General features: G+C 38.8%; 5 protein-coding genes across 5 annotated transcripts; 3 read left to right on the top strand and 2 right to left on the bottom strand.

Annotated features, from left to right (window-relative positions):
- The first annotated feature begins 35,409 nt into the window (after positions 1-35,409).
- Positions 35,410-38,280, top strand: LOC113288561 (mitochondrial outer membrane protein porin 2-like). Its single transcript, XM_026537636.1, has 6 exons — positions 35,410-35,562; positions 35,683-35,750; positions 36,837-36,947; positions 37,047-37,133; positions 37,228-37,436; positions 37,558-38,280. The coding sequence occupies exons 1-6, from the start codon at positions 35,520-35,522 to the stop codon at positions 37,862-37,864; spliced, it is 825 nt and encodes a 274-aa protein (XP_026393421.1). The 5' UTR covers positions 35,410-35,519; the 3' UTR covers positions 37,865-38,280.
- LOC113288562 lies at positions 38,257-39,391 on the bottom strand. Its single transcript, XM_026537637.1, has 2 exons — positions 38,841-39,391; positions 38,257-38,708 (listed from the first exon to the last, which is right to left on the bottom strand). Exons 1-2 carry the CDS (start codon positions 39,363-39,365, stop codon positions 38,526-38,528), a joined length of 708 nt encoding a protein of 235 aa, XP_026393422.1. The 5' UTR covers positions 39,366-39,391; the 3' UTR covers positions 38,257-38,525.
- A 284-nt stretch (positions 39,392-39,675) lies between these two features.
- LOC113288559 (phosphoribosylformylglycinamidine cyclo-ligase, chloroplastic-like) lies at positions 39,676-43,510 on the top strand. The gene is made up of 8 exons (XM_026537635.1): positions 39,676-40,142; positions 41,572-41,666; positions 41,742-41,843; positions 41,957-42,016; positions 42,362-42,534; positions 42,673-42,775; positions 42,877-43,035; positions 43,153-43,510. The coding sequence occupies exons 1-8, from the start codon at positions 39,806-39,808 to the stop codon at positions 43,324-43,326; spliced, it is 1,203 nt and encodes a 400-aa protein (XP_026393420.1). The 5' UTR covers positions 39,676-39,805; the 3' UTR covers positions 43,327-43,510.
- A 1,861-nt stretch (positions 43,511-45,371) lies between these two features.
- On the top strand, positions 45,372-45,962 carry LOC113291192 (optic atrophy 3 protein homolog). Its single transcript, XM_026540754.1, has one exon. The coding sequence runs from the start codon at positions 45,372-45,374 to the stop codon at positions 45,960-45,962; it is 591 nt and encodes a 196-aa protein (XP_026396539.1).
- Positions 45,963-46,273: 311 nt separating this feature from the next.
- LOC113285955 (acyl-CoA 5-desaturase AL21-like) lies at positions 46,274-47,652 on the bottom strand. The gene is made up of 2 exons (XM_026534690.1): positions 47,009-47,652; positions 46,274-46,915 (listed from the first exon to the last, which is right to left on the bottom strand). Exons 1-2 carry the CDS (start codon positions 47,327-47,329, stop codon positions 46,688-46,690), a joined length of 549 nt encoding a protein of 182 aa, XP_026390475.1. The 5' UTR covers positions 47,330-47,652; the 3' UTR covers positions 46,274-46,687.
- Positions 47,653-72,089: the final 24,437 nt, after the last annotated feature.

The following is a 72,089-nucleotide window of genomic DNA, read 5'->3' as shown; positions in this document are numbered from 1 at the left end:
TCCAACCTTTAGGCAAAGGAATAAGTGCTATAATAAACCTAGTTTTGCCTATAAACGTCATACGAATCCTTTTCATAATCGTAATGGTTATCAAAAGAATAACTTTGTAAAGACGAAGACAGGATCTGATGCTCCCAACTGGAGAAATACTAACTTGCAAAAGAATTGTCAATTTAATTCTCTTCCGAGAAATATAGAAGAGAGTAATGGTAAGAAGGTTCATATTTTTCCTAAACGCACTCAGATGTGGATACCAAAGAAAGTCAACGATGTTTTGAGTGTGAAAAGGAATGATCTACCAGAAAATTCCATGACTATGGAGAAAGCAATATCCATGATGTTGGAACTTAAAAAGTTCTTTGGAAAGATGGATTTGGATGTGAAAGGTTCTAAAAGCGATCTCTTTCATGATACTCCAAAAGTGAAACGGAATAAGCCAAAAACTATAGATGATGAAAAATCCATAGTTGCGGAAAAGTATGTTTTAGTCACTTGTGGTGAGCAAGACCTTGTTCACCTCAACACAACTTGATTGTGTTGTAAGTGCATCCTCACCAAGGAATGCCCTGCTATATATATGGTGAGGGAAGCACGAGAATTGGGGCGCACGAATTATGTTCTGTAAGGATGTAGAATTCGATTGGATTCTTCTAAAAATGTATGTCTATAAACTTGAGAAAGATTTACGTTATTATTTATTTGCTTAGAGTACTTATAATGATCCATGTACCTTGCTTATCGTTGATTTCTACCTAACTTGATCTGTGTTTAAGGTTCTTAAATGTTTAGGTATGAAAATAGTAGTTCGGGATGTTTGAACTTCATGGTACACATACCAGGTATGTATACCATCATTTAAAATCGAAATCCAGGGATTTTAGTACGCAAACCCGTTTGCATACTGCTCCAGGTCACGAAATTTCGTTTGCAAACAGGTATGCATACTGTCCTGTAGACGTCGATTTTCGGTAAACTTGTTTTGGCCGTAACTTCTTCGTCCGAACTCGGAATGACCTCATTCTTTTTGAATTATCTTCCTATTTTAATTCTATTCAAAATTGAGATGATAATTCTTGAATTTGGATGATTTAATATTGGTCTTTTTCCCAACTCTTGTTTTTGAGTGTTTTGCTCCAGTTTCGTTGCACTTGTTCCACTTCTCTTGGACTTGGGCACTTGGATTCTTGGAGTACTTATCTTCTAAGCCCATTTGTAGCTTTTGGAATATATTTTCAAGTATTGATCTTTATTGGTTTTATATATTGCAAAAATTGTTATCGGATATGTGTGTTTACATCCGTGAACTATGATTGTCCCATATATGTTCAAAAGTGAAGTCTATTATATGTCTCTATGAAAATATTGATGGAAGATAGAATGAAATTTGATGACAAATATTAAGTATATTATATATCATTATGAAAATATTGATAAAAAATAGAATGAATCTTTGTATATTCCGCAGTATTAATCTTTCCCTGATCCACTTTTATGTGAATGTAATGTGCGGCTCTGTAAGTTCTCTTATGTTGAGCATTTCCGATGAAAAAAATCATGAGTTCTCTTGTGGTTAATTTAATTGAGTTTTCTGGATACAAATTCATTTTTCATGAAATTTGTTAATGTTTAAAGAAATGCTTCTTTTCTTGCAAAAGTAAGGTCACTCTTGTTGTTCTTTCGGGAATGACATTTTATGGAGGAGAATTCTTAGTTGAACTTGTAGTAATTGCCAAATCTTTGTGGGGAGTGCGGATGTGGAATATTGTAGGAGTTTTATTATATCTTTATAAACTCCTTGACGTATACACTAAGTTTCGACTATGTGAAATCATCGAAACAAAGTTGATATGCTTTATATTTTAGTCATGAAGTATCTCTATGAGAATTTCATTATGATCCCACTAGTTTTCGTACCTTTGCCGATTTATATTGACAAAAAGGGGGATAATTAATGTGTAGTTCACACTACAAATACATATGGTTAACGGATCATTATGTAAGGGGGAGTGGTTTTCATGTGAGATGAAGTATTAACTAAAGCGGAGTGATACATATCACCATAGTATTGTTGTCAAAGTTGTGATACAATTGGAATTTGATGCTGTGTAATAATACTATGACACTGTATAACAATGATTGAGAGATACTGTTTTCTCATTGTTATAGCTACGGATCTTCAACAACTATCATACTGAGTTGAACACGTTCAGAATCACTGGAGTACTTGGATGTGACGAATATTTCGAGTAATGTTGAAGAACCAAGGAAATCAAGTATTTGGATGAGAAGCTACAAAGTTTTTTTATTTTGTAATCCATATTATTCATAGTTTTGCCACTAAAATTGACAAAGGGGGAGATTGTTAGAGCACTGATCGGTCGAACTCGTAAGCGTTGTTATCTCAAGCTTGTTTGTCAAGTTTAGTTTCCAAAACTATAAGTCTTTATTTCTAGTCTACTTATAGCTAAGTCTCGGATTAGGATAGTAAGCGTAGTTGAGCATTAGACTTCACGGCGTTCATCGATTGAAGACGAAAAACTACTAAGGGGAGCTTGTGGAACTTCATTAACAAAAGGTATGTGGAGACTTGAACTCATCTATCACTCAAAATTCTATCTACTCTATCTCCTATTTGAGACAAAAGCGTATAGCTATATAGACTTCGATTATACACATTTGATATTTCGAGCTGAGTTTATTTTGCTTACATATTTCTCGAAATATATGTTGGTAAGCTTTCGCTTTGACCAAGTTAATCTTATATTCTTGACGAAAGTTAAAAGATGATCATGTGAAAATCGCCTTGTAACATCTTACATGATTTGTGTGAGACAATCATTTGATGTAGACTCAGAATGTTTCGTATTGATCATTCAATTACTTAAAAATTGCTTTGAAGCTAATAGTTTGTGTGAGACAGCTATTGTCGTCTTCTAAGAATGTTTCAATGGTTGAAATGGGAGTTTTGAACAAATAACCATGATTGGATATAACACAATATATGTACTTGTATGCTAAACTGTTGCAAGTTATTCCAAGTCCGGGAACCATAGTACGCATACCTGTACGCATACTGGTTGGTTAATGAAAGTCCGAGAACTTAGTACGTACACCCATATGCGTACTGGTGTAAGTTCAGTTCGGAGAAATTCAAATGAGTTTGGAGGTATGTGTACCCGTTTGCATACCGGCGAACCCAAACTTAGTCCGGCCACTTAGGTATGCCTACCCGTTTGCATACTTGAGTAGGTTGTTTTCTAAAATCGGTTTTTTCATGAACTAATACATTTATATATTAAGGAATGCAATCTTTTGCAAATCGTGGTATTTATGGTGGTTTTTAGCTTAGGGTCAAAATCGTAAAACTGTACATCTGACATAACGTCACTATGACCATTAGCACATTTATTGAATCAATCAACATGCCTACGTAAGAATTACCGGGGTACCCTTTTTTTTGCATGGGTCATGTTCCACGGCAGAACCCTTAACACTGACTGACATCATCTATGCCAAACCCTAATTCTCATGCTACCGCGCCAAGACATGCCAACCATGCCAGCCGCACCACTGTGCCAATGGCACACCATGCCAGCCACGTCACCGCGCCAAGGCATGCCAACCATGCCAGACACACCACTGTGCCAATGACATACCATGCCAACCACATCTTCGCGCCAAGGCATGCCAACCATGCCAGCCGCATCTCCGCGCCAAGGCATGCCAACCATGCCATCCATACCACTGCGCCAATGGCATGCCATGTCAGCCGCACCTCCGCGCCAAGGCATGCCAACCATGCCAGCCGCACCAATGCGCCAATGGCATGCCATGCCAGTCGCACCTCCGCGCCAAGGCATGCCAACCATGCCAGCCGCACCACATGTGCCAATGGCATGCCAACCACCTTGCTGCGCCATACCATGTCGGCCTTCCCTATGCGGCTACCAAAATGAACGTGTGCGATGATCAACGTCCACCCTTCAATCTTAGATACAAATCTTAGTCGTCCAAGGTCGCCAAACAACGCATGGTAACCTTTGGCCCAAACCCTAGTTTTGGCCACGCCAAACCGCGGCAAGGCATGCCATGCCACATGTGCCAATGGCATGCCAACCACCTTGCCGCGCCATACCATGTCGGCCTTCCCTATGCGGCTACCAAAACGAAGGCGTGCGATGATCAACATCCACCCTTCCATCTTAGATGCAAATCTTAGCCGTCCAAAGTCGCCAAACAACGCATGGTAACCTTTGGCCCAACGCCAAAACCCTAGTTTGGACGCGCCTAAACCAAGCCAAGGCATGCCGACCATGCCACATGTGCCAATGGCATGCCGCGCCATCCACCTTGCCGCGCCTAAGCCATGCCATGCAGGACTTCCCTTCACTGCTGCCAAAACGAAGGCTTGCGACAATCAACGACCACCCTTCCATCTTAGATGCAAATCTTAGCCATCCAAGGTCACCAAACATCGCATGGTAACCTTTGATCCAACGCCAAAACCCTATTTTGGACGCGCCTAAACCTCGTCAAGTCATGAAGACCATGCCACATGTGCAAATGGCATGCCACGCCATCCACCAAGCCGCGCCTAAGCCATGCCATGCCGGCCTTCCCTTCACGGCTGCCAAAACGAAGGCGTGCAACAATCAACGACCACCCTTCCATCTTAGATGCAAATCTTAGCCGTCCAAGGTCGTTAAACAATGCATGGTAACCTTTGTCCCAAACCCTAGTTTTGGCCACGCCAAACCGCGCCAAGGCATGCCATGCCACATGTGCCAATGGCATGCCAACCACCTTGACGCGCCAGACCATGCCGGCCTTCCCTATGCGGCTACCAAAACGAAGGCGTGCGATGATCAACGACCACCCTTCCATCTTAGATGCAAATCTTAGCCGTCCAAAGTCGCCAAACAACGCATGGTAACCTTTGGCCCAACGCCAAAACCCTATTTTGGCCGCGCCTAAACCAAGCCAAGGCATGCCAACCATGCCACATGTGCCAATGACATGCCGCGCCATCCACCTTTCCGCGCCTAAGCCATGCCATGCAGGCCTTCCCTTCACTGCTGCCAAAACGAACGCGTGCGACAATCAACGACCACCCTTCCATCTTAGATGCAAATCTTAGACATCCAAGGTCACCAAACAACGTATGGTAACCTTTGGCCCAACGCCAAAACCCTAGTTTGGTCGCGCCTAAACCTCGTCAAGGCATGAAGACCATGCCACATGTGCAAATGGCATTCCGCGCCATCCACCTTGCCGCGCCTAAGCCATGCCATGCCTGCCTTCCCTTCACGGCTGCCAAAACGAAGGCGTGCGACAATCAATGGTCACCCTTCCATCTTAGATGCAAATCTCAGCCGTCTAAGGTTACCAACCAACGCATGGTAACCTTTGGACCAACGCAAAAACCCTAGTTTTGGTCACGCCCAAACCGCGCCAAGGCATGCCGGCCATGCCACATGTGCCAATGGCACGCCAACCACCTTGTCGTGCCATACCATGCCGGCCTTCCCTATGCCGTTACCAAAACAAAGGCTGGCAACGATCAACGACCATTATTCCATCTAAGATAAAAATCTTAGCCATACAAGGTTACCAACCAACGCATGGTAACCTTTGTCCCAACACCAAAACCTTTGTTTTGGCCACGCCCAAACCGCGCCAAGGCATGCCATCCATGCCACATGTGCCAATGGCATGCCAACCACCTTGTCGCGCCATACCATATCGGCCTTCCCTATGTGGCTACCAAAACAAAGGCTTGTGAAGATCAACGGCCACTTTTCCATCTAAGATGCAGATCTTAGCCGTCCAAGGTTACCAGCCAACGCATGGCAACCTTTGGCCAGACGCCAATCCCTAGTTTGGTCGCGCCCAAACAAAGCCAAAACCCTAACTTTTGGCCGCGCCTAAACTAGCCCATATTAAAGCCGTACCGCCCATGCTTTCATGCCACTGGATACCAAACGAAGGGTTGCAATAATCAACGACTACCCTTCCTCTCAAGATGCAAAATCTCGACCGTCGAAGGTCACCACCGTGTCGGCAAGTCTCCCAAGATCAACTTGCCGAACAACAACATGCTACATGTTTTCCACGAAAATACTCGAGACATTAACAGATGTCACAAACTGGGGGATGCTCATTGGGTATTGGTTTGGCGGTTTACAGCGTGCGGCGTACACTACGCCCGTTATAAAACAGTGTCATAAGGATGAGGCGGTTAGTTAATAAAGGGAGTAATGGTGAAACGTTTTCTTTTATGGAACATCAATTCCAGATGTTACCGGTTACCACCTCCTCCCATTTACTCATCAGATTTCCATTTCTTACGAGACGAGATCTTTTTACTTCGACTTGTATAAATAGGTCTTACATATTTCCACCGTACAATAGATTCAGATCAGGAGGATACAACACTCAAAAAATATTTGCTAGCTTTCCATCTGTTAGCTTCCCATTTTCTGATACAAGTCGTGAAACAACTACTCTTCCAGAATCAACCATTCTGGTCTCAACACTCTCTTCGCTTCCCTCCCCAAAACCAACCCTTCTCCTTCACTTTGTGACCGAAGCAAGTCTGCAACGTCCATTTCTTGGTTTAGGCCGGATTTGTACAGATTGATCTCTCGAATCTAAAGTACTCCCTTGTAGTACATTGTTTAGGGTTTAAACTCGCTTCTCACTCACACACCCGAAATTACCAAAATCAGCAGAAATCGTTTTCACCCTCAAACAATTGGCAACCACAATGGGAGGTTGATATTTAGGCCATGATGTCAATTTTCAATCCTTGATATCATACCTCGACCGAGACGTCCGGATAGTAAAATCAAACGATCCGTTCAGGAATCGACAATTCAGCTACTAGGCGGCGGCTCGATTACCAGTCGTGACACGGCAAGGGACGACTGGGGACTTCCGAGGGGTTAGAAGAAAACGATCCGCCCAGGGATCGGCAACACAACAAGGAATGACTGGGGATTTTCCACAGTCACGGCAATGTTTCCCACAAAACTCGGTCTTACATCTGGGAGATTCCTTTTTCACCAGAAGATCCAAAAACCGAGTAAGTCTTTCCTAGACAAAATACGTGGTTTACTACTTCAGGTTTTCACGGGAATGATGAAACCAGTAGCCATGTTATGTTTCATCTAATTCTCTCTGTCGACAAGCAATGCTCACGATTCTTGGCTTTCCTGGGATGTTTGCACCATTCGTAATCGCAACCAAAAAGCATCGTTGTTCTAAAAATCGTTCGTTCCAAATAATAATCCAAAACCCTCAAGGTAACATTTGTCTGTCAAACCAAAAATCCAGGAAATCAAAAACCGTAAACTAGGCGTTTCATTTGCCTTTCAAAAAAAAAAAACCTAAAATAAGAAGTTCAGAAGACAGAAATGCGTTCAAGGAAAGTTTTTCAACAATGGCTTGATCTTCTTGGAAAAAGCCTCTTTCGTGCTTTAGAGAGCCGCCTTCTTCAACTTCAGCTTCCTGGACAACTTTTCGACTTCCGCTTCCTGCTTCTTCACCTTATCCGCAGAAGGACCTTCGACTGTTTCGGCCAGAAACTTTTCAACCTCAGAGAAACCTTGAACGAACCAAGGAATATTGAACTCGAAGTTTACACATGTGTCACGATGGAACCTCCAGCTCGAGACTACATCCTCAGAAACAGTAATACCAGTCACATTGCACATGTCGTCAATCGAAGACAAAGCTTCCTCCACACGCTTAACCAACGCAAACCGACTAGTAATTTTCTTGGTCGTGGCGATATGTCTGTAGCTTTCCCATATCCTGGTGTATAGCGCCGCGTGTTTGGATGGCACGCTAAATCCCCCGATCAACACATGATCCGGATCAGGAACCAGATATGGAGGGTTGAAAGTGGCGCCCGCGACTGCATTAGTAACCGGCAAGGGATTCCTAACGACAATTGCACCTGTAGACACTGGAGTACTCTCCATTGTCTGAGTCACAACGACGTTTTCATCTTGATCAACATCCATTTCAAGGTCGCCCGGTGCGGTTGTCACAGTTGGAGACAAAGCTGTATCTCCGCCAGTCTCCGTCTGAGGGTCATCTTCAGAAACGGCTTCCCCCTAAGATATCACGGATTATATATTTTCCAAAGAGAAAGGAAGAGAGGAAAGAAGAAAAAACATGCTGGAGACTCACTGATTCACTTTCATACCGACTAGAGGAAGATTCAACACTGCTGTCGGAAGAACTACTCTCGCCATCACTGGACTCTGAAATTTCATCCTTCTCGGGTTCCCCATTACCATGGATAGGCTCAGCACCGCCACCCTCTGTCTCGAGAAACGATATTTTCTAACTACTTGCAAGTTTGGTAAAGGTGTTCACGCTGTTGAGACCCTGGGCAAGTTATAAAGACGGATACTCAGAAAATAAACAAGGATATACGCGATCCAACTAAAATCAAGAGGAAAAGCATACATACTCGCATATTATACGAACTGAATTTCGGTAGGGCTGTCGAATCTGACTGGGAACCGTCTGCACGACTTTTAGACCTTCTCTCCTTCACTTGGGGACTATCTGCATTCCGGCTAACGAAATTTCGCTTGGTCGAAGAAGGATCCCTCAGCAGTGGGTGCTCCGCTAAAACCGCAGGAGAAGGCTTACCGCGACGGTTTTTTACCACATCATTCACGAATCCATGGATAGCGAGAAACTCATCCTGCCAAAATATGTTATATTTGGAGGTTGTTGATGGATTTCGTTCCGCGAGCGGAAAAGGGAGACTTTTACCCGACACAAGAACACTAGCATCGAGAAAAGTTGGCAACGAGTCTTCTGGAACAACCGGCTGACGAACGAGTGGGACCCTTTGGTCAAAACCCGTATGCCGAGCCGCCCTATCGATATTGTAAGAAACTGCTTTTCAAGATCATCGAAAGAAAGACGACACATGACCGGGCGTGCAGCTTCGCATGAACACCATCTCTCCAACACTCATATCCTCTTTATCAGAAGACAAAGACGTGCTCGAAGCAGGAGAAAAGGTATTGATCTCAGTTATGGACGCATGCACCGGAGCCCATGGACGAAAATTGACCGTGTGCGAGTTTTCAAGGAATCTAACCAGGTTCGAACCAATCTTTGGGAGCCTATTCGACCAGCGCAGTATACTAGAACCACCCCAAGACTCGGGAAGTACCGCCAACGGTTTTGGAGCATACCTTTCGAAGTTCCCCCACAACCACGCTTGGAGAAAGGCGGCATGAATATACAAATCCACTTTCATGTAGCCATTTGAAGCGCACATGTCCGTGACCAGATGATCCAAGTGTGTGTATAGAGAACCAAGAAACAAGACGCCAATAGGGAGAACGACACCTTTTGCCAATTTTATGGCAAACTTGATAAGTTCCTGTCTTATCTCCTTCTTACCAGAGACGTCGTCGAAAATATCTTTGGATAACCAAAGATCCAAAAACGCTGCGACATGAAGTGTGCTATTTTTCTGATTTGGCTCCAACTTATCAGGAAACCATTGAGACACCCACAAGCCATAGAAGCACCTCGTCTCGTTTTCTTTCTGAACGAATCCTTTTGTTTCGCAACCAGAGCGGCGCGCATTTCTTCTTCGTCTGCAGACAACTTGACATCGAGGTTTCCTATTACGGGAAGGTTCAGCAAGACGGCCAGCTCTCTAAAGAGATAGTAATTTCACCCCACCTGCATATGGCCGTGTGAGTTTCCGGACACCATCTGGAAATAAAAGCAACCAAGCCTGGAATATCTTTCCTAATTTGAAGCACTGCGGAAGCCGCGACAGCATCAATAATCTGCGCCTTGGTCAAACTGGCTTTTACACATTCCTGGTTCATCATGAATCGCATCCATTTCTCAAATGGATGCAACGGACTCACACAGATTTTAAAGTCAATGGGAGAAGCTGAATACTCTTTCCTCTGAAGACAAAACCTTATTACACCTCCAGGCCGAACTGACCGGGCCTCTCCTTCACTTTCCGGACCAGTCAGAAGAATCGACACATACTTGGGATGATTTTTCCTAATTGTGGTGGATGTTGTAAAGAACTCATCGTCTATGTTTGGCTTGGAATTGCCAACATCTTTCGGTACGGCAGAACTTTTCTCAAATGACATCCTAACGAAATTCTCTCACGCTACTTTCACCTTCGAAATAACTACAATGAAACAGTACGGAGAGAAATTATTACAGAAAGTGCATGGAAATTATTTTATCAGACACAGGAGATCCATCCTGGATGCAAACCAATTTGTTGCAAAGTCATAATGCGCACGAGCAAAGAAATGGGGACTGACAGACCCTGCATCACCACCTCATGCCAAGGCTGTACCCTGCAGCAGGAAATTTGCTCCCGGACGTGGAGGTGCGCCCCACCATGGGAACAATACACAGCCACACCAGGAAAAGGGAGGAAACCCTAGGAGCTAGGTTTTCACGGGAAGGGAATGACAGTTACTAGCTCATGCATGCCTACTTTGCACAGTAATTGAGGCGGCCAACATTACTATGGTATTCACGCCTAAATGTTACTAGAATTTCACGCAAAGCATATTTACGGCTAGGAATCATACCAACACCAAAGAACAATATTTTACAAGTTCATCAAAAGGTACGCCTGCAACTAGGGTTTGCACTAACACAAGAAAACAAGAAAAACAATTTAAAGAAGAAGTGTTGGAAGACATACCTAGGATTCGCTCGTCCGCTTTACTGTTACCACACGGCCAGAATAAAAAAAAATATAAAGGTGTGAAATAAAAGGAGAGGTCGGTCCCATTTTATAGGTGTGGTACTTGGGAGTTTGAATAAGGAAAGGATCTCCTATTTGAGTCAAGTAAGGAAAAGAGGCAACCGGGACCGCGAAGACAAATCACCATGCCAAGCCGTCCGCGCATGCTTTGCCTCACCAAGCCGCACCATTGCCTTGGCCCCACCATGCCAAGCCGTCCGCACCATGCCTTGGCCCCACCATGCCAAGTCGTCCACATGCTTTGCCTCACCAAACCGCGCCTTGCCTTGGCCCCACCATGCCAAGCCGTCCGCTCCATTGCCTTTACCCCACCATGCCAAGTAGTCCGCACCATTACCTTGGCCCCACCATGCCAAGCCGTCCGCGCCATGACTTGCCGCGCCAGCACCAAAAACTCTCCAAGCCATCGTCATGATGTTCCCTAACCCAGCCAAGGTGATACATGGCCAGATTAAGCCGACGATATTCATCTCACCACTTCACGGTCTACACCACAAATAGAATCTACGCAAGGCCGCCAAACATGAGGATCATGAACTCACCTTACCTCTCGAAAAAGGTTAGTCGGACTTTACTGACCATCTTTTCACGACCTGTTATTTCGATTTTTGTCCTCTCCTGTCACCATCTTATCCATACCTCGCAACAATGCTCATGTTCCGAGCTAAGCAGGGGACTTAATGTTGATGGTGGTTTTTAGCTTAGGGTCAAAATCGTAAAACTGTACATCTGACACGACGTCACTATGACCATTACCACATTTATTGAATCAATCAGCATGCCTACGTAATAATTACCGAGGTACCCTTTTTTTTTTACATGGGTCATGTTCCACGGCAGAACCCTTAACACTGACTGACATCATATATGCCAAACCCTAATTCTCATGCTACCGCGCCAAGGCGTGCCAACCATGCCAGCCGCACCACTGTGCCAATGGCAGACCATGCCAGCCACGTCAGCGCGCCAAGGCATGCCAGCCACACCACTGTGCCAATGGCATACCATGCCAGCCACATCTCTGCACCAAGGCATGCCAACCTTGCCAGCCGCACCTCTGCGCCAAGGCATGCCAACCATGCCAACCGCACCACTGCGCCAATGGCATTCCATGCCAGCCGCACCTCCGCGCCAAGGTATGCCAACCATGCCAGCCGTACCACTGCGCCAATGGCATGCCATGCCAGCCGCACCTCCGCGCCAAGGCATGCCAACCATGCCGACCGCACCACTGTGCCAATGGCATGCCATGCCGACCGCACCACTGTGCCAATGGCATGCCATGCCAGCCGCACCTCCGCGCCAAGGCATGCCAACCATGCCAGCCGCACCACTGCCCCAATGGCATGCCATGTCAGCCGCACCTCCGCGCCAAGGCATGCCAACCATGCCAGCCGCACCACATGGCCAATGGCATGCCATGCCAGCTGCACCTCCGCGCCAAGGCATGCCAACCATGCCAGCCGCACCACATGTGCCAATGGCATGCCAACCACCTTGTTGCGCCATACGATGACGGCCTTCCCTATGCGGCTACCAAAATGAAGGCGTGCGATGATCAACGACCACCCTTCCATCTTAGATGCAAATCTTAGCCGACCAAGGACGCCAAACAACGCATGGTAACCTTTGTCCCAAACCCTAGTTTTGGCCACGCCAAACCGCGCCAAGGCATGCCATGCCACATGTGCCAATGGCATGCCAACCACCTTGCCGCGCCATACCATGCCGCCCTTCCCTATGCGGCTACCAAAACGAAGGCGTGCAATGATCAACATCCACCCTTCCATCTTAGATGCAAATCTTAGTCGTCCAAGGTCACGAAACAACGCATGGTAACCTTTGGCCCAATGCCAAAACCCTAGTTTGGCCGCGCCTAAACCACGCCAAGGCATGCCGACCATGCCACATGTGCCAATGGCATGCCGCGCCATCCACCTTGCCGCGCCTAAGCCATGCCGTCCTTCCCTTCACGACTTCCAAAACGAAGGTGTGCGACAATCAACGACCACCCTTCCATCTTATATGCAAATCTCAGTCGTCCAAGGTCACCAACCAACGCATGGTAACCTTTGGCCCAACTCCAAAACCCTAGTTTGGTCACGCCTAAACCACGCCAAGGCATGCCGACAATGCCACATGTACCAATGGCATGCCGCGCCATCCACCTTGCCGCGCCTAAGCCATGCCATGTCGGCCTTCCCTTCATGTCTGCCAAAACGAAGGCGTGCGACAATCAACGACCACCCTTCCATCTTAGATGCAAATCTCAGCCGTCCAAGGTCACCAACCAACACTTGGTAACCTTTGGCCCAAAGCTAAAACCCTAGTTTTGGTCGCGCCCAAACCGCGCCAAGGCATTCCAGCCATGCCACATGTGCCAATGGCATGCCATCCACCTTGCCGCGCCATACTATGCCGGCCTTCCCTACGCGGTTACCAAACCAAAGGCTGGCGACGATCAACGACCATCCTTCCATCTAAGATGCAAATCTTAGCCGTCCAAGGTCGTCAACCAACGCATGGTAACCTTTGGCCCAACGCCAAAACCTTTATTTTGGCAACGCCCAAACCGCGCCAAGGCATGCCAGCCATGCCACATGTGCCAATGGCATGCCAACCACCTTGCCGCGCTATACCATGCCGTCCTTCCATATGCGGCTACCAAAACAAAGGCTTGCGAAGATCAACGACCACTTTTCCATCTAAGATGCAGATCTTAGCCGTCCAAGGTTACCAGCTAACGCATGGCAACTTTTGGCCTGACGCCAATCCCAAGTTTGGTCGCGCCCCAACAAATCCAAAACCCTAACTTTTGGCCGCGCCTAAACTAGGCCTTATTAAAGTCGTACCATCCATGCTTTCATGCCACTGGATACCAAACGAAGGGTTGCAATAATCAACGGCTACCCTTCATCTCAAGATGCAAAATCTCGACCGTCGAAGGTCACCACCGAGCCGACAAGTCTCCCAAGCTCAACTTGTCAAACAACAACATGCTATATGTTTTCCACGAAAACAATCGAGACATCAATACATATCACAAACTGGGGGATGCTCATTGGGTATTGGTTTGGCGGTTTACAGCGTGCGGCGTACAATACCCCCGTTATAAGACAGTGTCATAAGGATGAGGCGGTTAGTAAGTACATGGAGTAATGGTGAAACGTTTTATTTTATGGAACATCAATTCCAGGCGTTACCGATTACCACCTCCTCCCATTTACTGATCCGTTTTCCACTTCTTACGAGACCAGAGTACGTTTCACTTCGACTTGTATAAATAGGTCTTACCTATTTCCACCGAACAACATGTTCAGGTCAGGAGGATACAACACTCAGAAAATATTTGCTAGCTTTCCATCTGTTAGCTTTCCACTTTCTGATACAAGTCGTGAAACAACTAGTCTTCTAGAATCAACTATTCTGGTCTCAATACTCTCTTCGCTTCCCTCCCCAAAACCAACCCTTCTCCTTCACTTTGTGACCGAAGCAAGTCTGGAACGGCCATTTCTTGGTTTAGGCCGGATTTGTACAGATTGATCTCTCGAATCTAAAGTACTCCCTTGCAATATATTGTGTAGGGTTTAAACTCGTTTCTCACCCACACACCTGAAATTAACAAAATCAGCAGAAATCGTTTTCACCCTCAAACAATTGGCAACCACAGTGGGAGGTTGATCTTTCGGTCACGATGTCTATTTTCAATCCTCGATCTCATACCTCGACCCATATGTCAGGACAGTAAAATCAAACGATCCGTTCAGGAATCGACGACTCAGCTACTAGGCGGCTCGATTACCAGTCGTGACATGGCAAGGGACGACTGGGGACTTCCGAGGGGTTAGAAGAAAACGATCCTCCCAGGTATCGGCAACACAACAAGGAATGACTGGGGACTTTCCACAGTCCCGACAATGTTTCCCACAAAACTCGGTCTTACATCTGGGAGATTCCTTTTTCACCAGAAGATCCAAAAACCGAGTAAGTCTTTCCTAGACAAAATACGTGGTTTACTACTTCAGGTTTTCACGGGAATGATGAAACCAGTAGCCATGTTATGTTTCATCTCATGCTCTCTGTCGACAAGCAATGCTCACGGTTCTTGCCTTTCCTGGGATGTTTGCACCATTCGTAATCGTAACCAAAAAGCATCGTTATTCTAAAAACAGTTCGTTCCAAATAATAATCCAAAACCCTCAAGGTAACATTTGTCTGTCAAACCAAAAATCCAGGAAATCAAAACCGAAAACAAGGCGTTTCATTTGCCTTTCGAAAAAAAAAACTAAAATAAGAAGTTCAGAAGACAGAAATGCGTTCAAGGAAAGTTTTTCAACAATGGCTTGCTCTTCTTGGAAAAATCCTCTTTCGTGCTTTGGAATGCCGCCTTCTTCAAATTCAGCTTCCTGGACAACTTTTCGACTTCCGCTTCCTTCTTCTTCGCCATATCCGCAGAAGGACCTTCGACTGTTTCGGCCAGAAACTTTTCAACCTCAGAGAAACCTTGAACGAACCAAGGAACATTGAACTCGAAGTTTACACACGTGTCACGATGGAACCTCCAGCTCGAGACTACATCCTCATAAACAGTATTACCAGTCACATTGCACATGTCGTCAATCAAAGACAAAGCTTCCTCCACACGCTTAACCAACGCAAACCGACTAGTAATTTTCTTGGTCGTGGAGATATGTCTATAGATTTCCCATATCCTGGTGTATAGCGCCGCGTGTTTGGCTGGCACGCTAAATCCCCCGATCAACACATGATCCGGATGAGGAACCAGATATGGAGGGTTGAAAGTGGCGCCCGCGACTGCATTAGCAACAGGCAAGGGACTCCTAACGACAATTGCACCTGTAACTACTGGAGTACTCTCCATTGTCTGAGTCACAACGACGTTTTCATCTTGATCAACATCCATTTCATGGTCGCCCGATGCGGTTATCACAGTTGGAGACAAAGCTGTATCTCCGCCAGTCTCCGTCTCAGGGCCATCTTCAGAAACGTCTTCTCCCTATGATATCACGGATTAGATATTTTCCAAAGAGAAAGTAAGAGAGGAAAGAAGAAAAAACATGCGGGAGACTCAGTGATTCGCTTTCAGACCGACTAGAGGAAGATTCAACACTGCTGTCGGAAGAACTACTCTCGCCATCACTGGACTCTGAACTTTCATCCTTCTCGGGTTCCCCATTACCATGGATAGGCTCAGCACCGCCACCCTATGTCTCGAGAAACGATATTTTCTAACTACTTGCAAGTTTGGTAAAGGTGTTCACGTTGCTGAGACCCTGGGCAAGATACAAAGACGGATACTCAGAAAATAAACAAGGATATACGCGATCCAACTAAAATCAAGAGGAAAAGCATACATACTCACATATTAGACGAACTGAAAGTCGGTAGGGTTGTCGAATCTGACTGGGAACCATCTGCACGACTTTTAAACCTTCTCTCTTTCACTTGGGGACTATCTGCATTCCGGCTAACGGATTTTCGCTTGGTCGAAGAAGGATCCCTCAGCAGTGGGTACTCCGCTAAAATCGCAGGAGAAGGCTTACCGCGACGGTTTTCTACCACATCATTCACGAATCCATGGATAGCGAGAAACTCATCCTGCCAAAATATGTTATATTTGGAGGTTGTTGATGGATTTCATTCCGCGAGCAGAAAAGGGAGACTTTTACCCGACAAGAACACGAGCATCGAGAAAAGTTGGAAACGAGTCTTCTGGAACAACCGGCTGACGAACGAGTGGGACCCTTTGGTCAAAACTCGTATGCCGAGCCGCCCTATCGATATTGTAAGAAACTGCTTTTCAAGATCATCGAAAGAAAGACGACACATGACCGGGCGTGCAGCTTCGCATGAACACCATCTCTCCAACACTCATATCCTCTTTATCAGAAGACAAAGACGTGCTCGAAGCAGGAGCAAAGGTATTGATCTCAGTTATGGACGTATGCACCGGAGCCCATGGACGAAAATTGACCGTGTGCGAGTTGTCAAGGAATCTAACCAGGTTCGAACCAATCTTTGGGAGCCTATTCGACCAGCGCAATATCCTAGAACCACCCCAAGACTCGGGAAGTACCGCCAACGGTTTTGGAGCTTAACTTTCGAAGTTCCCCCACAACCACGCTTGGAGAAAGGCGGCATGAATATACGAATCCACTTTCATGTAGCCATTTGAAGTGCACATGTCCGCGACCAGATGATCCAAGTGTGTGTACAGAGAACCAAGAAACAAGCTACCAATAGGGAGAACGACAACTTTTTCCAATTTTATGGCAAACTTGATAAGTTCCTGTTTTATTTCCTTCTTACCAAAGTCGTCGTCGAAAATATCTCTGGATAACCAAAGAGCCAAGAACGCTGCGACATGAAGTGTATTATTTTTCTGATTTGGCTCAAACTCATCAGGAAACCATTGAGACACCCACCAGCCATAGAAGCACCTCATCTCGTTTTCTTTCCGAACGAATCCTTTTGATTTCGCAACCAGAGCGACGCGCATTTCTTCTTCATCTGCAGACAACTTGACATCGAGGTTTCCTATTACGGGAAGGTTTAGCAAGAAGGTCACGCTCTCTAAAGAGATAGTCATTTCACCCCACTTGCATATGGCCGTGTGAGTGTCCGGACACCATCTTTTGGCCGCGCCCAAACAGAGCCAAAACCCTAACTTTTGGCCGCGCCTAAACTAGGCCATATTAAAGTCGTACCGGCCATGCTTTCATGCCACTGGCTACCAAACGAAGGGTTGCAATAATCAACCGCTACCCTGATAGACACATTTTTGTGTCTGAATTATCCTCAGTGTCTCTGTTGTTAGTGCTCGATTTTTGTACTAATTATGGTGTTTTATGTGTGTGTAGGGTATTTTTGGCCAATAAACATTTTTGGGAAAATCGGCTCGAAAAATTATGTGAAACACCCCCCGGGGGATATTTGCTATGCGGACTCTCAGATTGGATAAGGGGCACCCAGTTACTAAGGGGCATCCCAGGAAACCCCACTTGATATTCACACCCCAGCTGTTGGATGAGGGGCAACCTTTCCACCTTAGTTTGAAACGAATTTTGGCGAGAATATGCAGACGACTGCGTAACTTTCAGAAACAGAGTTTGACGAGTTCTATTGAGATTCAATTACAAATTTTGGTTGCGTTGGACTTCATTGGGCTTAACAGGGCTGATATAAGTGTTGTACCGGTGGAAATTGGGCCGGATAGTCGTTTCTCGACGAAACAGAGGCTGTATTATTCTTGGATTTTATTTCTGAGTATATATGGAAGATACATATTGATTGGAGGAGATATTACCTGGGATGTTATTCTTCGTTTACTGGGGGAGATTTGACGCACAAAGAGATAAAGTTGAAGAATAAGGGAAGAATTCCAGCGCAGACGATGAAATAGAGCTTGAGAGTTTCTCGAGATTCTGTGGAGATATCTTTGGTCGTTAGCGTGAGTTTCTCAGAGTTTTGACTCTTTCTAAACAATTCCTGCACGTGTCTGGAGTGTGTAAACATGAGTTAGCATCAAGAGAAGCAAAAACAGGGCAAGAAAATGAAATTATTCCCCGAGAAAACCTGACGAGTAATGGCGGAATATTTCGAAGTTATTGTGAAGATTTATTCACCTGTTGGGTATAAAAAGGCTTCACGGGATCCATATAGGGGATGAAGAGTTTTGGGAGCAGTTTAGAGCTTCAACAAAGCTGAAAATCAAGTTGCAGGAAAACTGTTTTCTGCTGGTGCACTGAAGAACACGAAGAACTTTAGACGCACAGAGACAGTCGTTTATCAACAGTGAAAACGACAGAGGGGTGAGGGTCGTATGTTACAGCATCAGCGACAGTTCACATATATCGTTCTCTGTAACAGCTGGTTTGTAACACTTATAACTGTTACAAACCCGGTTTTTAATTATTTTCTCCCATATTATCATCCTTGTAAGCACCTTTTGAGCAATGAATTATCTTTTTGAGTGTGTTTGCATCATGAGAAGATAAACCCATCACTGGGACGATGGAGGAATTTTTTTTGCACCCATCTGGTAATTAAATTAATTCTTTTATAACTATGTGCATAGAATTTAATTGTTTTATGATTTCAATTAATTATTTATTATTTTGTCTGATGTCGCATGCTTAGTTTTGATTACTTTTGATGCGTCATGCTCACAACTTACAATTAATGTTTTATGAAATCTACTTTAAAGAATAGAGTTAATATTTCTTTTATTTTGAGCTATAATTGCCTAGGATTAATTTCTGAACCACTTGAATATGAAAAACAGTGAAATCCCGAGTCCTAGTAAATTCTTCATCCTGTGACATATTTTGTATATATTTTCTTATTTTTAGTATTTAAGCCTAGAATCAATCTCAACGAATTCCGAGTGAACGACAACCTTCTTACCACTATATAAAATTCGATCATACTCTTCCTCTCAAGATGCAAAATCTCGACCGTCGAAGGTCACCACCGAGCCGGCAAGTCTCCCAAGCTCAACTTTCCGAACAACAACATGCTACATGTTTTCCACGAAAACACTCGAGACATCAACACATGTCACAAACTGGGGGATGCTCATTGGGTATTGGTTTGGCGGTTTACAACGTGCGGCGTACGCTACGCCCGTTATAAGACAATGTCATAAGGATGAGGCGGTTAGTAATACAGGGAGTAATGGTGAAACGCTTTCTTTAATGGAACATCAATTCCAGGCATTACCGGTTACCACCTCCTCCAATTTACTCATTTGTTTTCCATTTCTTACGAGATCAGAGTACGTTTCACTTCGACTTGTATAAATAAGTCTTACCTATTTCCACCGAACAACAGGTTCAGGTCAGGAGGATACAACACTCAGAAAATATTTGCTAGCTTTCCATCTGTTAGCTTCCCACTTTCTGATACAAGTAGTAAAACAACTACTCTTCCAGAATCAACTATTCTGGTCTCAACACTCTCTTCGCTTCCATCCCCAAAACCAACCCTTCTCCTTCACTTTGTGACCGAAGCAAGTCTGGAACGGCCATTTCTTGGTTTAGGCCGGATTTGTACAAATTGATCTCTCGAATCTAAAGTACTCCCTTGCAGTACATTGTTTAGGGTTTAAACTCGTTTCTCACCTACACACCCGAAATTACCAAAATCAACAGAAATCGTTTTCACCCTCAAACACGTGGATATAATGTTCATGAATTGGTTCGAGTGAATCAAGATCGATTTTGCTTCAATTGTGTCTTGTATACTTCTATGAGAATATAAACAATTGAACAACTCTATAACTAGTTTCATTTGAGTCATTTGAACTAGTTATGGTTAAGATGAATATGGTTGATATGAAAGTGTTCGTATGGCTAACTTCGGTTAACTATTGTTGAGCCAACAAAGGTGTACACATTTAGGTACGGTTACTCATATCTAAATGAAGTCACTTTTCATTTGTTGGTAACAAGCTAATTTCGATCTAACGGTTGAAAAATATTAGCTTGAGTCTAATCAGATTTTCATCTAATGATGAATATTGAATGCTTTGTTACCAAGGTAGCATTGATTGCAAACCATGATTTGAAGACTATATAAGGGAAAACTCTAGCAACTATGAAACCTAATCCCCATACCTCATGTGTGATACTAGTTGCGACCAGAGTCGATTCTCCTTTAACCTTAGGTTTTTCCAAAACCCTGTAGGTTAACGACTTGAAGACTTCATTTGGATTGTGAAGCCAGACCCAACTTTTTTCTCTGTAGTTGCATGTTTCGATCTTCCTGTTTTCTATCGTGTTGAGTACTATCTTACTTAAGATTTGCTCGCGATTTAATTAATCTCCGATAGGCAAGATAAAAAGTAGTCACAAACATCTTCATCTCATCGTTTGTGATTCCACAATATCTTGTTTCGCTACCATACGATTAAGATTATTGTAAGGTGATTGATATTACTAGGATGTTCTTTGAGAATATAAGTCCGATGTATCAATTGGTTCCTGTTCACCTTGATTTACAAAAAGACGGAACAAAACTCATAGGTATTTCTATGGGAGACAAGTTTATCTATTCAATAGACTTTTTTGTGTGAGACAGATTGGTTTATCAAGTCTTTGACTTTGGGTCGTAGCAACTCTTAGTTGCGGGTATCAGCTAAGGGAATTAAGTGCGCAAAATCCGCGTGGTTCTAGAGGCGTAAGGAACGCGATTGTACCTTGATCTGCGTGAGATTGGTTAGCGCTCAACTACATTCCAATCCTAAGTTAACTTGGAGTAGGCTAGTGTCTGTAGAGGCTTAACACAGTGTGGTGTTCAAATTTGGACTAGGTCCCAGGGTTTTTCTGCATTTGCGGTTTCCTCGTTAAAAAATTTTATGGTGTCTTTGTTATTTCTTTTCCGCATTATATTTTCTATATAATTGAAATATCACAGGTTATGCGTAGTTCAGTCAATTAGATAATCCAACCTTTGGTTGTTGAAAAAAATTGATTGACGCTTGGCTATTGGCTTTTGATACCGTCCAAGTTGTTTCTTATAATAATCAGGTTCACGGAATCTATTTGTTTGATTTACTGATTACATTAAGAAACATAGATATAGCTCTTGGATATACTTCTTGATTGAGCTCGCTTTATTAGTTGGTGCTCTCAGTTTTATATTGGATTTTATCCATACATATTGCCTAAACGAAATATTGAGTGAGGTTGTTAGACCCCCACTTTTTCATATTTATTTACTAACTTCATCTTAATTGTTGAAATCATGATCTGAATTCAAAAACAATGAATTTGAAAAAAGTAATAAAAAGGTTAAAGTACACTTTACTGAAAAAAATATTGAACATGCGACGGTCGAACTTAGTGATGATGAATCCAACCCAACCACCTGATGAAGGTGCAGAGTTTTCATCGATTCCAACTTACCTCTGCCCCCTTACGCGCTTTTGATTAACATGTTTTTCTTTATAGGATTTTTGAAGTGAACGAGAAAGAGGATACTAACTCTAAATCCTTATTTATAAAGTAATTATTTACAACTCTAAGACAATTATTTCACGTCTTTCATCACACTTAAAAGTCTTTTGGAAAACAAACCGATATTGTGACGGACCGCAAAATTATCCTTGCGGTGCCCAACCGTGTAGGCCAAAATTCTCTGTATGCTACTCGTAAATGGGGTGCTAGATGGCCTGATAATGCACACCGTTCCAAATGGGTGAGAATGATCATTCCCATTTTCCACCTACAGTTCCAAACGGTCTTTCGGGTTTCCAACTATCTGACGGGTCTCCATTTAAGTCCTGAAAAACTTACATTACCCGACTAAATCTAAAAATGATTCACAAGAAAGTTTTTCTACTCTTCCAACTTATAAATTTTCTTCGGAGGAAAATTTTGCAATCTCATTAGAAAATACTCGCTGACGAGTCCATAACTTATAACCTTTAATGTTATCTTGGAACTAGCTCTGATACCAACTCTGAAGAACAAACTTTAATGCTAGAGAAGTCGGATGCAAGTCACCGTTGGCAAGTTGCCAATGGTCTTTTCCTTCGTTTTTCATCATGGTGATGCATCCTTAGTTTTACAACTGCTACAACGATGATGCCTAAGCATCATGAAGTTCTCTCGAGCGAGCAACGCGTTCTAATGATGCTTTGACGTTATATAAAATTTACCGGCTAATTTTGGAGCTTATTAGTGCATTCCTCCCTGATGCACCTTCAACCAACACCTCTTCCCTATATATGTCTTATTGACATTTTTACAACTTAAAATTTGGAAGGAATTTGACATGCTTGCTTCATTATTCATGGTCGTTATGCTATTCACCCTTGAGTAATCCACCTTGGCAGTGCATTATTTAGTTTTGGCCTAATGGCCAAATGGAGTATTGCAGAAGCCTCCCACTGGCGTGATACAACATGGTAATGCAACTTTTGTCTTGGGCTAATATTCCTTTAACGCGCAACAAAAGCTTTGCTTCATCTAATGCAAATGACGCATTTTTAAGCATGCCCCATGCAGAAAATGCAGGTGCATTAAATATCGAGTCCCGTGCTTCCAAGCAAACACATAAAATTAATATTATCTCTTATGTATTAATAAGGTAAGCAATTAAGGGCGTTAGTGGGGTTATATACAAACATGATGAGACAACTAGCACACTGTAAAATAGATGAAAGAAAAGTCGTAGCCTTTCATTAGTTCTCTGTTTTCATTTCTCAAGTTCTGTTCTCTTTCAATTCTAGTTATCTGAAGTACAAGCCTTAAATGACTATTTATACTAGTTACACAACGGGATAAGCATAATCCCCAAAACTTCTATTTGTTCAAACAAGTAACACGTATTGTAGTACTTGTCATGCTGCAAACGTTGAGTTCATGCACGCTGCCATATGAGAAATGGTGGGTCCCATGTGATGGTGGGCATCCACAAAATATTACCGATTTACAACACTCCCTCTTGGATGCTACCATTCTAAAACGTTGCCTCGTCAAAACTTTGCCTGAACTTGGAGTGAGAGTGGTCATGGCCATGAAATGCTTCCTCTGTCAAAGTTGCGTCAGGAAAACCTTTTAGGACAAAACCTAAACTTAGAATGAGGGTGGTCGTCGCCACAGAATATTTTCTTTGACAAAGCTGCGTTAGGAAAACCACTTGGGACAAAATCTAAGCGCCGGGAAATATTTCCTCCGTCAAAATTGCGTTAGGAAAACCACTTGGGACAAAACCTACACGCTCGCGTTAGGAAAACCACTTGGGACAAAACTTGAACGCCTGCACCAGGAAAACCACTTGGGACAAAACCTGAGTGCCCAAAGTTCATAATAATGCTGACGTAAATGTTAATGTTGCCTCGTTAAAAACCTCGTCTGGAAAACCACGTGGGACAAAACCAGACCAAAGGAAAAGAGTACAACGGACGTCGTCCGATAATGGTGATGAACACGCATATGATGCCTCGTTAAAACCTTGACAAGGAAAACCCAACGGGACAAAACCTTGGCGAAGGAAAAAGAGTACATCGCGTTTTCGTACAGCCAAAGATCTACGAGTTTACCCCCCCTGAAGCATGACTTCTTAAAGCGGCTGGTGGTGCAAACATTTTATAGCCTTCAGAAAACCGCTTTACCATTTGCAGTTTATGGAGGATTGACTTCTGGTCTTGTGTTGGGTGCACAACCGCCATTGTACACCTTGCATTTAAATCCTCAGTCCGTTGCACACCAATTTATTTTTCGCTTTAACTTCAGGCATAACAATGAAAGGCCTTTTGTAAACTCATAAATACCGTAGAATCAATTTCAGCCTCTAAAAACGTAACCTGCAAAACAAAAGTTAGAAAACACAAGATAATGCATGCATTATATCCATGTATGGTACTTCTGGACCATAAATTTAACGTACGTATCAGATAGATCGATCACTTCCCAGTAATGGTGCTAATTTAGAAGCACGATAAGTATTACGAGTATTAAAACTAGATACACTGGTATATACAGACAAGTTTTATATGCTAGCACGTCCTCGAACTTCAGGTCGAGCAAATATTTTGATTTCAGCGAGATCTCAAAAATCTAGTTCAAGCGTGGATTTTAGCGCTATTAAAGGTTCTTTCAGAAGCCAAAATGATATCATCATTTCATCCGGATTTTAACCTTATACCAAGAACATAAAAATACACAAAGGATTGTTCATAAATTTCTCCTCTTCAAAATGGTGACTATGACTAAAATTTCAAGCCTGACATAATTCACAAGGTCAGGAGGCTGCCAGAGTTAAAACTAGAATCCTTCAGGGATTCAAATACAATCACCAATCATAAGTCATAGCTAGATGCAATTAGAGTCTTTTTCCAGAGACTACCACGCTAAAGTGCATCAATATTAGGAGAATACCTTAGAACCAATCATGGGATTCAGCAGGAAACCCTTAAATCGCACTTAAAACGATAATACTATTCTCTCTGCGCTTAATCTCAAACACCAACCTGTAATTTTCAGGCCTCACAATTTTACGGTGTGAGTCGGATCCGAACTTTTGCGCTTTTTCGAGAGATTCCATCTTCTACCTTAGTTTGAGGTAACATGTCATATGCCTACCAATCACAATGTCGATGTTCCTCCACAGAGGGGTACACAACCATTATTGTAAACAGTAATCGACAATCATATATGATTTAACACATTCTCTGGTGCATGCACATTCAAGAAAATTTTACAAACTGGTACCAGCGCCACTTCAGGGGCTTTATCATATCCTCATCTTCAATAAGGAGTTTCAAACTTAGAGAATGTGGATCATATTTTGATAGTCTCCACGAGCACTATCTGTGTCTCTCTTCAAGAGCACTACATATTAGAAAAGTGATTGGAATTTCTTTTAAGAGGCATATATGAGGCAATTATTCAGGCCTCAAGCGTGTTTTAACACACGACTTTGTCACTGCGAGATGCATGATTTAACCTGCTGAGACAACTTCCTGTGTCTGCATCCTCAAGCAAGTGACGAGCAATATTTTCCCCAGAGCTACTGCAGTTATTTGTTTTAAATCATGAGTAATCTCCAACACCTCAATTACATCCAATATCTTGGTGTGAGAAAACAAAGAAGATGTCTCACGCCAGTTCTAGCGGCAGCCGAACTTTGTTTGATCAGGATAATTACTTAATCAGATAACCTGTTGAATTGTCGACATTGCTTACTACAACCTTTAGGTGGTGTCTGTCATCTTTATGACTTCAAGGGAAAAGTCCTTAAATTTGTCGACATAATTCGTGCCATCTTCAGGTGGAAGTCTTTCTCCCCCTGGTTTAGGCGGGAAAAACCCTTTTAGGTTATCATAATTTGCACCGTCCTTTTACGGTGACGCTTCTCCCCCTGACTAAAGTGGGAGAACCTTAAAGGTTATCAACCCTAATCTTGCCAAACTTCTGGTGGCGGGTTGTCATGCAAACTTCTGGTGGCATTTTAGTTTTCCTGATCATGGCGGAAACATTACCATCTCATTTCTGGAAACTTCTGGTTCCATAATTGCCTGATTTTCAAAGGCAATTCTGCTCATAATAGTTTTTGGGTTTTAATTTAACTACACAATAGGTATCCCAAAAACAGCTGCAGGCTCGACAAGAGATGAGATATTTCATGCCGTTCCTTATAACGGTTTACTTCCTCCCCCTAACGGTGGGAATACAGTCTCATCTTCAATAAGACATTAACAACACATGGTTTTAAATGTCTTATGAATCAAAACCAACATATATAGATAGGTGACGTTATGGAACAAATACGTAAGTTGTAAGGTTGCTTCCCAAGATATAATTGATGGTAAATAGTTGGTCGAGCAATAAACTAAAGATGCTTAAACAAAGGACTCAACTAAACCATGTCGAGTGCGCACATGTGCTAACTGTATGCTCAATATAACACCAACTGGAGGCAAAGCATCAAAGCCTATCAATTTACCACCAAGATAAATAGACTTAAGTGGAAAGTCCAAAAATTGATACGCAACCACAACATTTGCACAAACAGTTCGGCAAAATCTAACATTACGTGTTAATATAACAAGAGACCATCTAGTAGATGTGTCTATCAATACATTAAAGTATTGAAATAATTGTCCATATTGCAGGGCGAATAAATCCTGCAATTTTTACCTTGAGTCCTTTCTAGGAGTTAATGTTGGTGATTCAGCAACGAGTTACCATAATGTTAATATTAATGCAATTTAACAACTAATTGTCTCAGGGACCAATAACACAATTTACATCCTTATTTAATAGAAGCTTCAGGTTCAGTAAAGGATGTCCATGAGCATTTTGAATCGTCTACTCATCTTGGTAGAACTTTGGTGTCCATACTGATCATTCCTGAGCATGAATAATTCAAGGGTCATTAAACTTCTGGCTAATGACAACGTGGAATTCGACTGTTCGAATTCTCCTATGGCACACCCCATAATAGAGAGCCTCGTGCTTCTGGCACAAAAACAAATGAAGTAAAAAAATACTCCATAAAAATGCTCGTTTGTCGTTTCAAGGTGGTAACGCCAAATATTCTCAAAAACTCAACAGATTCTTCAGGGATCCGGAATATTATAAGGCGTTAATAAAGATGACTGTTATACCACCAAAATGATACACACTCTTCCGGAGCCGTCTATCATATTATTCTAACCCGAAATGGCATTTCACATTTCCCAAAACCTCTACAAGGTTGCAGAAATGGTTCGAAAAATTTGTGTTTGTTGTTCCCTTGTTTTGAGACAAATATCTCCATCATCCATATCTTTTTTGGATAGATTACTTCTGGAATCCATATCCTTTGGCAAAGATAGACGAGAGAAAAATAGTAAAGTCATCAACAAAAAAACATTTGGTAACCATGGGCTACTTCGGGAACCCAAGAATTCGTGGTTAATTCCTGGAATCCAACTATTTCTGTAGACCACTTCTGGAGTCTACTTTATGGATTACTTCTGGAACCCATAAATTTTGGATTATTATAGGAAGGCACAAAATATATGTTGGACTGCTTATGGATCCGACAACATCTCATGGATTGCTTCTGGAATCCATTACTGACAAAAATAAGCAAAGAAAATAAACAAAACTTAAAACAAAGGATAAACATCCAAACAAATATGGCACTAATACAATATCAACAAATCTCCAATTTTATCACCTTCATAGCCAACGAAATATTAATTTACAAGTGTACAAATGGATACACTCTTTTATGGAAAAGTTTCCTACTTGGTCACTTCAGGGACCGCAAATAGGAACGACTAGCACTTTTATGGCGGGTCACTTCTGGGACCGAACGGCTAGCGGACCGTGCCTTTTGCATCCACACTATGCTAGACGAAATTCTATATTCTGGTGGAATTTTTTCAAAATCTCTGGAGATTATTTAGAGCAAGAGAAATTAAATTTATGTTATCCTCTAGGGATACAACAATTTCTCGCTTCGCCGGTATTAAAACCACAAGTACCATAACAAAAATAATATAGCGAAAAATTATTAAAGTTTACGGAGTCGCGGTTCTCATCTTCCCGCACTTACCCAAAAACATTCGTACAAGTTTGCAATACTTGTAGAACAACTTGCCTCCATTAATAGTGTTATTATCCCAAAAACATTCGTACAAGTTTGCAATACTTGTAGAACAACTTGCCTCCATTAATAGTGTTACTACCTTTGTGGCTATCATCCCCAGCAACTTGGCATAAACATCGTCGAACACTGGTTTATCAATTGGCGGCATCGAGCTATTCGTGCTGATAAGGTCTTATGTATTAATAAGGTAAGCAATTAAGGGCGTTAGTGGGGTTATATACAAACATGATGAGACAACTAGCACACTGTAAAATAGATGAAAGAAAAGTCGTAGCCTTTCATTAGTTCTCTGTTTTCATTTCTCAAGTTCTGTTCTCTTTCAATTCTAGTTCTCTGAAGTACAAGCCTTAAATGATTATTTATACTAGTTACACAACGGGATAAGCATAATCCCCCAAACTTCTATTTGTTCAAACAAGTAACACGTATTGTAGTACTTGTCATGCTGCAAACGTTGAGTTCATGCACGATGCCATATGAGAAATGGTGGGTCCCATGTGATGGTGGGCATCCACAAAATATTACGGATTTACAACATTATCCCAAAAGTATAAAGAGAAAAACATAGAAAAAAAAACATAATTTATATACATTATTTAATGGTCCGAAGATTTCAGTATCTACATAGATTCTACAGCCCTCTTGGATTCAGAAGTTTGATTTCTTTTGTTCTTTCATTTTTTGATTTCTTTTTATATCACTTCTTTGTTATCTTCTATCCTTTTCAAGTCATTTTAATTTCATTAGTTTAGTCTTTTGTGTTTCTTTCTCATTTTGTCTTTCTTGATCTATTCGGTTTTACATTTCCTTGCTATTTGATCTTCATGTTCTTCAAATCCTTTTCTTTTTTGGGTTAACTTGTGTAAACAATTTAGTCTAAATGGTTTTCCATCACTGTTAGCAGTTTCTGAGGATAAATAAGTTAATCCTAGAATATGTTATACGTTACACTAATGGCGCATCACAATTGATGAAAATTACCATTACGCAATTATCATGGTAACAATTTTAGTTCCGATTACCATTAGCTTTGATATTGGTGTTACATCATTCCCATCACCCCATCATTCATTTCGCCTCATTTCATCGATCTAATAATTTTCCAGTTATGAATTTTTTTTCATAAGAAACTACAATCCTCGTCTAGGACTCCAACGTGATTTAGTAAAGTATACACCTAATTCAGAAATTATATCTCGCCTGAAAGATTTACTAAAAATATTTTTAACTCTCTCTTTTCAAGTATTGGAAACTGCAACAGAATAAAAATAAAAATAAATACAAATAAATGTTGTATATTCGTGCAGTTAATTTTACCATCCGAATTGTCGTCTTATAAATCAATTAGACTCAGTACACTAGATCCAAAAATCCAACATTTGTTGCATCTCTATTTGAAGCAGTGCCTTTCACTGGTATGCCGGGGCAGAGCCCGATGAAAGGGTAGGCATGCAACTGCCTACCCATCTAAGATGTTTTCAAAGCCCAATTTTGGCTCATTTTTAGTCACTTTAGCCTATTTGCACCCACAAATATGTGCAGATTGGTGACTTAACCATCCATTATTCCAAAAACTGGCCCCGACCCTTTAAGTGTCGGATTTTGAAATTCTTTTTACCCATAGGCTATCTTCATAAGCTATTTTTTTTTTCTAGGAAATGAAAATATATTAAAACAAACTGAGAGTTTTACAGATGACAAAGGAATGGGGGTGTAATACCCAACCATTCACCTGGACTGTTATGCTGTTTGCAATATTTGGCAACAATATCAGCAAGAGATAAAATCTCTGAATTTCGGCTAACATGCCTGACTTCATAAAAACTGAAATTATTCAAAACAAAAAATGCAATCATCTAAGATAGAGTTATTGAACCATATAGTATGACTATTTTTATTTTTAATATAAGAAACTGGATTTTTCGCATCACTATTGATGCATATTGCTTCAAAATTCAAGCTCCTTTCCCATTCAGCAGAAGCAAGGATTGCCAGGCTCTCAGCTTCTTCCGAATCTCTAGCTATCCCGGTGATCGTTTTGCATCCTCCATAACTCCGTGTTTCATCCACAAAGTAGATTCCAATACTAATCTTATTAGAGGTATTAATATAAGAAGCGTCACAGTCCATCATAATATAATTAGAGGGCAATATTATAGACGGATTTTGAGGAATAATGGCTTGTGTAATTACTGAAATAGAATTACTGGGAACTGCTTGAAGAGTTTCTTCTGCGAGTTTCATTGCAAAAGTAGATGTAGTATTGGCACTTAAAGACTTTCTTTGAAAAGTCTTGAAACACCTGTCCCTCCAAATGGTCCAAGCAGTAGTAAGAATTTGACACATCATTGTCTTGTCTTTACAAGACGAAATCCACTTATCAACCCAAGAGTTAACATCTATACCAGCACTAGCATCTTGCATGACTAAGTTTCCATTAGGATTAGAGCCCAAACAACTTGTGAAAAAGCATAGTGAAGTAACAGATGTTCAGCAGTTTCAATCATATTATCACCACATAAAGTGCAAAGATTATCCCGGGCATTAGAGAATCTAAAAACCCTAGACTTAGTAGATAGTATATTTCTTATGCATTTCCAAAGTAAAAAATGCACTTTAGGTGGAAAAGGTGTATTCCATAAGTCCTTATACATTTTAGTCTGTTGAGAACTAAAATGAGACCTATTTTGGCTAGAAATGACTCTATAAGCCGATTTTACAGAAAACAATCATGAATGTATGAGGCCAGATTAATCTATCATCCCATGTCAAAGGTAACCTAATATCATTGATTTTTTGACAATTTTCCTGAGTGAAAAAACACTGAATCAATTAAGTGTTCCACTGTTTACTGTCCCCTATAATAAAGTCTGAGACTTTGAGGGGATAAGCAAGACATTAGGGTTTACTAGCTTTATCAATCCAATTATCACTAAAAGCTAATATTTTGTCACCATTCTAAACTTCCCAGATACACTGATCATTTATAACTTCTAATCCTTTGCAAATACATTTCCAAACTCAAGACGAATCTTTGTCTTTGGGATGATGAAGAGCATGCATATGTCTAAAATACTTACGTTTTAAAATAACGACCCAAAAATCAGTAGAGTTATGGATTAAATTCCAGGCAGTTTTTGCTAACATAGGCAAATCAAAATGACTTAGGTTTTTAAAACCTAGACCTCCTTGGAGTTTGTGACGACAAATGTTGTCCGAAGCTATAAGATAGCTACCACTTGACTGATTTTACCCCACCAAAAATCTCTTTGAATCTTTTCCATTTTATAAAGAACCTCATCTAGAAGGAGAAAAATATTCATTTGATAGATATGAGAAGATTTTAAAACATGGTTAACCATAATTTGCCAGATTGTGTCATATTTTTTCCCTTCCATTTTGCAACTCTTTTATCAAAATGGTCAGTTAGATGACCAAAATATTTATTCTTTGATCTACTAATGAAAAGAGGAATACCAAGGTATTTTTCTTTTAAATCAATTTTCCTAATATTGAGCTGCCTAATGAGAGAAACACAAAAATTTGGATTGCAGTTCTTAGTAAAGAAGCATCCAGACTTTTGCATGTCAATGACCTGACCAGAACAAGCACTAAGATCGTTGATAAGAGACATCAAGTTATCAGCTTCATCATGGGATGCATTACTAAATATAATACATGCATCTGCAAAAAACAGATGAGAGATGCTAGGAGCATCTTTTGTAACTTGAATCCTATGAATGATCCCAACCGATTCAGCATGAAGGAGATGACGAGATAAAGACTCCATGCAAATAATGAATAGGTAAGGAGACAAAGGGTCTTATTTCCTTAAACCTCTAGAAAGTTTAAAGGAAAAACAAGGAGTGCCATTAAGCATGATGGAGATGTTGGTTGTACTAATGCATTGATAGATAATATCACACAAATCATTAGAAAAGCCAATTTTTTTTTTAAGGATATTCAGTAAAAAAGACCATTCAACACCGTCGAAAGCTTTCGACATGTCTAATTTAAGACCCGCATACCCATTTCTATCCTTTTTTCCTTTTCATGATATGAACCAGCTCATGGGCAATCACCACATTGTCATGGATATGTCTATTAGGAACATATTCAGCCTGAAATGGTGAAATGGTTTTTCCTAACAAAGGTTTCATCCTATCCACAATGATTTTAAATATAATTTTGTAACTTGTGTTATAAAGAAAGATGGGTCTAAAATCAGCAGGGATAGAAGGATTATTTATCTTGGGAATTAGACTGAGGAAGGTGTGGTTCATTTCTTTGAGGATATGTTTAGACTCAAAGAAGTTCCTAACCGGGAGCCACAAATCATTTATCAAGAGATCCATGTTCTGCTTATAAAAGCCTGGTGGAAATCCATCAAGCCCTGAAACACTCCATGAATTCATTTGATTGATAGCGTTTCTCACTTCCTCGATAGTAACATGATTCAACGAGAGATCATTGTCCAAATCACTAATGCAAGGATCGATACAATATAAAAAATATCTATTAGGCAGCCTAGTATAAATCCATTAGGCCCTGCTCTAGTTTTCTATTCACGTCCGCTGCTCCGCTGCACCGAATCATCTTTGGCTTTTTTTTCCTCGCGTTTTTAGGGGCCACCCGAAAGGATTTAGGGGACATCAATTTATACCCAGCCAAAGACTCTAGTTAAGGGGTACCCTATATGATATTGAAGTTACATAAATGCCCTTCTGGTAAAACTGTATAAAAACCAAATCAAAAAAAAATCTACTCATTTCAACTCTTCTTCTTCCAGTTTCATATTATCTTCCGATTGTGGAAGAAAAAAAACTTTCCCTCGTTCAACCGAAGCATCGCCGCGAATCGTAAAATCAAAACATCGTCGATTCGTTTATAAAACAATGGATCAGGGAAATGAAACCCACAGACCTAGAACCAAAAATGTTGCTCGATGTATCGATCCAAAGATTGGGATTTTAGCAAGAAATAAAGAAATTCTTGCTGCAAATGAAGAAGAACGCGAAGAACGCGAAGAAGAAGTACCCGGCAATGTAGTCGGTGGTGGCGATTCCGATAGTCAAACGCTTCGTCAACTTCAAATGGCCCCAATTAGGTAAGAATCTATCATTTTTGGGGTTTATTTCGCTTTAATTCGACGAATCGAGAAAAAAAAAATCTAGGGTTTTCGGTTATTTATCCAGATTCGGGCGATATTCATGCTTATTTACTTCCAAATGTAGTCGTGTTCTTCATTTCTCAAGAACATCGACAGTATTCGGGAGAAATATTTGTTGGTTATCTGCCGAATATTGTTGGCCATATCTTCCTGGATACAAACTGGTAATAATCGGTAGTTTAATGATTTTTTTTGCTCCCGAATATATTTAAGTAGACACACAATATTCGGAAGTACACTCATTACTGAATATATATATTGAAAAAATCTCAAAATTTCTGATATAGGAAAAATCCCATTTTGGGGCCAGTATTTATTCGGAGTACAATATAATGTTTTATACCTCCGATTGTGTATGATAAAATTTTAGAGTTTCTGAACTCCAGTTGATGAATATTCGGTTGTAAACATGTTTAGTTATATTCCGATTGTTTTTCATTCGGGAAAAATATGTGTCTTCTTACTTCCGAATTTGTTTATTCGGGTTATAGTTGTGTACTTTGTCTTCCGATGTGTAGGATGAAAAATTTAGAGCTTATGAACTCCAATTGATGCATATTCGGTTGTAAATATGTTTAGTTAGCTTTCGATTGTTTTGTATTCGGGAACAGTATGTGTCTTCTTACTTCCGAATGTGTACATTCGGGTTATATTTCCATACTTTGTCTTCCGATTGTATAGTTTGTAAATATTGTTCCTTTCTTTGTTGTTTAGACAAAGTCGAGAAAGGAGGAAGAAAGTGACAGCTAGTGCTAGGAGGGAAAGGAGTGCCAAAGATAATTCAAGTGCTCAACAAAGCTTAGAAGAAAAAAGCAGTCAACAAGGAGTGCAACCAAGTGCTGAACAAAGTGTAGAAAAACAAGGCAGTGAACAAGGGGTGCAACCAAGTGTTGAAAAAGCCGCTCAACAAAGTGCAGAACCAACTGCTCCACAAGTTACACCCCACCATGAAATTGAACCAGTTGATTCAGTGCCAAGAGTAGAAGAAGAAGGACAACCAAGTGGTACCCAAAAAGCCAAAAAAGGAAAAGATGGTGTAAAGAAGGATATTGATAAGAAAGCATCACATCTTGTCCCTCAGCACTTGAAGAAGAAGGGTATTCCAGCAGGCACAATCCTTGGGCTACCAGCGGATGGAGGAAAATTGCTATTTGGATACAAAGACTCATGGGCCAGAGAAATATACGAAACCGAGGTAATAAAATTACTATTTTTTATTAATGTATTGTCTATGTGTTATATCGTAATATTTGTATTAAGGATTTTTTTATGTACTTTAATAGGATCATCAAGATGCGGTCCGTCTACTCATATTTGGTACTCAGTGTGTTATATTCGTAAGTTTATTCGAGAAATTATCTACCGAATCTGGGTATTTCATGGCATTCAATGCATGCAATAATCGGTTTTTCTTGTTTACAAAAGCACACAAACGCATGCAAATCGAGTATTTGAGTTTCTTAACACAATACCTGTGTTTTACATGCATCGTTAGCTTCAATATCAGGCGATTCTCCATTTTCTTCCATGAAAGGGTCGTCTAGGTTTTCCTCTCCACAAAAGTTTGGATCATTCAACATATACCCCAAATCGTCTTCTCTAAACGGTCGTGAACCCTCAACATTTTGTTCTTCGCCATGATTCTCACCTTTTTCTTCATATCCATCCATTTTTGTAGTGATAAAATGGATTTTCCCTTTTTTCCTTCACATTCTTCTCTATAACTCTAACAACTCAAAAATGAAAAAGAAATGGAAAAAATGAAACATAAATCATTCTAATACTGCACCAACTACAATCGGAAGTCTGGGTAATATTTTGGCTTCCGATTACAATCGGAGGATAACAATGTTATCATATCCTCCGAATATATAAGGGTAATTTCGCAATTACGAATTACGCGAGATAAGAGCTGGCTACATTTTCCCTTTGGGTGACCATTTTTGTTTTATTGTTGGCCCCTAAATCCTTTTGAGTGGCCCCTAAAAACGCGCGTTTTTTTTTTCGCATCCGACAATTCCAAACAATTCTCAAAAACTTCGTCATTCTCTGTGACAGCTGTCACAACCGGATGACATGGGATGGGACTATAAAAGGTTGGTATACTACTAACACGTGATAACTCTTCGTGCCAGCCTCGAGCCACACCTCCTACAAATTGTCTGACTCTGACCTAATCACTCTCTCAAAAGAACAATCCAACGTCTCATAATCGCTCCCCAAAATATCAAACAACGTGTAATACGATGAGCACAGGATCATCAAAACATTCACTCTTGTTAGTTTCACTACATTCTTGCGGTAAAAGAAAAGAAACTTCTGTGATAAAACCCCCTCAACATTTCCACTCCTCTCCTTTGTTTCAGTCTAAACTTTCTCCTCTCTTTTTCTCTTCGCGCTGTGTTTTCTCTGCTGCTGCTGTAAACCATGGGTCCTGGATTGTTCTCTGAAATTGGAAAGACAGCTAAAGGTTTGAACAAGTCCCTCTTCTTCTTCGTCTCTGAGTTTGAGAATTTCGATCAGTGATCCTTGTAATCCGTGATGTGTGTTTGCTTTTGATATGGTGTTTGTTGATTTGATGGAATTGTAGATCTGCTCACCAGGGATTACAGTTATGATCAGAAATTCACTGTTTCAACTCTGAGCGATTCTGGAGTGGTATGAAATTACTAAGCCTAATTATTCTTTTTCATGATTTTTTCGATTTTGTTTGTTTGATTTATGTCTGTTATTTGAGTGCTGCATAGATTGTTTTTTGATTGAAATTCGGAGATGAAATTATATCTTGAATATTCTATTCAATTTTGGTTATGCACTGGTGAGGATGATTGTGAAATTATATGATGGTGATTTTGATTGAGATTCGAGGTGTAATGATATGTAATTAGGTTAGGTTTTATCTGTTTTGTGTTTTATTTTTTCTTCTGCTTAGTCTTTGTTGAATAGTGGATCTAAATGTTCATTCTGATAGACATATCTATGATTTTGATATTAATTCCAGTTATCAGATGCACAGCTTGAATTTCCATTGATGATTTTGTTATAATATGGGTTCTCTTGTTCTTGAAGTGGTCCTAATGTAAGAACCTTTAATTTACTGATGATGTTGTGTATATAACTGGAGCTAGTCTGAATAAATTATCGATGTTATAGATGTTATAGCCGTATTAAGGGCTCAGGTCATCCCTGTGGCGAATAGGCGTAGGATGGCAATGTAATTGGAAACAAGTGATGTTTGTAAGTCGTTGAAGCTTGCAACTGTGAAGCGTAGGTGTGGAAAATGTATGGTTTCGTGAGATAAGTAGCAAAAACTAGAATTGATGTATGTAGGTTCATGCACATATGTCACCAGGTATTTTTGTGTTCTATTATAAATTCACGAGTAAGTTGAACTGAGATTTTCATTAATAAGCTGTATCCACCTAAGGCCTGAACTCCATATCCAGCTGATTTGGAACGCTTACGTATATCCTATTCCCTTGTACTTCTTCCCAGTTCTGGCCATTAGGTTTATTACCCACTGTGGCATTTTTCGTTCTCTTTTTTCTTTGCTACTTTTGTATGAAGCAAATGTTTGATGATTTTTTAGCGGCGTTGAAAAAATCATTTTTTAGTCATGTATAATCTCGGGACAATGACTCCCATTGAACCTACACTTTGTTTAGTTATTTGTCATTCTAGAATCTTCATTCATATCTCAGATAATGTCAACTGAATGGTTTAAGATTTCTGCATTGTTTTCAGGCTCTTTCGTCAACTGCAGTTAAGAAGGGAGGGCTCTCGACAGGTGATGTTGCAGCTCAATACAAGTACAAGAACACAATCATCGATGTCAAAGTTGACACAGAATCTAATGTGGGTGACTTACCTTTGAGTTTAAGTTTTCCATTTTTATTTTCTTGTTAGAGTTATAGTTTTTAATCATGATGTCTATCTTTATCATCAATCTGTCAGATTTTGACAACCCTGACATTCTTGGAGATTATGCCTGCAACAAAAGCAATTGCTTCATTTAAGCTGCCCAACTACAACTCTGGCAAGGTACCAAGTTATTTTTTTTACAGGTGGAAAATCTATTTTGTCGTAGTTATTATCTGATATACTAAAACTGCCATATCTTTTTCTTCTGCTGTAGATAGAGATGCAATACTTCCATGATCATGCAACCGTCACAACAGCTGTTGGCTTGAACCAGTCCCCTACAGTTGATGTCACAGCAACCGTGGGTTCCCCTACCTTCGCTTTTGGTGCAGAGGGTGGTTATGATACAAGTGCGGGTGCTTTGACAAAGTACAATGCTGGCATTAGTCTGACTAATCCAGACTACAAAGCTTCAATTATTTTGTAAGTCTTCCAACTTCAAGCAACCACAGCAAATATGGTTTTTGTTGTTTGGGTTATTGGATTGTGGGATTTTTTTTACTCTTTAGCACTTTGTGACCTTTTCTTTGGTTTCTATTTTTAGGTCTGATAAGGGGGATACTATAACTGCCTCATACGTGCACCATCTAGATGCGTTGAAGAGGACTTCAGGTGTGGCAGAGGTCTGCAGGAAGTTCTCCACTAATGAAAACACAATCACGGTAGGAGGTTCGTATGCAGTTGATCCCCTAACATCTGTGAAGTACAGGCTCAACAACCATGGGAAGCTTGCCGCTCTCATGCAACACGAGCTCAAACTCAAGTCCTTCTTGACACTCTCTGGTGAGTTTGACACCAAGGCCTTGGATAAGGCTCCCAGGTTCGGATTGTCCCTTGCTCTCAAGCCTTGAGTGACCGTCTTCTGAATATTCATTGTCTGGAATTGATCTTACGCTGCTGGAATTCGTTGACCTTGTGTTTTGTTGGTGGTGTCGAAAAAAGCTGGAAATAAATGTGCTACAGATGAAACTTTTTTCATTTTTCTTAGGTTTCAGATGCCTGTGGATTTAATTGTTTTGCTCGCATGTTAGGCCTGATACTGTACTGCTTTTTTATTATTTTTTAGCGAAAGCGTTTCGTAGAAGGCTTTTATAACAATTCATTTTTTTTGTATTAGAGGTTCTTAGCTCTGGCTTGCCTGAGAAAATGCTATATGACCATTTTGTGTCACTTATATCTTTGTTATCCGGCACATGGAACATTTTAAGCTTCTTGCTGAATTGCTGGAAAAAAGTTTTCTAAATGCAGAAAATATTTCATTTGTGAATTCTGTTTCTCAAACATCTTTGGATATGTCCAAGTCCTGCAATTCACTGATATTACAGATTCTGAGTTTGGGTTTGAAAGTTCTAGGTTGAGCTTCTCATTTATGCTCTATACAGTTTCTGATGGATTCTGTATTTCTACCAGTACATCCTGTAAGTTACAAAAAAAAAAAAAAAAGGATAATCATTTATTTGTTTCAGTCGACTTCAAACTCAGCTTTGGAAAGCGATTGCATGTTGTGTTGTGTCATCTTTGAGATGAACTCCTTGGCTTAAACTTTCTGCCCCATTTTAACAAAAGTTCCTCGATGTTGGCATCCATTCGAGTTCCGTTGCCTCCCCATACCAACAAGTGTGCTAGGTCTTGAATAGAACCTCCTGTCACCTCATGCACTGCCCTGAACCCCATTCTTGTATAGAACCTAACAAGCTGAATCAGAAGATTTTGTCAACATCATTATGACATTATACCCAATCCCTGGCCACTCAAATTGAACTACAAAAACTGCATAGATAAGATAAAATGCATGAATGAAAGAAGCTAGGAAGGAAGGAGAGGAACCTTGGAATGGTAAAGATCAGAATCATTAATGGCAAGAAGCTCAGCTGTCTTACAACCGCAATCATAACCATATCGGATAGCAACGGCTCCGACAAACAAACCTATCCCAAATATTGATTTCTCCATGCCCAGTGTTTCCCTTCTCAATATAATGTTGTCTAAATGAAGAATTTTACCAGCTCCAAACCAAATCTTCACAAAACCTTCAGCTCTCCCCAGCTCTTTCTCCGTTTCTAAACTACTGACAGTGATTCTAAAAAAAGGTCCCAACGATTGTAACTTCAGTTGGAGTTTCTGAACTTTAGAGGAATCCATGATTTCGGACATTGTTGGGATTGTCGCAGCAGGTGCAATCTTCTTATTCTTTCTCTCATCTAGTTTTCTACTTTTACTAGTACTATCAGCTGAGATTTGACAACTTGGGTTGTTCAATGAAGAAATACAACTTATCTGTGCCTTTTTCAGTGAAGATATTGTATTCGAGATGTATGATCCGGAACTTTGGACTGCATAATTGGCTGCCATAAGACTCTATGGACAGTAGATTTTTTTGCCGACTAATATATCAGATCAAACAGTGAACTTGTGCTGCGCTGCATTTAGAATGTGTGGTGCTTCTTGGAACACGTAGAGGTAAAATGTCGAATCCTAGATGTTGGTGTAATCAAAGTGTAACTATAATTTTTCTAGAAATATAAGCTAGTAAAGTTGTTGAGGCTATTCCCGTCACTAAAATGTTGGCGGCCGGATTCGCCTACGCCGATCACTTTTTATCTAGAAACTCTCAAAAGCTTACAGAAAAGCAAATAGATTGACACTTATACCCTAACTAAAATGATCTAATTTTCTTCAATGTCCATAAAAACCTAAACCCTACTTTCTTTCTCCACCTTCCTCCCTCTACACTCTCACCAACTCAAAACACTCCCAGAGAGTATCAACCGATAAAGGTATAATCTGTCGCCATGGAAATCGGTTGTAGAGCTAACGCAGAGCTATTGAGATGTGTTCCATTCTCAACTAAATCATCCTCCGATCAAAACCTGCCGAAATCAAATCTGTATAAACCTAGTTTATCATCTTCTTTCTCCAAAACATCTCAAAGTGTATCAAAACAAATAAGAATGAAGAAAGCTTCTTCTTCTGTAGTTTTAAAAGCTAAAAAGGAAGATGAAAATGAAGATTTGGAGAGTATGACATATAAAGAGGCTGGTGTGGATATTGATGCTGGGTCTGAGCTTGTTCGTAGAATTGCAAAGATGGCACCAGGAATTGGAGGTTTTGGTGGCCTGTTTCCTCTGGGTAAATGTCTAATTTAATTTCTCTGTTATGCAATGCAGTGATTTCTTGAAGCAAAGGCTTTATTCAATTTGTTGTTTGAGGAAATTAGCATTTTCTCTATTGATTTTGAGATTTATAGAGTTCGTGAAAGTAGTGTTCGTATTGTGTGTTTATTATAATTATCGAATCGTTTCACAGATTGGTTAGCTTTCGGTTTGAAGTGATGTGTGGAAATTTTGTTTACATACTGCGTGTCTATCGGATGGTGATTGCAACATTTGATTTTGCGTTATGGGGATTATGTCGTTATATGATACACTGGCCACATGAATGGTTTGCCCCTTTTGAATTAGGTTTAGTTTGTTTACCATGATGGCTGTGTAATTGATATGAAATAGCTAGAACTTGAATGAGGAGTAGAGGTATCATGCTAGTGTTAATGATACGTGTACCAAGATTCCTAGTAATTCTCTATTAACAGATTCAAAGGAAGAGTCCTAACATTTCTCTATTATTCTTATTTCTTCTCCTATCTTATGTTACTGGTAGTATCCATGTAAACTGAATCGGATATAAACAGTTGAATCCATCTCCACAAGAAAGTGTGGAAGATTTTCTGCAATTCTTTCACTTCAAATGGCAGCAAATACCACAGTTCAAACCTCTTCTTAAAGGTTACAAGCTAGCAGGTAGCATTGATGGCACACTAGAATTGTTAAAGAGTTGTGGTATTTGCTGCCATTTGAAGTGGAAAAAGATTTGTGTGGTTGAAAGATCGATGGCCTGATCCAACTTAAGAACAGAATTGCAGGAAATCTTCCACTTTTTCTTGTGGAGATGGATTGAATTGTTTATATATATGATTTGTTTTACATGGATACTTAGATTACATGTTCAACATTAGGTATAACTACCCAACATTGGGTTTTCTTGTGTAAACATCGTACATCTATGACCCGTATATTTGAAATAACCATCGATTCTTGATCTTATTTTTTTTTCTCATCCAACTATTTTGTGTCCACACGATTCATCTAATGTCATGTCTAGCATGTACCCCTTCCTGTCTTTTGTTTGTGGATAGCTAAAAATTTGAAATTCATAGCGATCTTCTGATTTTCAAAACCACTATGTAATCTACTTGAGATTAGCATGTTGTGAAATTTCTGTTATTAGCATTTTCACCCAACGCCAGAAACTTCAGTTCTTTTTGAGATATTTTTAGAAATCACAACTTTACAGCACAATTTGTTAATAATAAAAGAGTTGTAGCCATTTACCGTGCTAAAGAAACAAAAAGAAATTCTAGCCATTAGAATTACCGTGTATTGCCGGACTGCTATATGTATATATGTTTATGTATTTACTCTGGAGAATTCAGTTGTTTAATCATTGTTCCTTTCAGGTCTAGACATTTGATTCAGTTCTTTTTTCTTTTTTCACTGAACAGGGGATTCATACCTTGTTGCTGGTACTGACGGTGTTGGAACCAAACTTAAGCTTGCTTTTGAAACAAATATCCATGACACTATTGGGATAGACCTTGTATATTTCTAACTGAACCTTGCACCTTGTATCTTGAAATTAAGACTGGCGTTACAAATTTTTTTTCCTTCCTAGGTTGCCATGAGTGTCAATGATATTATCACATCTGGAGCAAAGCCTTTATTCTTCCTTGATTACTTCGCTACTAGCCGTCTTGATGTTGACCTGGCTGAAAAGGTGGAGGAGATCTCACTCTTTATGAATGTTGAAGTGTATTTTGCTTCTTCTTGTGTCGTTCACTGCCTCCAATGTCTTGCAACAGTCCTAAGACGAGCTTTCTGCTTATTCAGGTTATAAAAGGCATCGTTGATGGATGCAAACTATCTGACTGCGCTCTTTTAGGTGGGGAGGTAATCCACAATCTCTCTTCACTAGTTTTTTTTTTTCCTGTTAATTCTTTGGGCCTGTAACAAAACAATATCATAAGGATATAAGGATCAAAACTACATATCTCACCATTCAAGCAAATGATTTAGCAATTTTTGAGTAGTATAAAGACCTTAGTGGTATTTACAGTGGTTTAGCACAAGATTTTCTACCTAAAAACAGAGTCGCGCAATATACTTTCACCTTTTGGATGGTTGAAAGGAACTGTGATTTGTTCCAATATATCAGATCATCAGGATAGATGTTGGTTTGTTTGGTGTTCTTTCTTTATATCTTCTTCTTATGTGATTCGTGTTTGTGCCATGTAGACAGCTGAAATGCCAGGTTTCTACGCTGAGGGGGAATATGATCTCAGTGGTTTTGCGGTTGGAATTGTGAAGAAGGATTCTGTCATTGATGGGAAAAACATTGGGGTTGGAGATGTTCTCATTGGCCTTCCATCTAGTGGAGTTCATTCTAATGGGTTTTCTCTTGTTAGAAGGTTATCCCTTAACTCGTGAAAATAATGAAAATTTCCTTGGTTTTTCCCGTTTCTTTGCTATGTTATTTTTCTTGGACAATTTGCAAAAGGTGCTTAATTCAGAAAGGTCATATGAAGGTTTTGTTTCTCCATGTTCAGGGTCCTGGCTCGAAGTGAGCTTACACTGGAATCACAGCTTCCTGGAAAACAAACCACATTGGGTGAAGCTCTAATGGCGCCGACTGTCATCTACGTTAAGCAGGTTAGTCATTTTGCTTCGACTTCAAAACTCCTTTATAAAAATTACATTTTAGTTTGATGATGGAAGACTCGAAGATTCTTATATTGGTAGTTTCCAAATAGGTTCTGAACATTATCAGCAAAGGTGGGGTGAAAGGCATAGCCCATATCACAGGTGGTGGGTTCACAGATAATATACCTAGGGTCTTCCCAAAGGGCCTTGGAGCTTCAATTTATAAAAATTCTTGGGATATCCCTCCCGTGTTCAAGTGGATCCAAGAGGTAACCAAAAAAGAAACCCATTTGAAATACATCTTAAGCAAAATAAATTCTCCATCTATCCTGGAAACTTATTTCTTCTTGTGATAATCCTAAATAAATCTTTATGTGCTTGTGAAGGCTGGAAGAGTTGAAGAGGCTGAAATGATGCGAACGTTCAACATGGGAATTGGCATGGTTCTCGTTGTTAGCTCCGAGGCCGCTGATAGGATACTTGAAGAAGAAAGACAGGAAGGCAATGTGGTGTATCGCATTGGTGAGGTCGTAAATGGAGAAGGCGTGAGTTACTGCTAGTCAATTGTAACATGTTAATTTATATTATATTGTGTTCTCAGTTAGTTATTTGTAAACCCATTTACACTTTCCAGTTTGGTTTTAGAGAAGCTAAGGTTTCTCATAATTTAAGAAGCAACCCATTTCGATAGCAGTAATAGCAGTAAAAGAAGCTGAAGGCGGCTTCCTTTTGCAGATTTCCAAACAAATTCCTTTTTAAGGCGACACATAATTTAAGAGGCTTCTTACCACGTTCTTTTTAAGCAGTTTATAACAGTCAATAAAGCCGTGTGGCTTGCTCCTAACAGGGCCATAAATTTGTTGTGAGCATCGACTCAATGTTTATCGAAGGAATCAACTGACATTGCGCCTACGGTCTTGGCCAGCTATAACAGGGATGCAAGTGGCGCATAATGATTACGCGTTACAGAGTTGCAGGCCAAGTTAATGTGCAGCCAGGATGACGCGACACTGCGTAGACTGTCAAGTGCTAAGAATGGCATAACCCCGTAGGGCCAATGAAGTGCAAGGGTGACACTACATTGTAAATGCATTTGGCTAAGTAATGAAGTTATTGACCGACACAATGAAGCTTCATTAAGTAGAAGGCAAGACAAAGCCAAAGTTGTAAGATGCAACATGCGATGTTGGCATGTCCGTAGAATTGAGTTGGCACAAACTCAAGGAAGATGCAAGCATGTAGAATAGACTAAGGATTAGTCTATGCATTAGTTCAAGGCTGGCCAAAGCTTAATAATGCACTAAGTAATGCGAGAGTGCGCATTACTATTGTCAAGCAAATTGGATAAGTGAAGCAAGAATAACGCATATGAGAATATGGCACGCATTGGCATCAGTTGGAAATCATGTCGGCATGAATTTGGATTAACTAAGGCGTCTTAGCAAGTTCAGATCAGGGTCATATGCAGTGGTGCATAAAATTGGCGTAAAAGTGGCACATTATAGCTCAAGTGTTGGTTATTGGCTTCACAAGCGTGCCAAAGGTGCGAGACAAGTTGGAAGGGATATGAAATGAGTTCATAACCTTATTTGAGTGTCCCTAACCGTTCAAGACAAGCGTGGCTTCAATCTGCATGACAACACAAAAGGTGGAAGTTGAAAAGCAGATTGGCGGTTATGGAAACTACTTGGACTCTTGGCTGTCCAAAGCTTGTGCAAGCGGTTGAACAGAAGTTTTGGCCTGATCCTAGTTGGTATAAATAGCTTAGGAATCAATAATATTGGTGTTGTTCGTTTGAGAGAAGAACCACTAATGTAGAGAGTGTTTTAGGCATTCACCAAGAGGGTGAATGGCCTGTTTTGGTCCATGAGTTGGACGAGTTTTGTAATTTTCCTTTAGTGCAATAAAATGGGTTTGTTCCAATAATCTTTGTGTTCTAATATTGCTGATTTGTGTGAGAATTGTTCAAGTACATGGCAGAACGTCTTATGCTTATGGGGGCATAAGAGTTAAAGAGAAAGAAGAAAAGACTTTCGTTGCGTATTGCCTTATGAGTGAAGACAGATGCATACTTTGGTGCAAGTATGTAAGGCTGAGTGATTTTGGGTGTAGTTGATTCACTGAACCACAATCATTGCCGGTCATGTCCCATGAAAATTTTAGGCGATTAAATGGGCGTGTGACACCAAACCATAGTGCATGTGCAAGGTTGCAAAAATATCTAGTGTTAAACGTCAAGGCGCAAGGGCTCTATTTTTATGTATTTGTAGAGAGAGCCGGATAAAGAAACTCTGTCTAGGCTTGGTTCCTAAGTAAAAATAAAATATACAGGAGTCCCTTTGAAGTGTGGAATGTAAATCAAGATTAATATTGTTAGCTTCACCACCAAACAAACAATCCCCAAAACCCTAGTATCACTGATCAAACCACCAAAGAATTCGCACCAGTCAACGAAGTTTTTTTTCCTTTTCTTCTGCTTCTTCTTCTTCAAGAAACCCTCGACTCTAAAAGTTATAATCATGGTTTAAGAATCAGTACTTGGTTTTGTTTTTAGAAGACCGATCAAATAGATAGTGTTGTTGATCCAGCAGGTTTTCAAGATATGATGAAGCTCCCAGTTGTTAAGCTTGGTATTCTTGCTGTGAGAACCATGTGTAAACCTGTTGCTAATAGACTAAAAGCAGCAGCTGGTAAACACCCTAGATTTCGTGAATACATCATCAATATCGCCCAGACAAATCACAGGCTCACGACAATCGTGCAGAGACGGATTTATGGTCATGCAACTGATGTTGCCATCCGACCTTTGAATGAACACAAAGCTGTTCAAGCTGCTGCGGAACTTCTTGGGGAAGTATTCGTATTCTCGGTTGCTGGTGCTGCTATTATATTTGAGGTGCAAAGAAGTGCTAGATCTGAAGCCAGAAAGGAGGAGTTGCGCAGGCAGGAAAAAGAAAAATTAGAAAGAGAACTGGAGTCGATTAGAGGAGAACTTGCAGAATTGAAGCTCCTAGCTAAGGCTCAAGGACTCCCGCCTGGTATTTATAACTTGAGGAATCTTAATGGCAATGAGAATGCCAAATCAGGGTCAGAAATTTATTCAGAAACCGATGCTCGTACAACTGAAGATCCCAAATCCGCACCACCTGCTCATTCTACTAAAGCTACCAAGCAAAGTGCCTCAACTAGTCATTGATCAATGGCTCGTTCCAGAGACTTGTCAAGAAATCAGTGGCTCATTGCATATACCTCCCTTCGATACTACTGTTAATCGGTAATTTATCCATTTCTTTTCTGTTTACATTTTCTCTGCACAGGTTTTATTTTGTAGCCTAGTGGAATTTATATGGGGTGATTCGATCAAATTACATTCACTGTCCATATTTGACCAAGATTTTATCCCAATAAAGGTGAAAAATAATAGATTGAGGTCTTTCCCACAATTTTGCCAGAATGTCTTCCTTTTTAGTTTTCCGTACCAGTTGAGTTTATCAACTGTAACATTTTAGTAAGAAAGGTGTTTTGAATACAGCAATTAAGCAGAATCAATGCACAGAATACAATACTTAACATCCCACCTCTACAAGAACATGCACGAAATATCAAGGTACTTGCATAAGAAAGCTTGAAAGTACACACATACATACAGCAATTAGGCTGGCTATCTGCATATGTTTTGGTCTATCAGAGCATATCACTACATATGCTATGCATCTTGGACCTTATTGCAATAAGCCTATTATAGTACTTAAGTTGACAAAGAAAACCCAAATCGCCATTTACTAAAGGTATAAAATAGATTGAATTAGTGCAACTTTTCAGTTTGACGAAATGCATAATGATTTTTGAAAGACAATTTTGACTTCTGAATCTCCGTAGGGACTTTGACATTTGTTGCTAATCCAACATACTCGAGTAGCTTTATAATGTGCCAAGGCATGTCGAGTTGCCACCATTCAAGCCCCAACCGGGCGGAGAACTCAAAGGCATGATGACTGTTGTGCCAACCTTTTCATCAATATAGTTGTGATGAAAGAGCCAATTGATGTGGCTGAACCAAAATCCTTCAACTGGACTATGTGGATCTCGATCAGAATCTGTGAATTGATGGTGGTGTCGGTGCACGCTAACCCACCACATAGTGTCTCTCTGATGAGCAAGTTCAAGAACAACCATAAAAAAAGAGTCAAACAAATCAACACACAACGAAATCAAGGGTTATGAAAAGAGATGCTTGCCAACCTGTGCAGCATGTAGTCCAAAGTAAGCAAACAAGTATTCAAGTGGTTTTGTGAGTTTAAAACTCTTGTGAGCAAGGTTTCTATGGAAACAAAGAGTAACGCCTAAATGTATAGTCACCCAGTGCAATACAAGTGAAACCCAAAGTGCACTCCAAGTAAAGTGAAAAGGAGCAACTAAGAGCACTGCAATTCCCAAAATGAGTATCCCCAGGTTAATGGCATCACTGAAATCCCATATTCTCTTCGAAAGAAACCGCCGCTCTCTCTTCATGTGTAGCAACTGTGCAACACCGTTTGGATGATAAACAGTCTCCACAGCCATACAGATCTTTAACTTTACTTACGTGCCTTTTATGAAATATATGCAATATACTTCACTATTAGTTATAGCGGTACTATGTTATCACAACAATAAGCAATGCTAATCTCTAGACATGGTAGCTTCCAAAACGACGCACAGCGCATGGGATATTGATGCAGCTAAAAGACTAAAATGGGGTGGATGGTTACTTGCACGTAATGGTGTTTAATGATAATAAATTAAAAGTATTGTAGATGTGAAGTTTAATTTAACTTATACCCACATGCTGCCTATGTTATGTAAAGTGTTATAGATGAGAATGAGCTAGGGGATAATGAAGGATTTAAAACAGAGATACCATTATTCAGATTCGGTAAGAGTACTAGTTACTTAATATTCTGAATTTACATGTGACGACAGCTTGGCCGCCTGACCCACATGCTGCCTAAGTTATGTAAAGTGTTATACATGGGAATGAGCTGGACGACTGCCTGGCCTGACCGGAATACAGCAGATTTCAGGACCGTTAAAGTAGGAATACCATCCCCTGTCTATTTTCTCCCCACTTTGAGAAATATCGACGCACAAAGTGTTTTAATTACGTGCACAACACTCCTCTAAAGACTGTCATGTTCATTTGATTGCTTGATTGGTTAAATGATAGACGTCCCCATTATTCTCCGTGTTTACAAACTCGACCCTGTTATATAATTTCTTAAATTAAATCAGTGGTGGCGTGCACCCCTCGTTAAGGAGAATGCACATAATCTGACTTTTTTCTTTATAATGGAGAGAAATTAGAAAATGTGGGAAAAAATACACTGATTTGACGACCAAATAAACTGGACAAAATCGCATGGAAAAAATTAGAATGGGATCCCAATGGCTCTAGCATTTGGATCGGTAATGGGTACAACACTATGTAAGTAAACAAGAAAAGTACTATCCAAACGCTGAAAGAAAGTTCCCAGAATTTGGAAGGAAAACCTAGCAAGGAAACAAATCATACCATGATGGCAGAAGAAGATATTGCTAGATATCTCGAAGAACACTATTGTTTGACCCCGCCCACAATGAGTTTTAACATGCAATCTCCTTTCACTCAAGGATTGCTGGATAAATCCATGCCAGTAACATACAAGCAACCTAAATTTCAAGTATTTGATGGTTCCGGGAATGCAACAGAATACGTTTTCCGTTTTCACATGAGTTTGAACGAACATGCCACAAACAATTCCACCTGTCTCAGAGAATTCGGAATGTCACTTACTGGGGCAGCCTTCTCATGATTTGTGGGATTGGAAGAAAACAGTATCTCGTCTTGGAATGAAATGCGGACCCAATTCATGAAGAAATTTTATTCCCGACAGAAACAACTCACCATCTCGGACATCTGAAACTACAAATTCAAACCAGGAGGAAAATACTTGCATTTTTCCAAGAGCTTTCGGGGAGAATGCCTGCGCAGTAATGTAAAGATCCCCGAAAAGGAACTTGTCAAGATAGGCATCAGTCGATTGCCTGCCGAACTCAGTTTTATACTAGCACCTGTCAGGCTTGATACCTTTGCAGACTTCGAGGACGCATGTTCCAGAGCGGATGACGCGGAAGAATCCAAGGTATCCGAAGCCAAACAATGGGAGCACTCAGTAGCATATGCCAAGGACGAAGGTAATAACGGGCAAGGCAAAAGATCAGCCAACTTTAGATATAGAAAAGGATACAAGAAGAGTGGTGACTCAAATGAAGTAGCAGAACCTCCAGACTTCCCATGCCCATTAGAAGTTGCCATCGAACTCTTAAAAGAATGGCGTAAGGATGGAGACAAAACTCTCAAATATCTTGCGAAAGAACCGACGGAACAAGATAAACGTCACCCAAGATATTGCCACTTTCACCAAAAAGTGGAACATGCAGCAAAAAACTGTAGAACGTTTAAATGGAAGATTCACAACAGACAACGAAGTGGAGAGATTGATTTCGTACCAGAAACACATATTCAGAAAAACCCGTTGTCGCGACAAGTATTCATGATCACACATCAGGAAGCCGAGACAATACCAGAAGAGATCTGTAATGTATCTGAAGCAGATAACTACGAGTACATTGCAGCTACCGTTGCGAAAAAACCATTGTTTGCAGCATTCTTCGACACTTTAAATTTTATAGCTGAACAACGTCAAATCGCCGCAATAATATTAACCAAGATAGCAACAAATGAAGGAATCAATCAATACTTGGATCGCAAGTACCCATTGCCTACTGATATCATCACCTTTTCGGAAAAAGATCGGACAGTAGATTGTGATCATACACGACCATTGTATGTCACGGTGGCAATACGAAAGCACAAATTCAAGAGAGAATTTGTGGACACGAAAGCGTTGTTTAATCTCATTCCTTTACACATTTCCGAAAGCATCGGAGTTAAAGAAGAGGACATCAACAAGTTTGCTACTGGAATCCAAGGGTTCGGAGGACTCACACAACAAACGGTAGGAACAATCAAGTTAAAGATCCAAGTAGGACCTATCCAAGCCAGTGAACCATTTTATGTCATGGATGTACACCCAACATACCACCTACTCTTGGGCAGGCCATGGTTGCACAAGCATGGAATTTTACCTTCTACTTACCACCTGTTAGAGCATTGCTCGGTCGAACTCGCATGCGTTGCTATCTCAAGCATGTTTGTCAATGTTAGTGATCAAAACTATAAGTCTTGATTTCTAGTCTATTATAGCTAAGTCTAGGACTAGGATAAAAAGTGTAGTTGAGCTCAAGGACTTCATGGCAATTCATCATACAAGTAGAAGAACTACTCAAGGAACCGGTGGAACTTCTCGACAAAAAGGTATGTGAAGACTTGAATTTATCTATCACTCAAAAGTCTATCTACTCTATCTCCTACTCTTTGAAACAAGAAGTCGTATGCTATATATATAGACTGTGATTATACACATTAGGTATTTCGAGCCGAGTATACGTCGCCTATCTATATCTCGAAATATGAGTTGGTAAGCTTTTCGCTTTAACCAAGTTTATCTTTACCATGTGACGAAAGTCATGATATGTTTCAATCATCTTGAAAATTTCTTTGACGAGAAATGGTGTAACAACTACATAACGTCCTCTAAGAATGTTTCAATGATTGAAATGAAAGTTTAGATTATATAACAAATGGTGGGCATAAGCATTGTTGTGCAAACACATTTATGTATAAGTCATATTCCTTGAACCAAAGTTTGCAAACTTTTTTGATCAAGAGAACCGGAAGAATGGCGTGAACCAAGTCCGCGAACTCAGTCCGTGAACTGCCGAAGTTCTCAAACCCGAGAATTTCTACTGGAGTTGAAAAACTACTTACGTGAAACTAAGTCCGCGAACTCAGTCCGCGAATCCAGTCACGAACCGGCGAAGTTCTCATACCCGAGAATTTCTTCTGGAGTTTGTAAACTCTGCCTGGTAACTTAAGTCCACGAACCTAGTCGGCGAACTTGAAAAGGTTATATACCTGAAGATGATTTCTGAACTTAAACTTAAAAAGACTAAGGAATGCAGTTTGCAGACCGTGGATATAAAAGTTCATGAACCGATTCAAGTGAATCAAATCATCTTTGCTTCAATTGTGTCTTGTGTAGTACATGAGATTTCCTTGCAATTGAACAACTCTCTAACTAATTCATTTGAAATCATTTGAACTAGTTATGGTGAAGAAGAATGAGGTTGATATGGAATGCTCATATAGATAACCTTTTGGTTAACTATTGTTGAACCAACAAGTGCATACGTTTGGGTACGGTTAACAAACCTAGAAGCGTTCATTGTCAAGTGTGTGTAACAAGCTAAGTTTTCGATCTAACAGTTGAGAAATATTAGCTTGAATCTAAATCAGGTTTTCATCTAACGGTGGATATTGATTGCTTTGTTACCAAGGTAACTTAATTGAAAACCCTGATTTGAAAGACTATATAAGGGGAACTTTAGTATCTGTGCAAAACGAATCCCCACACCTCACGTGTGATACTAGTTTGCATACTAGAGTCGGTTCTCCTTTAACCTTTGGTTTTCTTCTTCTAAAACCAGGTTAACGACTTAAAGACTTCATTGGGATTGTGAAGCCAGACCGATACTACTTTTATCGTAGTTGTGTGATCTGATCTTGCATATTCTATCGTACGAGTACAATCAGATTGATTGGCTTGATATTGATATCTCCAATAGGCAATATATAAAAAGTAATCACAAACATCTTCGTCTCATTGTTTTTGATTCTGCAACATCTTGTTTCGCTACCATACAATTAATATTGTTGTGAGGTGATTGATAACTCTAGGTCGTTCTTCGGGAATATAAGACCTGATTATCAATTGGTTCCTGTTCACCTTGATTATTACCTTTGATAGACTTGTCTGTGTGAGACAGATTTGTTTATTGTCAAGTCTTCGACTTTGGGTCGTACCAACTCTTAGTTGTGGGTGAGATCAGCTAAGGGAATCAAGTGCGCAGTATCCTATTGGGATCAGAGGCGTAGGGAGTACAACTGTACCTTGGATCAGTGGGAGACTGATTTGGGTTCAACTACAGTCCATTCCGACGTTAGATTAGAGTAGGCTAGTGTCTGTAGCGGCTTAATACAGTGTGTGTTCAATATGGACTAGGTCCCGGAGTTTTTCTGCATTTGCGATTTTCTCGTTAACAAAATTCTGGTGTCTGTGTTATTTCTTTTCCGCATTATAATTTGTTATATAATTGAAATATCACAGGTTGTGCGTTGTTCAATCAATCAGAATATACGACCTTTTGGTTGTTGATTTAAATTGATTGACACTTGGATATTGGTCTTTGGTACCATCCAAGTTATCTCTCTATTATTTGATATAGACTCGCAGATTCCTATTTGCTTGAGTATATATCAAATCGAGAGATTGAGATATAAACTTTTTGATAAACTTTTTATCTAGATTGAGTCTGGCTGTCTAGTTGATTCTCTATAAAGTATATTGGATTTTGTCCATACAGATTGCTAAGAGAAATATTGGGTGTGGTTGTTAGACCCCCGCTTTTTCAATTGGTATCAGAGCATACAAACACGTTAAAGACCTTATAAGTCTGTGTTTGTAGCGATCTGATTATGGACGAGTCTATCTCTAATAACGTACCAGTTCTGAAATTACCAGATGATTCTAAGAGCTTGGATTCACCCGAGAGAACTGTCACATCTAAGTCATATCTAAACATTCTCTTGATATAAAAACTGTTGATTTGGAAACTCTCCTAGAGGAACAGTTGGATGAACTTTCTGATGAAGGTGATTCAGATATTGATAGAGATATTGATGAGGAAGTCTCAGAGTATGTTAAGATTTTGGATTCGTGGAATATGAAGAAGATTACAACTTCTCATGTCTCACCTCTTCTGACTCCTCTCTGTCGAGAAAACAAGAAATTGAGAAGATGTTACGCAGGTGTTTATTTTTCGAATCGTTTTAACGAATCGATCCTCAAGGATTCTGAAGAAAACCTACGTACGAAGTCACTTGAATGTGATAATCTTTTTCAAAAGTACTTTTTGTTGGAAGAAAAACTTGCAGAATCTGAAGCAAGGTTTAACTCTCAACAAATTAGTTTTGATGACAGAGAAAGTGCTTGTCTCGCTCGAGAAAAACGCCTTGAGGCTGATTTAGCTGCTGCTCTTGATAAAATCAAGATGTTGGAAGATGACTTGAAAAAGTTCAATACTAATTCAAGCCAATTAACCACTATGCTAGGAGCAAGTAAAAATCATCGTGATACACGAGGATTGGGCTATAAGGGAATAGATGCTCCAGGTATTAGCAAAGAGGTAAAAAATTTCAAGTCTAGTAATTCTTCTCAAAAAAAGGTTTCCACTAATGGCAAAAGTGAAATACCTTCACCGGAAATTAAGGTTCGAAAGAGCAAAGTATATCAACCTCCAAAGTCAGCACATACGGATCGAGGTAAGAACATTCCTTATGTTTGCCATTATTGCGGAAATAAAGGTCACCTAGAAAGGATATGTCATTTCCATATAAGGAATGAGAAACTTCATGATGTTCTTGTTTGGGCATCACAAGAAGTTTTGAAACTAAGATCATATGTTAAGGCTAATCCCCTTTATGCTACAGGTTGTAACTGTCCAACCTTTAGGCAAAGGAATCAGTGTTTTGATAAACCTATTTTTCCTATAAACGTCATACGAATCCTTTTCACAATCGTAATGGTTATCAAAAGGATAACTTCGTAAAGACGAGGACAAGATCCGATGTTCCTAGTTGGAGAAAGACTAACTTGCAAAAGAATAGTAAATCCAATCCTCTTTCGAGAAATCTTGAAGAGAGTAACGAGAAGAAGGTTCCGGTTGTTTCTAAATGCACTCATAAGTGGTTTCCAAAGAAAGTCAATGACACTTTGAGTGTGAAAAGAAACGATCTCCCAGAAAATTCCATGACTATGGAGAAGGCAGTATCCATGATGTTGGAACTTAAAGAGTTCTTTGGAAAGATGGATTTGGATGTGAAAGGTTTTAAAAGTGATCTCTTTCATGATAATCTAAAAGTCACTTGCGGTGAGCAAGACATTGTTCACCTCAACTTTTAAATGCATCCTCACTAAGGAATGCCCTGTTATATATACGGTGAGGAAAGCACGAAAATTGGGGCGCACAGATTATATTTAGTAAGGCTGTAGAATTCAATTGGATTCATCTAAAAATGTATGTCTATAAACTTGAGAAAGATATGTGCTTTTATTTGCTTAGAGAACTTATAATGATTCACGTACCTTTCTTATCGATATTTTCTACCTAACTTGATCTGTGTTTACGGTTCTTAAATGTTTAAGTTTGAAAATAATAGTTCGGGATGTTTGAACTACATGGTACACATACCAGGTATGCATAACATCATTTAAAATCAAAATCCAGGGGTTTAGGTACGCATACCCATTTGCATACTGCTCCAGGATATGGAAATTCGTTTGCAAACCCGTATGCATACTTGACGTCGATATTCGGTAAATTTGTTTTGGCCGTAACTTCTTCGTCCAAACTCGGAATGACCTCACTCTTTTTGTATTCTCATCCTAATTGTCTTCAAAATGATGATGAGAAATCCTAAATTTGAATGAGCTGAGGTTGGTCTTTGTCCTGTATCTTGTTCTCGAGTATTTTGCTCCGTTTCGTCGCACTTGTTCTACTGAACTTGGGCACTTGGATTCTTAGAGTAATTATCTTCTAAGATCATTTGTAGATTTTACAAGAATGATGTTGGTGAATCACAAAGAAGGAAATTCAAGAATGGGCAGTAGTACGCATTGTTATGGGATTCTTGAATGTTCACAATCATCTTATGTGAACTATGATGCATGGTCTTTAATGACTTTTTATGTTCTTATTTGTTAAAAAAATATTTTTATACGCTTTTGGTAACCACTCTTGGTGTAAATCCGTGCGAAAAATATTGATTCTACCTTCTAAGGACAAAGATTGATTTTTGCAGTATTAATCTTTATGGTTTTATATATTGCAATATGTTATGGGATATGTGTGTTTGCATCCGTGAACTATGATTGTCCCATACCCTGTCAAAAGTTATGTCTTTATATGTCGATATGCATGTATTGATAAGAGAATGAATGAATTTTTGACATGACAAAAGTTTTAAGCCTATTATATGTCATTACGCAAATATTGATGGAAGATAGGATTAACTTTTGTTTGCAAGGATTATGTCATTGTGAGAATAGTGATGGAAAATAGAATGAATCCTTGTGTATTCCGCAGTATTGATCTTCCCTAATCCATATTTTATGTATTACTGTGAGGCTTTGTAAGTTATCTTATGTTGAGCACTATTGACTGAGTTGATTATTCCATGATTAACTTAGTTATTGCTCCATAGATTCTCTTATGTCGAGCATGACCAATTAAATTGATTACTTTTTATGGTTAATTTGGTTGTTTATTCCGATTAGATTAATTATGGGTTCTTTTGTGATTAATCTAATTGAGTATTTTTGAGTCTCCATAAGTTCACTTGTGTTGAGAATTTCCGAATAAATTAATAATAGGTTCTCTTTTTATTAATTTAATTGAGTATTTTTGATTCAAATTCATATTCGTATGTGATTTTTTATGTCCAGAGAAATCCTTCTTTTCTTTTGAAATTAAGGTCGCGATTGTTGTTCTTTCGGGAATGACATTTAATGGGGGAGAGTTCTTTTGAACTTGTGCTTAATGGTCATATCTTGAGGGGTGTGCGGCTGTGGAATTTTAGAGGGGTTATCTTGTATCTTTAAACTCCTTGATGAATGCATTTAGCTTCGGCTTTATGATTGTGTAGATGGAGGAAAACGAGTTGCTGGTTTTTTTAGGGAAGTTAAGAGACGAGTGTGTTGTCGAGACTCCTCAATCGAGCAAACTGTTCAACCTCACACAGATGCACTGCAAAGGGAGTTCTTAGATTCGAGATATCAATATGTAGGACTCCGGCCTAAACCAAGTCAATGGCCGTTCCAGAGTCAATTCGGTCGCAAAGAGGGAGATGGGTTGATCTGTAGGAGGGAAGCTGAGAATTGTGTGGGATCAGTGATGATCAAGGATTGTGGATGTGTTAGGTTTCTGCAATTTTGGTGAACTGATGAGTTCGAATAAGTTCTGATGGATTGATGAATTCTTGAGAGTAGTTACTCGAGAAATTCTATGTAGACAATTGATGATAGCTGGTGATCATTTGTGGATTCAGAGACTTATTTATATTGTCATAGTTGTGAATCTTTGATCCCTGTAAGTGTGACAGTTTCTTGAGTGAAAGAGTGGGAAAGTGGGAGATCGTGGTGAAACCAGTTCCTGATTGTGCGGAGACTTGGTTGATCATTAACTCACTACTTTTATAACTTCCTCAATCGTTGACACGACTTACTCACATTTGTCGTTGTGGATGAACTCACGTGATGTAGGTCGCAAGACCAAAACCCTAGTTGTTATCCCCCAATTTGACGTGATTGATGTCTCACGAATCGTGGACTCTGAGTGGCAGACGTGTATTTGTTAGTCAGTTGTTGACTGATTAGACAATGAGTCTAGGTTTTGTTGATTAGAGCATAAGTGGTGAATGCTCAGCGATTCATAGATCGAACGTGTAAACGGTGTCAATATTGTAGATTCAGTGATGAATTATTGACTAGTAAATCAATATCAACATCTCATTGATTAGTAAATCAATATCAACCACAACATGAATATTATTCATCATAACTTGATTTAGCCTGTTAAGAGATTCTTGCTCTTTCTGAAGCTATAACTCAACATCAAGAGATAAGCTCTCAAGCTTCTTTTCAAGCCCTGAAAAACACTTCAAGGGATTTTAAACCTGGTGGAGGTTTAGATAGAATTTCTTCTACTGATTTTATTAAATCAGTCATGGAAGAGAATTCTGAAATCCCTGGATTTGGTGGTGCATTTATTGAGATAACACTACTGTACATATAGTCATATCGCTACAAACACAGACTTGTAAGGTCTTGAACGTGTTTGCCTGCTCTGATACCAATTGAAAAAGCGGAGGTCTAACAACACCACCCAATATTTCGCTTATCAATCTGTATGGACTAACTCCGATATACTTTCTAGAGAATCAACTAGACAGTCAGACTCAATCTAGATAAAAGTATCTCAAGGAGTTAATATCTCTCTCTTGATTTGATTTACTCGAGCTAATAGAATCAGCGAGTCTTTAATCAAATACAAGGAATAACTTGGATGGTACCAAAGACCAATATCCAAGGATCAATCAATTTAAATCAACAACCAAAGTTTGGATATTCTAATTGATGATCTTCAACGCACAACCTGTATTATTTCAATTATAAATATAAACAAAATAATGCGGAAATAGAAATAACACAGACACCAGAATTTTGTTAACGAGGAAACCGCAAATGCAGAAAAACCCTGGGACCTAGTCCAGATTGAACACACACTGTATTAAGCCTCTACATACACTAGCCTACTCCAAGCTAACTTCGGATTGGACTGTAGTTGAACCCCAATCAGTCTCCCACTGATCCAAGGTACAGTTGTACTCCCTATGTCTCTAATCCCAGCAGGATACTACGCACTTGATTCCCTTAGCTGATCTCACCCACAACTAAGAGTTGCTACGACCCAAAGCTGAAGAATTGATAATAAACTAATCTGTCTCACACAGACAAGTCTATCAAAGGATCAATCTATCTCCCACAGATAAACCCTAAAGGTTTTTGTTCCGTCTTTTGATAAATCAAGGTGAACAGGAACCAATTGATAATCCGGTCTTATATTCCCGAAGAACAGCCTAGAGTTATCAATCACGTCATAACAATCTTAATCGTATGGTAGCGAAACAAGATGTTGCGGAATCACATAAAATGAGACGAAGATGTTTGTGATTACTTTTTATATCTTGCCTATTGAAGATATTAATCTCAAGCCAATCAATATGATTGTTCTCGTACGACAGAAGATGCAAGATCAGATCACACAACTACGATAAAAGTAGTATCGGTCTGGCTTCACAATCCCAATGAAGTATTTAAGTCGTTAACCTAGTTTTAGAAGAAGAAAACCAAAGGTTAAAGGAGAATCGAATCTATCACGCAAACTAGTATCACAGTAAGGGGTGGGGATTGGTTTTGCGCAGATGCTAAATGTCTCCTTTGTATAGTCTTTCAAATCAGGTTTTGCAATCAATGTTAGCTTAGTAACAAAGCATTCAATATTCATCGTTAAATGAAAACCTGATTAGATTCAAGATAATATCTTTCAACTGTTAGATCGAAAACTTATCTTGTTACACACAAATGAAATGCACGTTTCTAGGTTTGTTAACCGTACCCAAACGTATGCACTTGTTGGTTCAAGAATAGTTAACCAAATGGTTAGCCATATGAGAATTTTATATCAACCATGTTCTTCTTCATTATAACTAGCTCAAATGACTTCAAATGAACTAGTTAGAGATTTGTTCAATTGCTAAGAAATCTCATGTACTACACAAGACACAATTGAAGCAAAGATGATGTGATTCACTTGAATCGGTTCATGAACTTTATAGCCACGGTTTGCATACTGCATTCCTTAGTCTTTATAAGTATTAGTTCACGATCAACATCTTTAGATATAACCTACTCAAGTTCGCGGACTGGGTTGGTGGACTTAAGTTCCCGGAACGAGTTCACAAACTCCAGCAGAAATTCTCCGACGAAAACTTCCGCCGGTTCGCGGACTGAGTTCACGTACTTGGCTACGCCACATTCCGTTTCTCTTGATCAACAAAGTTCGCAAACTTTGGTTCAAGGAATAGGACTTGTACATAAATGTGTTTCCACAACAATGCTTATGTCCACCATTGGTTATATAATCTAAACACTCATTTAAATCATTGAAATATTCTTAGAGGACGTTATGTAGTTGTTACACCATTTCTCGTCAAAGAAATTTTCAAAGTGATTGAAACATAACATGACTTTCGTCACTAGGTAAAGATAAACTTGGTTGAAATGAAAGCTTACCAACACATATTTCGAGATATAGATAGGAGAGGTATACTCGGCTCGAAATACCAAATGTGTATAATCAAAGTCTATATAGCAAACGACTTTTGTCTCAAAGAGTAGGAGATAGAGTAGATAGACTTTTGAGTGATAGATAAGTTCAAGTCTCCACATACCTTTTTGTTGATGAAGTTCTACTGGTTTCTTGAGTAGTTCTTCGTCTTGTATGATGAATCATCATGGAGTTCTTGATCTCAACTACACTTTCTATCCTAGTCCGAGACTTAGCTATAGTAGACCAGGAATCAAGACTTAAAGCTTTGATCACTAACATTGACAAACATGCTTGAGATAGCAACGCATGCGAGTTCGACCGAGCAATGCTCTAACAAACAGTGAATTATTTACCTCAAATACATCGTGGTCCTTTATCGAACTATTATTATCTAGCTCAATTGGGTCTTCCACGACTTTAATCAAATTGGTTTCATTCTCAATCTCTATCTCTTCAACAACCTCGTCATCGGAATTGGTTTCCTCTTCTACAAAGTCTAGTTCACTGTTGAAACTCATAATATCTCCTTTTGAGTACGTTACACCATTTATAACAATAGATATGTTATAATCAATTCTTCTTTTGAATAGGCGAGGGATCTTTATTATTATCCAGAGTTTGAATAATCGTATCATTGTTGCAAGGACTTTCAATAGGTTGTTCATCTTCATAAGAATCATTGTCAACCTTAAAATCGGCAACATCCCAATGACATTCGAATTTCATGTCTATGGCCTTCTTAATTTCGTCAAGACTCTCTTATGATGCACCGTCTTCTTCCAGTTGGTTGTATCGCGCATATAGTTTTCTGATGTTAACACGCTTTCCACCATTATGCATAATCTCCTCTTTTGGATAAAAAAGCTTGTTTTGCCCACAACTTCTTCGTCCGAACTCCTTCATTCTTTTTGCATTATTTTTATCTTTCAATTCTCTTCAAGATTGGGATGAGAAATCCTTAATTTGAATGAGTTAATCTCGGTCTTTGGCCCGTCTTTTGATTTTGAGCATTTTACTCCTTTTCGTTGCACTTCTTCCACTTATCTTGGACTTGGATACTTGGAATACTTCTCTTCATATTTTCAGCACTTTGCGGCTCCTTTTTGGATGATTCGCCTAAAAGAAACAAATAAGAGAAAACAAGAGTAATAATACGAAAATATCCAAGAATAATAGCTAAAGAAAATATGGAATGGACACTAAAATCATATGAATTGCGCACTTATCAATACCCCATGATGGAGATCCTAATATGGCTGATCTCTTAGCTCCAACGTCCATTTCAGGGGGTTTACAGTTGGAATTAACCATAGAAGCCAACCATAAGGGCTATTTACGGTTAGTATTGGATGAACATCCAACCGTAACTGGTTAATATCGGGGAAAACCCAATCATAAGACAGTTAAGGTTCGATATTTGTCTTACGAGACGAACCGTAAATAAGTTACGGTTGGCGTGTTGGTGTCTAGTATCCAACCATAACTCCTTATGGTTGATATTGTTTAAGTCAAATCCAAACGCAATCAAACTTAAGAATTTAAATTATTTTCACTCAGAAATATTTACGGTCGGTATTGTTATGAGTTGAAACCAACCGTAACTGGATATTCTAGCTAGTTTTTTATAATTTATGGTTGGTAGTTCTATGATTACAAAACCTTAACATATTCAGAAATCCAGATTACGGTTGGTAATTTGAAGAACAACCAGTCGTAATTCCAACTGCAATCCTAATTTTAATAAATTTGAATGCATCTAACCTAATTCGAACACAAAAAAACAAATACAATGGGTTTCTCGAAACTCACCTCGCATAAATCATACCTGTTAATCATCGGTGGTCTAGAGGTTTGGAAAAAAAAAGTTAATGGAGAAGAGCAATTAATGTTGGAGGAGAAGAGAATAGATGAAAGATAACTGATTTTGATTTTAGTTTTTTTATTGTTTAGGTTAAAATAATAAAGGATATTTTAAACCTTTTTACCATAAAAGGACATCCCGTAACCATATAGGTGGACATTAGAATAACGGGCGAAGTCCCTCTAATGGATTCAACAACCCCTGTAATAGGTTTCTTATTTAGCCATGAATAAATGAACATCTATACTCCCACTTTCAAATGTGTTTGTTTCTTCAGGTGTTGTTCTGTGTAGTTAGAATGATGGTGCATATATGTCCATTTCAGCCACCCCACGGTTTAGTATCCGCGGTGGTTTTCCAAACTTAAATTCTGCATCTACCATAAAGTAAATTCTACATCTACCACAAAGAATCACTAATTATTAACATATAATAAATAATGGGAACAAATATGTGCAACCCATTTATTTATTTTTGTATTTCATAAATCTACCATTGAGATTCTATATATATAGAGCCCATAATTTTATTATACCTATACTAGATTACATATATAACCTTTAGGAGATAAAATCCCGATAGTTTATTAACGTGTTTTATTTTTGAATAAAAATGATTGAAAAGTCAAAATATCCAAGAACTCATGGTAATCCCTAAATTATCGTGTTTTCTGTCGATTATAATTTCTAAAATATCTCCTAATTTAACTCATTCGTAAAAATATACTTCTATAAATCTCCTAATATAACTCATTTGTAGTTGTACTTGCTACTCTTTTGTTTTCTTGTTCGTTATTATGATTCCTAAAAAATCTCATTTGAGAGTGAAAATACTTAAAGGTATATATTCTATCATTAATACTCCTAAGAAAGCTCCCTAAAATCGTTCCGTCGTACTTCTTTGTTTACGATAGTATTTGACTATGGAAATTTAAGTTGATAATCGTAATTTTCACAAAGTTAGGTTTTGCAGAAATCACAATTATAACAAAAGTTTCATTTTCTCATGATAACAACAATTCTCACGGGTGGCGTTTTGAAAAAAAACAATTATCAGTGAAAAACTTGTGATTTGGAAAATTCAAATTATTACTAGTGTGAAAATCAAATTTTCACACTAATAATAATCACAAATTAAACTTTCCTTTTGTAATCAATTATATTGAGTGAAAATCCTAATTAACTTTCACCTTATTTTATTGTGAATGATCTAGCTGTCAATTTTCTTATCGTGAAAAATAAAACTTTAAACTTAAATGATCACTACACTATCTTGTGCTCATAGTAAGAATCATCTCCAAATAATTTAAACAAGCAAAGAAAGTTCATCGATGAGATATCTTAATAAAAACTTCATACTAATATATGTAATCTCATCTTCAGACATGTATATTGGATATCTATTTTGGGGCTTTATTATGTATCACCTAATACTAATGTATGCACTGTAATATCATTGCATTTGTTTTTTCTAACTGTCTTTGAGCAAACAAAAGATACTTTGTTCTTAGACTTTGATGTGTCCATAGTGGTCTTCTATATGAACTGTCTTTGAGCAAACAAAATATACTTTGTTCTTACACTTTGATGTGTCCATAGTGGTCTTCGTAATTCGTATAGAGGGAAAACACCAATATTGCAATATTAAAAGAAAAAATAAAACACAATAACTTTAGGATACACAAACATGCGACACCAAATCAATTAGACTTTTATTTTCCCCCATAATTTACAGAAAGACGCTCACTCCAACATAATGTTTGGTTATAGCCTGCGGAAGCGTTAGATTTACATTACTACAAAGGTACCTCGACCGCCACTCTGGTCAAAAAAACATGCTTCAAGTACAGTGACGTCAATCTATTTGCAGAATTCGAACAAAAGTCTCATTCAACAACGAGAGTGAAGGCGTGACAGTCTCGGATACCCCATCGAGGTCAAGCCGCAGAATTTCTGGTTCCCTTTTCTTCCGTTTCATTCATGTTTGTTTCTGTGTTGGGATTGCAACTACCTATTTTCCATAGAGTGTGTATTCTTTAGGTACTGGTGATTGGTCCAAGTTAATTTCTTTTGTTTAATTATTAGTCCCTTTAGGTACTTTTTTGTAGATTCCGACTTTATATGTGTACTGTTAAGACTATGAGAAATCTACAAAACTTACCATTATGATGATCTTTGGTTTTTTCCACTTTCTGCAATAGTGGATTAATCATCTCCTAAATAAATCTGATCTTAGAGGATGCTAAAAATATCAATTATGTGTTCATGAAGCCTACTTGACAAGCATAAAACTGAAACTGTTTAACGACTACTTCTTGTATTACCCTTTATCATATTTTTATGTGTTATTAACTTCCTTGGTGTTGGTGGTCGGTGTATACATCCTATCACCCGAAACAGTTAGAGCGTCAATCTTATTGGTCAAGGAGGCGTATTTTGACCAAGTGATTGTTTAGGTCTTGTGTTAGGGTCCATAAGGAGATTGGGGTTTTTCTCCTCTCTCATAATGTAAGAAAAGAAATAAAAGGAAACCACACGAAACATTTATTCATGAAAACCTAGCTGTCATAGATATAGAAGTAAAAAACAGAGATATGGAGATTCATTAGAGGCTAAAGGTTGATACCACTGTAGTTAGAAGATTGCTCTTTGCCATTGTAGAGAAAAGTTAACCAATTTCTTAAGATGCCAAGGAGGAGTTCAAGTTTGTATTATCACACTAGCTGATCATACCAATGACACTTGAATAAGGTATGTATAAGTTGTCACTGGTCAATAAAAAAAAGGTATGTAATGTATAATCGACGGGGATGAAAAGACGAAGGTACCCAAATACACCACAATCTTTTTGTTTTAACCTATAAGTCTGATACCCATTGTGATCGTCTATGGAAAAAGTCGAGACAATACGACAACTTGATATTCACTTGATAATAGTTACGCTCCAAAAACGATTTGCCATAGGATCAATATCAAGTGATTCGGATCCACGCACAAGTGCATTTACTTTATTATAATATAAAACAATTATAACGCGAAAGTAAAGTAAATAACACAACACAAGATTTTGTTAACGAGGAAACCGCAAAAGCAAAAAAACCTCGGGACGTAGTCCAGTTTTGAATACTCTCATAATCAAGCCATTATAAAAAAAATCTAATACCAACTTCGTATAGTTGAGACCAAGCAGACTACCCCTAGCTGCTTAGTTCCCTCAGTATCCCTGCGCCTTCGACTTCTAGAGTCACACACGTGAGCAAAAAGTCCTTTGGATCGTATTCCAAACAGCAAAGGAAGAATCTATTTGGTAACCACTCTAATCAATCTTGCTACAAGATATAGATGAGTTGTTGACAAAGGCTCTTCCATTTAATCTAATAAACTCCTTTGTCTGGTTAGATCAATCTAAATTTAACTACCGAAATAGTCAAGTATAGATTCGCACCCAATCAATCTAAATCTCAAAGAGAAATATAAAGAATGCGGATCTTACGCATCTAATCAATCAGATCTATCAAAGATAAATCGATTCTAGTTGGATCCCTGCCGATCAAGGTTTGTGCACACAATTCACTAGATACGAAAAATAATAACAAATCTTCTTCGTCTTCAAATATTATTTCATCTTCAATAACCTGCACAACACCACTTGAATCTCTTGTGATCAATCACACACATAATGGAGTCTGTTAACAATGAATTATCACAAGTAACAACAGTTCTAAATATCACGTCGATACTCTGATCTAGTTTGAGTGAGTCTTATATCAGAAGAGAAGATTCTCAAGCATAAACAAACTAGGTGCAATCAAAGTTTCAACAACCGTTAGTCAATCAAATCAAATCAAAAACTAATAACACTGCAGTTATCTAGTTTCCCACCAATGGTACTCGTAGAGCTTCTTGATTCCACAAAAGTCTTTAAACAAGCGGTCATACGAGATTTCACCTAATTAGGATACTTTCCCCTCCGATTAGACGACTCCAACAGAAACAACAAGAGATAAAGTTTTCCTGGCTCTTATGATGGTTTTCTAGAAATGCAAACTTAGGTTTTGTAGACCAAGGATGTTTGGACACCAAGGAATTTCCAAAACCGAAAGTATTCTCAAGATATACAATAAATGCCAAATTTGGTTTTCCTAATTCCAATAAATGTTTGTCTAATATTTCTAAAATATCTGAACAGAAAATCTCCAATTGGTAAGTGCACATTACTAATTTTTATTCTCTAGAGCTATGCATTAATTGCAGGTAATTAAAGCATATAAAACCAAAAACCTTAATTAAAACATTCTTAATTTATTTCAGCACAGGATCACCTTGAGTACCAAGGAATATCTTTGAACAATAAATGATAAGAGTTATTGCTCGTGTTTAAAGTATGTTGACATCTTTTCACTGCAAATCCTTATTTCATGTTTACATAAAATGTGCTAAGACCGGCCGTTTCATTAGTCACATTTTGTTTACGGATGATAGCCTTCTCTTCATGAAGGCAACAATACCCGATCTCATGCCATCAGAAATTACCTATAAAAATATTTCAACGCAAGTGGTCAAGAGATGAATTTCAATAAATCAGTGTTAGAGCACTGCTGAACACACCGAGCGTTGGTATGTCGAGTTTGGTTGTCATATTTTATCTCCAAAACTCGAAGTTTCTTGATTATATTACTAGAGTCAACTTTGTTAGGTTAGACCAAGAACATTAGAAATATTGATAAAAACTTGTGGTTCTTTGAAGAACCTGAAGAATTATCCACATAAACGTACACATCATCTTTATGTTCGAGGTTAATAATACATACATGACTTGTTTCCATTTTTGTCTACATTTCTTTCAATTCGTTTAGATTGAAAACATAACATAAGAAGTATATTTATGTATCTCTAGTATTGGGGACTTGGCCACTCAATTATGATTAAAGTGTCAACGAAGTATATAGTTGTTTTATGCAACTTTGGCATAATGGATTACGAAGTATAACGTTTATCTTTTGAATTTTGTAAATGCAACATAACACTATCTTTGCAATTCACTACTAGTTAGTGTGTTCAACTTTGGGTTGAAGAAAACTATGTTTAACTATATGAGTTTAAGGAAGTAGACTTGTGAAACTTGTTTCGTAGTTGAAAGGTATCAAAGGATCTATTCTATGACTGATTCCTTAAACAAGGATTTATACTAGGACTGGTCCCAGGGATATATAGCAGGACCTATCCCTTTCTTGAAGATCCATAACAGGGCATATCCATTACCTAATGATCTATGTAGGACCGATCCCAATAAATGATAACCAATTAAGATGCTTTTCTTATTACTTAATGTTCAAGTATTTTCCTTGATACTCAAGGTGATATCCCAAACTGAAATATTTCATAATATCTTCTTTAATATTCAGAATTATGTGTCTTTAATTTCCCATTAATTAAAGCATATCTCTGGATATTATATCAGTATAGTATACTTATATTCTAGCTAATACTGAGTTGTCATCCATGAGATATTTTGGTATATTAGTTGGATTACAGTTGGAATTATACAAAACTGAAAATTGGTATTTATTGCATATCTTTTATTATTTTCGGATTTGGAATTACTTGGCATCCAAACTACCTTGGTCATTATAAATAGTGAAGTTTGTCTTTCTTGCATGCTTATCCCTTCACATATAATACTTCATTCTGTAGTTTATTTGAGGTAAGCCCACTAGCAGTATTCTTGTAATACTCATTAGAGAGAAAAATATCATAATTAGGTGAAATCTCTTACGTGCGCTTCATTTAAATACTTCTTTGGGGTCAAGAAGCGTATAGTAGTACCATTGGTGGGAATCATATTATTAATTTATTTTTGGATTATTGATTTGATTGACTAATTGTACAGTTGAACCTTGATATTACCTAGTATGTATATTCGGTGATCCTTCTCTTCTGATATAAGGTCACTCGAACTAGATCACGAATCGACGATTTCAGATCTTTTTTATTGATTCAGGATCTGAAAATAGAACTTGTGATCATCCATTGATAACAGGATCTGTTCAGTGCGTAATCAATCATTAGGGAATCAAGTTGTTTGTGCAGGTACTTTGAAGACTAAAGATTTAAATGCTAGAAGATTTAGTTTTTTGGTACTCTGATCTTTGTGATACTTCGTGCACACTTGATTGACTGGGATCGACAAGCTCGTTTATCTTGATAAACCTTTTATAGCTTATTGTATTTATTGACAATCTATCACTTGGTGTTTCTCTTTAGGAACCAAATTTGATAGACTATGAACTAAGATTGATTACCTTTGATAGTCTTTATATCTTAGTTGATATAATCGATACTAATGAGTTTACATCGATTAAATTGAAGAACCTAATAACTCAACGTATATTTGATTAACTTGTTAATTTGGGAGATTTATAAAGCGGTTCTGAAACATATTAGTCCTTTACTGTTTCAGAATAGATCCAAAGGTGTTGAGTGACCGAAGTCTTCACATCAGGTGAAACGACTTAAGATAGTGGACTATATCTTAGGATTCATGTGCGTAGACCAGATTGGTAGTAGGCGCATCGATACTGAAGGAATTGGGTAACATGGATTTTAGTTTGCTTGGTCTTAACTATGCTAAGTTGTAGTAGTCTTTTTATATCGTCTTAATTCTGAAAAATTCATGGACTAGGTCTCGGGATTTTTCTGCATTTGCGATTTCCTTGTTAATAAAATACTTTGTATCGTGTGATTTAATTTACTTCCTCATTATTTTGATTTTTCTTTATAATTAAAGTACATATACCACTACGTTAATCAAACACCTGGTTTGATCCCATAGTTGGTTTAATTCCGGACTTTAACTATATACCTAATGTACATCTTATGGTTGTCATCTTCTTGAAAGTTAATGTGTACATTAGATCACACTAGGTGTGTCTTAAATATGTGGATATCAAAAAAATTATGGTGTGTTTGGTACCTTCTTCATTTCAATCAGGATTAGTTTTCAGCTCAAAAGTTCACCCAAGCATAAAAAAATGCTAGCCAAAATCCTTAATATCTCTATCTCAATCTTGGAGAGAAATATTTGGGAACTCCAGTTAATATCCTAATATTTGGTTAACTCAATTTCTAGCTCAGGTTGGCTGGTCTACAGTGGTGAATCCAAAGAGAGGTTTTTGAGATCAGCGGCTCCCATGAGATTTTTGATATTAAAAAAAATCCTACATAATTTCTATTCGAATAATCCTATTGGACCCCACGAATTTTTTTTAGAGAAAAATAAATAAAAAACTAACTCCATCATATAACCCACGAACCCAACATTTATTCTTAAATTAAGGAGCTCTAATACATTCACCACCTAATATTTTAAACTAAGGAATTGCTTTCCTTAAAATTTAGGTTTTTTCAATTATTTTTATTTTGTGATGTACAAATTTTGAAATATAGATGACCGCAGTTTTCAATTTGATTTTTGCGTCATTTTAATTAGTTATATTGTTGTATGTGTGATTTTTTTTAGTTAGATTTTTAGTTATAATTTTCAAGTAAAATATGCCTCCACATAACTGCTGGTCTATATTAGTGAGATATGTAATCCAAGCTATGTCATTATACCAAATTGCTACATTCCTAATCTTTAAAAGTATGTTCAAAAAAATTGATTCTCACTTCGATAGATACTGGTGGGGGAAAACCCGAGCTCAAAAAAAAAGAAGTTTCCTCTCATTACTTGGGAGAGTATCTACAAAACAAAGAAAGATGGTGGATTGTTATTCAGAAAAAGTGAGATAAATAACCATGATGGATAGAGTGTTTGGACATTATTGTAGAACCTGAAAAAGCGGGGGTCTAACAAACCTCACCCAATATTTCGCTTAGCAATCTGTATGGACTAACTCCAATATACTTTCAAGAGAATCAACTAGACAGTCAGACTCAATCTTAAGAAAAGTATATCAAAGAGTTATATCTCAATCTCTCAATTCAATCCGTAATCAAACAAATAATAATCTGCGAGCCCGAATGAATATAAGAGAGATAACTTGAACGGTACCAAAGACCAATGTTCAAGGATCAATCAATTTCAATCAACAACCAAAGGTTGGATTTACCAATTGATCGATTCAACGCATAATCTGTGATATTTTAATTATATAACAAAATATAATGCGGAAAGAAATAACACAGACACCAGAAGTTTTGTTAACGAGGAAATCGTAAATGCAGAAAAACCTCGGGACCTAGTCCAGATTGAACACCACACTGTATTAAGCCGCTACAGACACTAGCCTACTACAAACTAACTTCGGTCTGGACTGTAGTTGAACCCCAATCAATCTCACACTAATTCAAGGTACAGTTGCATTCCTTACGTATCTTCTCCCAGCAGGATACTATGCACTTGATTCCCTTAGTTGATATCAATCACAACTAAGAGTTGCTACGACCCAAAGTCGAAGACTTGATAAACAAATCTGGCGCACATAGAAAATCCTATAAGAATAGATAAATATGTCTCCCGCAGAAATACCTACGAGTTTTGTTCCGTCTTTTGATAAATCAAGGTGAACATGAACCAATTGATATATCGTACTTATATTCCCGAAGAAGATCCTAAAAATATCAATCACCTCATAATAATCTTAATCGAATAGAGAAACAAGATATCGTGGAATCACAAACGATGAGATGAAAGTCTTTGTGACTACTTTTCTATCTTGCATATCGGAGATATAAATCTCAAGACAATTTTACCATTGCACTCAATCACGATAGAAACAACAAGATCATTTCACTCAACTACAGAGAAAATAGTTCGGTCTGGCTTCACAATCCCAATGAAGTCATCAAGTCGTTTACCTACAGGGTTTCGTGAAAAACCTCAGGTTAAAGGAGAATCGACTCTAGTTTATGCAACTAGTATCACACAGGAGGTGTGGGGATTAGTTTTCCCAGTTGCTAGAGTTCTCCTTTATTTAGTCTCTAAATCAGGGTTTGCAATCTAAGTTACCTTGGTAACAAAGCATTCAATATTCACCGTTAGATGAAAACCTGATTAGATTCAAGCTAATATCTTTCAACCGTTAGATCGAACTTAGCTTGTTATACACAAATGAAATGTAACTTCATTTAGGTTTGAGTAACCATACCTAAACGTGTACACTTAGTTGGTTCAATAATACTTAATCAATGGTTAGCCATATGAGCACTTTCACATCAACCTTATTCATCTTCACCATAACTAGTTCAAATGACTCAAATGAACTAGTTAGAGAGTTGTTCAATTGCTTAGATCTCATAGAAGTATACAAGACACAATCGAAGAAAAATCAGTTTTGATTCACTCGAATCGATTCACAAACATTATAGCCACGGTTTGCAAAGATTGTATTCCTTATTATATAAATGTTTTAGTTCATGAACAAACAGAGTTTAGTAAGTAACCTACCTAAGTATGCAAACGGGTACGCGTACTCAAGTAACCGGATTGAGTTTGTTTTTACTTTCAAACTCCAGCAGAAATTCATGGACGTGAATTTTCCGCCAGTACATATACTTACCTGGATTTCCAACAACCGCCAGTACGCGTACGGGTACGCATACTTTGGGTTCTCGGTTTTGGACTTTTACACAAATGTGATAACACACTATGTTTATATCCAAAGATGGTTAGATGTTTTAAACTCTCATTTCTCCATTGAAACTTTCTTAGAGGATGTTATATAGTTGTTATTCACAACCTATTTTTCATCAAAGCAATTTTCAAGTTATTGAAATAATCAACATGACTTTCTTCACGAGTAAAGATGAACTTGGCCAAAGAGAAAGCTTACCAACACATATTTCAAGAAATAGATAAGCGAGATAAACTCGGCTCGAAATAACAAATGTGTATAATCGAAGTCTATATAGGAATTCGACTTTTGTCTCAAGATAAGAGATATAATAGATATACTTTTGAGTGATACATAAGTTCAAGTATCCACATACCTTTTTTCGATGAAGTTCCACAAGTTCCTTGAGTAGTTCTTCGTGTTCGCATGATGAACGCCGTGGAGTCTAGATCTCAACTACACTTACTATCCTAGTCTGAGACTTAGCTATAAGTAGACTAGAAATCAAGACTTATAGTTTTGGCAACTAAACTTGACAAACAATCTTGAGATAGCAACGCTTGCGAGTTCGACCGATCAGTGCTCTAACACTCCCCCCCTTTGTCAATTTTAGTGACAAAACTATCAATATATATGGAATACAAAATAAATAAACTTTGTAGCTCCTCATCCAAATGCTTGATCTCCTTGGTTCTTCAACATTACTAGAAATCTTCGTCACTTCAAAGTACACCAATGATTCCAAAGGTATTCAATTCAACATCATCGTCGTTGAAGATCCGTAGCCATAACAATGAGAAATTAATAGCTCTTAATCATTGTTATACAGTGTCATAGTATTATTACACAGCATCAAAGTTCAACTGTATCACAACTTCGACAACAATACTATGGTCACATGAAAACTACTCACCCTTACATAATGATCCGAAAACCATATGTATTTGTGGCGTGAATTACACATTAATTCTCCCCCTTTTTGTCAATAAAATTGGTAAAGGTACGAAAATTAGTGGGATCCTAATGAAATTTCTATAGAGACACTTCATGACCAAAATAAAAGCACATATCAACTTTTTAGATGCAATCATATAACCGAAACTAAATGCATTCATCAAGGAGTTTATAAAGATACAAACAAACCCCTATAATATTCCACAGCCGCACTCCCCACAAAGATTTTGAAATTTAGCACAAGTTCAATTAAGAACTCTCCCCCATATAATGTCATTCCTGAAAGAACAACAAGAGCGACCTTACTTTCACAAGAAAATAAGGATTTCTTTGGACATTAACAAATCACATAAGAATATGAATCTGTACCCAAAAATCTCAATTAAATTAACCACAAGAGAACCCATGATTAATTTAATCGGAAACGCTCACATAAGAAAACTTACGGAGCCGCACAGTATTCACATAGAAATATGGATCAGGGAAGATCAATACTGCGGAATAAACAACGATTCATTCTATTCTTCATCACTATTTGCACAATGACATATAATAGACATAATCTTTGTAAACAAAAGTTCATCCTATCTTCCATCAATATTTGCATAATCATATAATAGACTTAACTTTTGTTTGTCAAAAGTTCATTCAATCTTTTATCAATACTTGCATACTGACATATGAAAGACTTAACTTTTGACCATGTATGGGACAATAACAGTTCACGGACGCAAACATACATATCC

The sequence above is a fragment of the Papaver somniferum genome, chromosome 6 (assembly GCF_003573695.1).
Source record: "Papaver somniferum cultivar HN1 chromosome 6, ASM357369v1, whole genome shotgun sequence".
In the NCBI taxonomy this organism is placed as follows: Eukaryota; Viridiplantae; Streptophyta; class Magnoliopsida; order Ranunculales; family Papaveraceae; genus Papaver; species Papaver somniferum.
The sequence above is the reverse complement of the archived record's forward strand: the minus strand, read 5'-3'. Positions and strand labels throughout refer to the sequence as shown.

Bases quoted from the DNA above. Each gene is read 5' to 3' on its own strand.
- LOC113285955 (XM_026534690.1), bottom strand. From the start codon at position 47,329: ATGGCTGTGGAGACTGTTTATCATCCAAACGGTGTTGCACAGTTGCTA. The intron at 46,916-47,008 runs GTTGGCAAGCAT...CTTGCTCATCAG, and splicing joins TTGGACTACATGCTGCACAG to AGAGACACTATGTGGTGGGT.
- LOC113288561 (XM_026537636.1), top strand. From the start codon at position 35,520: ATGGGTCCTGGATTGTTCTCTGAAATTGGAAAGACAGCTAAAG. The intron at 35,751-36,836 runs GTATGAAATTAC...CATTGTTTTCAG, and splicing joins CTCTGAGCGATTCTGGAGTG to GCTCTTTCGTCAACTGCAGT. The intron at 37,437-37,557 runs GTAAGTCTTCCA...TTCTATTTTTAG, and splicing joins TACAAAGCTTCAATTATTTT to GTCTGATAAGGGGGATACTA.
- LOC113291192 (XM_026540754.1), top strand. From the start codon at position 45,372: ATGAAGCTCCCAGTTGTTAAGCTTGGTATTCTTGCTGTGAGAACCATG.
- LOC113288562 (XM_026537637.1), bottom strand. From the start codon at position 39,365: ATGGCAGCCAATTATGCAGTCCAAAGTTCCGGATCATACATCTCGAAT. The intron at 38,709-38,840 runs GTTCCTCTCCTT...CTTCTGATTCAG, and splicing joins CTGATCTTTACCATTCCAAG to CTTGTTAGGTTCTATACAAG.
- LOC113288559 (XM_026537635.1), top strand. From the start codon at position 39,806: ATGGAAATCGGTTGTAGAGCTAACGCAGAGCTATTGAGATGTGTTCCA. The intron at 42,776-42,876 runs GTTAGTCATTTT...GTTTCCAAATAG, and splicing joins CTGTCATCTACGTTAAGCAG to GTTCTGAACATTATCAGCAA. The intron at 43,036-43,152 runs GTAACCAAAAAA...GTGCTTGTGAAG, and splicing joins TGTTCAAGTGGATCCAAGAG to GCTGGAAGAGTTGAAGAGGC.